Source organism: Lygodium microphyllum, chromosome 27 (genome assembly GCF_053477565.2).
Source record: "Lygodium microphyllum isolate KBCC chromosome 27, Lygodium_microphyllum_v1.1.10, whole genome shotgun sequence".
In the NCBI taxonomy this organism is placed as follows: Eukaryota; Viridiplantae; Streptophyta; class Polypodiopsida; order Schizaeales; family Lygodiaceae; genus Lygodium; species Lygodium microphyllum.
The window spans coordinates 43,733,690-43,805,778 of record NC_141161.1 but is presented as its reverse complement, the minus strand read 5'-3'; the positions used below and the strand labels follow the sequence as shown (position 1 = coordinate 43,805,778).

The window sequence follows — 72,089 nt, the reverse complement described above, 5'->3', positions numbered from 1 at the left end:
GAATGTGGATGCTTCTCGTACTTCTCATGCTTTGACTATTCGAGATCGCCATGATGGTAAGAGCAGGAATGATTGCCATGGTAGAGACTAGCAGAAGTCTCATTCTAAGTTCCATGGATAGTCTCGCATTAAGTCCCATGGACGTAAGTCTGATTTGACACGCTATTATTGTGGCTCTAATGATGATTACATACTTGCATGTTCTTCTTTGCATGAGTCACAGTTGTCTAATGCCTTGCCTGGCTTTATTCAATGTTGGTTGATGGATTCAGGGGCTTCCTTTCATGTGACCCCTCATAGAGAGTGGTTCCACTCCTATCATAGTATGACTAGATCTATCCATTTGGGGAATGACTTAACATTGCAGATAGTTGGTGTTGGTGATATTCAGCTATAGTTTGGTTCAAATAATATGTTCACTTTACATAATGTTTGACATGTACTAGCTCTCATGAAGAGTCTTATCTCTGCTAGCACACTGGATGATAAGGGTTACTTTGTTTCCTTTGGGGATGCTTCTTGGAAAATCACCCGTGGGAACCTTGTTCTGGCATGTGGTGCCAAGTATGGCACTTTATATCCCTTGGTTGTATCTGGATCCATAGATCATGTTTTATCTATGGTTGTAGTTCTACATGTATCTCTTTGGCATCGTCACCTTGGGCACATGTCCTTAAAGGGAATGAAAATGCTTACTCGTTTGCAGTATCTTGCGCTCCTTGACCTATAAGTATTTTGAGTCATGTGATCATTGTTTGTATGGCAGGCAAACACGTAGTATGCATAAGAAGTCTAGCACTCTACACATGGGTGAGCCTTTGGTTCTTGTTCATTCTAATGTTTATGGACCTATGCCTAGTCAGTTATTAGGAGATGCAAAGTACTTTGTCACATTCATTGATGATTACTCGCATAAGGTCTGGGCATATCCCATAAAGCTGAAATCTGATATTTTGGCTACCTTTCAACCTTGGCTTGCATTGGTTGAGAACCAGTCTGGGTATAGGCTCAAATGCCTACGGTCAGATAATGGAAGTGAGTATTTCTCTAAATCTTTGAGCAATTTTGCAATGAAAGGGATATTAAGCGTCAGTTGACCGCCGTGTACACCCCACCCTAGAATGGTATGGCTAAGCGCATGAACAAAACAATACAAGAAAGGGTACGTATTATGCTTGGCCATGCAAGCTTACCACAGCATTTTTGGGCTGAGACTGTGACTCTTGTTGTACACTTGATCAATCAATCTCCAAGGTGTGGTTTGGAAAAACCTCCCTCATATGATCATTTGTGTATCTTTGGTTGTGAGGCTTTCTGACATGTACCCAAGGACACACACACAAAGATGGATTCTAAGTCCATGAAAGGCATCTTTCTTGGTTATGGGGATGCAGGTAAGATGGGCTATCGCATATGGGATCCACGGGCTTAGAAAGTCATCCACAACCATGATGTAATTTTCCATGAGGAAAAGATGCATAAGCAGTCTGAGTGCATAGTCAAGATACGTAGGGTTATCTTTCAAGAGGAGTCTCATGCTCTTGCACAGCCAGCTAGACAACATGCAAGAAGTAGCAACCGATGCTTTAGTAGTCCATGACCATGATGTTAAATAGAATGTGTAGGCTCCTCAGCGTACCTTGAGATGCTCTGCTAGACCCAAACGTCCCCTTGAGTGGTTTGAGCCCTCCGTTGATTATGTGATCGTGTCAGATGCAAGTGAGTCTCTCACTTAGACCATGCGTCATACTGATAGTCACTCTTGTGAGAGGGTCATGCAATCAGAGTTTGACTCTTTATAGAAAAATCATACGTGGGAGTTGGTTCCTTTGCCTAGTGGAAAGCATCCATTTCCATGCAAGTGGGTATACAAGTTGAAGAGCACCCCTAGACACCTGAAGCCTGCATATTAGACCAGATTAATTGCTAAGGGTTTTAAACAAGAGAAAGGTGTTGACTTTGAGAAAGTCTTTTCTCCTGTAGTCAAGATGACTACCCTATCTCTAGCACTAGCATTGGTTGCTCAGTTAGATCTAGACCTTTATCAAATGGATATTAAGACAGCTTTCTTACATGGGAACCTACATGAGGAGATTTATATACAATAGTCTAAGGGCTTTGAGGAAAAAGGCAGGGAACACCTAGTGTGAAAATTGAGAAAGAGCCTTTATGGCCTAAAGTAGACACCCAAGGAATGGTACCACAAGTTTGATGCTTTTGTGCATGCACTGGGCTATACATGCAATGATATGGATCTGTATTTATAAAAAAGACTCGTGATGGAATTCTTTTGATTTTGGCACTCTAAGTGGATGACATGTTGATTGTTGGGATAGCTCTTGATGAGTTGGATACTTTGAAAAATCATCTCAAGAAGAGCTTTGAGATGAAAGACATGGGACATGCCTCACATATTCTTGGAATGCACATTACATGTGACCACTCTTAGGGGCTTCTTTACTTGTCACAAAAGGAGCATATGTTAAGCCTATTGATTGTCCTTTGCCTTCTCATGTGAAGGTGAGCTAGGCCTATTGTCCACAATGAGTAGAAGGTCAAGATGGCCAAGTTCCCTTATGCATCCATCGTGGGCCGTTTGATGTATGCCATGATATCCACTCATCCTGACATAGCTTTTGAAGCGGGAGTTGTAGCACGCTATATGGCTTTTTTGTCTTCCTTAGGAAGTTAATGGGTGTTGGATGAGATGACCTCTATTCCTCATCCTGTTGTACTCTATGTAAACATTGTAATTTGTCACTTTTTTTTATTATTCCCTATTCACTCGAGACACATTCACCTTTAAGTTGGAGGTTGTTGGGGATAAAGGCGCCTATGCCTAGCTACCCGTTTATTACTACACTAGTAGTACCTACACCTGCACACTACAGGCAACGAGCGCCCATCACTATCACTTCATTCTTTATTCTTTTAGTGACATTTGAATAAAGGGAAGGCCAATCACACATTATGACTATTGGAGTTCCCACATCTCGACTCTCTCTCTCTCTCTCTCTCTCTCTCTCTCTCTCTCTCTCTCTCTCTCTCTCCCCCCGCCATAGCACACACCTCTCTTGCTTCTGCTTGCTCATGCTTCCCCTTGGGATTCTCCCTTCACCTTATCTGTGCAAATCATGGTTTGAATTGTGCTCCTACAAATGCTTATACCATGTGCGGCACGGTATGGCAAGAAGCCTAGTGTGGATTACTTCCATGGTTTTTATTGTATTGCATATGCACATGCAACCAAAGAGCTTCATGAAAAGCTTGATAACAAGACAATAAGATGCTTTTTTGTTGGGTATATCACAGAAAGTAAAGGATATAGATTATAACACCCTTCCACATGCAAGGTTTTGTGAGTAAAGATGTCATATTCTCTAGAAATTCACCACATATGCATGTTGAATTTGAAATCCCAACTACATCAAACTCTTTTGATGTATTTGAGCACCTCCTTCCATATGCTATTAGTTCAAGGGTTCATTTTAGTACAAAAAATCAACCATTATAGCATGACGAACCTACTCCACTAGCCCAAAATTAGCCTCCAACTGATCCAATTTCTCCTAAGACAATGGATGATGCAATGATGCAATGATGCAAGAAAGGGATGTTATACATACAATCAAAGTAGTCCCTAGATGGTTGTTATACAAACTCTTAAAGAGAGTCATTTGGATGCTCCTTTGCCTCAACGTACACATCTCAAAGCTAGAAATATGCAGAGGCACATTTTATTGATACAAGCCATCTTATGACGATGATGCATATGCTTTTGCTAGTACTCTTTTGAATAAGAATGGGTCCACACGTTTTGAAGATGCATGACAAAATGTGCTATGGGTGCAAGCCATGAGTGATGAGATACAACCTGTTGAGAAAAATAACACCTGAAGTCTTGTTGACTTGCCTTCTGGCAAAAATTCCATTCGCACATATTGGGTTTACAAGTTGAAAAGGAAAGTTGATAGGTCTATTGATAGGTACAAGGCAAGGCTGGTTATAAAGGGATATGCTTAGAAAAAGAGTACTGACTATGAGGGGACATTTGCTCCTATATCCAAAATGACCAACATTAGATATATGATTGCGATGGCTTCACATTTCAATTCGAATGTATATCAATTTGATATAAAGACAATATTTATGAATAGAGAATTGACAAAGAATGTATATGTTGAACAACCTCTAGGCTTTGTTATGCAAGGCCAAGAGTATAAGGTTTGCAAGCTAAATAAAGTTTCATATAGCTTGAAAAAAATTTCATGTGCTTAGTACTCTAGGATAGATGCATTTTTAACCATACAAGGAATCCAAAACATCCCAACTAAACCCACCCTCTATGTCAAGAAGGGAGGGATTTGATCATCATCATTATTTACATCGATGATATGTTGTCACTAGACCAAATGAGAGAAAAGTTGCATGTATCAAGGCTAAATTGCAATATACTTTTGATATGTCACATATAGGGTTGCTTCACTATTTTTTAGGGATTCAGTTCATCCAATATCATACATTGCTATTTACAACTAGGCTATTGGTTATCTCACTTATTTGTGCGACACTCGTCCTGAGTGTCTCAAGTGAGCAAGTACATGCACAGTCAAGGGACACTACACTAGCAAGGTGCTAAGCACATTTTTCACTTGTTGCAAGGAGCATAGTCATACGATTCTTTTTTTTTTGGTGGAGGGGGTGTGGGATGGGATATTTGCTAATGCATGCTTGGAGTGATTCAAATTGAACTGGTGATCATGATACAAGGCAATCTACTAGTGGTCATTTCTATGCCAAACATGCATTAATTGGCTAAGCAAGAAGTGTCCTACTATAGCTATCTCATCTTGTGAAGTCTAGTATAAGGCAATTGTCATAGCAATAGTTGAATGTATTTGGTTACATTGCGAGTATTGGTTGATCTTCATGTTCATTTGGAGACTACATCCTATTCTTTCTAATTGTCAAAGTGCTATTGTTTAATCCTTGTACGAAACACATTAAGATACATTATCACTATGCTAATGAGAGATCACATAGGGAAGATTAGCATGATCTACATTTCCACATATAAAAATATTATAGATTTTTTCACCAAGGCACTATCACATGAAAACTCTAAGGAATTTTGAAATTCCTTGTACTTACTACCGTTTGTTGATTGGTTCACTTCCTTTACATCATCACATTAGCACTGCAAAGGGGTGTTAATATTGGTCAAAGTTATGGTTAGTGCCCAATGTTTTAGTGTGTGGTGTGGACACAACTAAGTTAATAATTTGTGCTACTACTTCTAGAGTTAGTTTAAGTCCAATTGAGTAGAGATAGGTCTAACTTACTTAAGACCTATTGCACTTTAATTCTATCAATCTAGTACTTGCATCTTTTGGGTATAGGACGACTACCAACTCTCGCTCACTTTCTTGAGTTTTCTCTCTCTCTCTCCATTCCCAACAATAACCTCTCACACCTCCCTAAAACACCTTTTGGTGGTGAGGGATGCCAAGAGACTGCAAACATAAGCACATCTAGCAAGGCATAGTAGGGATAGTCTAGATCAGTATGAGGTTGTTGGAAGATGAGTCAATCCTACACAATACTTCCAATACACATGCTTATGCTTTTTGGCACATTAGGGTTGTAAGCTATTTATAGAGAAGGAAAAGCAAGTATGAGAAGACATTTACAATCAACAAACGTGTTCTCTCTCAATATTTATGTATTTATCTTGACACAAATGGAGATTATAAACGTGCACAATGGGGATCTATGGAACAAACACACACGAGGAGAGAAGATTAGAAATGAGAAGTCCATATAAGACTTCCTTCCTTCCATCACCTTCCAAAGGCTGATACACACCTCAAACCCACCATCAAAATAGACCTTTAGCTCTCTTTCGAGGTTTACGGCCTCAATATGGCCAATGCCATATATGCGTGCTTCCATAGGCTCCCATCTTCTTTTTGCATCATGGACCTTGTGCCCATGCCACGACATGCATAACTTGTGTGAAGTGCCTGTTGTCTGATTGATGGACTTCTTAGCTTCACTTGGGCAACTTGCCCAAAGCTTTCCATCTCTACATGAGAATGGATCGATAACTGCAAACTTGCAAACACATGCACTTGTCAGACCTAGTTTATGATGAACTGACCTAGAACATGTGTGCTGATCGGACTTGGACCTACAATAAACTGCTACAAAGACCAAAAACACAGGCTATAGGCAGCTCGTCACTGCAGGCACACATACACTGAGGCGGGTAATAGAGCTCAACAGTGAGTGCTGAAATGCATGAATGATCAACCTATGTTTACAATAAAGCACATGGGTGACCATTAAACATAAGAAGAATTTCAAGTATGCTTGCAACTCCAGTTATACAGATCAATCTCTGACAATAAATGCCATAGGTGCACTGTAATTCCTAGTGGAATGGGTTTACACAATATCTTAAATGGACAAACTTTGTCTAACCCTGTAATTCCTAGTGGAATGGGTATACACAATATCTTAAATTGACAAACTTTGTCCCAAATACATTTTCCTGAAAACCAAACCTAATGCTGAGCATAGTCATGGTAAATTAAGCAGAAGACATAGGTGACAGCACTAACAGAACGTGTGGAAAAACTGCTGTCCTGTTAGAGACATTTAAGACATCTTAAACCTATATCTTTGGTAGCCTTTCTGTGCTGTTACTGGACTGTTAAGAGTTGACATGTCACTATTAAAGAATCCCACTTTTTTAAAGAAAATGACAGCTATCTGTACAGACACGTGAATGAGATGCTTCAGAAACAGTGTTATAGTGGCATTCTTCTCCAATGGGCATACTTATGCAGAGAGCAATACCAAAAAAGTGGCAAAACTTCAATGTTCTTATAAGAACAGTGGTTGAATGCATCCAACTAGCACGTTCGAGCAATTGGAGGGATCACTCCAGATGGTATGAGGTAAACCCCAGGTGTGTGCAGCAGTCATTCTGCTAAAAAGTATAGCTCATGCGGAAAGGTTTGCCTGTGATAATTACAAATCCACATCGTTGATGGAGCAGCCAAAGCCCAACAGGATGGACTAAAATCTATCAATTTTGCAAGTTGCAATGGCAAAACTGCAGACTGACAAGCAACGAGGTAATTTATAGGGCATACATTCAGAAAGCTTTCTCATGAACCCGCGTCTCCATATTGTGTTAGAGTCCAAAAATCCAGTGCATCTTCAGCTCTGTTGTTTTTAAACAGGCCCTCTATCAAAGCATCACAAACAGCAAACTCAAGGCTTAAGCCAGATTGGATCAATCGAAGTGCGAGTTCATACGCTTCTTTCAACTTGCCTTGCTTGAAGATGCTGAGAACTAAAGAGTTACTTGGTTCTCCAGCCGGAGTAAGACCATATTTTAGCATTTCCTCCACTAAAGTCTGGAGTTCATCCAAGTTTCCAGCTCTATGAACAGAGAGTAATAAGGCATTGTAGGTATTATTATCTGGAAGATACCCTTTATTCTTTACATCCTCCAAAAGTCCCTGAGCTACATCCAATCTGCCTCTAAAACAGAGATGGTGTATCCATGCTATACATATAGCAGCATGTGGTAGCAGGTTCTTTTTCCGCATTGTATCTAATAAGTCCGATGCTTTGTTAAGCATACCTTTCTTTAAGAAACAGTCTATCAGAATTCTGTAGGCAGTTGCTATAAGCCCTCCCCCTTTACCAATCATTGTCATGAAAAGTTGTCTTGCTTCAAGCCTTCTAACATTAACAAAATACCCTTCCATCAAGGCAGACCAGAAAGATTCCTCTGGCTCAAAACCGTTTTGCAGCATCAGATTCAAAATATAGTTCGCCTCATCAAGCTGTTCTATTTTCAGGAAGCCTCTGAACAAGAGCTTGAAACTCACTGCATTAGGTTTCACTCCTAACGAGTCAAATGTTTTAAAAACCTGCGTCGCCTTTACCATATTGCCTGAACCACAAAGAGTATCTATCAGAGTGTTGTATGCTACCACACTTACAGGCAAGCTTCTTCTTGCCATCTCTCTGAACAGGATTTCTGCCTGGTCCAGCAGACCAAGTGCCCTAAGCCCCTTGATAAGAAGAGCATAAGTCACTGTGTCAGAAATGCACCCATTCTCTATCATTGCACACAGGAAGTCACAGGCTTTATGTGCTTTGTTTTTTTGACAAAAGCCTCCAATTATACCACTGTAGCATATAAGATCAGGAACGAAGTTATTTTGAATCATTGAAAGTGAAACACAGCTAGCATCTTCAAATTTTTCGGCCTTGCAAAGGCTCTTTACTAGTATACAGAATGTGGCCTTATTGGGAGCACAACCATCCGCTTTGAGATTCTTGTAGAGTTCATAAGCTTGCTCCCATTGACCACTGTCACACAACACACAGATCAGTGGATTATAAGCATATAAGTTTGGCATAAACCCTTTTCTTATCATGATATCATAAACATGACAAGCTAGAGGCACATTGCCAGATTTGGCCAAGCACCTAATAAGAGCATTGTAAGGGAAAGAATTCAGTTCACAATCCATTTCTGAAAATCGAACAAGAAGGTTGAAAGCATCAACATGTTTGCCCATCTGAAGTAGAGAATGGACAAGTGCATTACATGTCACATGATTGGGTTTACAATCATCTTGTGCTACCATTCGTTCAAAGAAATCTAAAGCCTTTTCTAGCTGGCCAGCTTTGCAGTAGCCTGCTATAAAGATATTGTAGGTCGTACTGTTGGGATGTAATCCATCTCTGATCAAGATAGGGATGAGTTTGGAAGCCTCAAAGAACTTTCCCATTTGGAAGAATCCCTGAATCAGTATGTTGAATGTGATTAAGTCAGGAAGGCATCCCCTTTCAACCATATCCTGCATCAGATGGATAGCCTGATTCAGCATTTTTGCCTTCAAGAGACCCAAGAGCAGGGTGTTAAATGTTGAAACACTTGGCAAGCAGCCTTTCAAGGTCATCTCATCTACGAGTGCATGAGCCTCTTGTAACCTGTTCTGTTTGACCATGCCACCTATTAAGATGTTGTATGTGACAACAGAGGGACGATAACCCTTCAATTCAAGGTTCCTGAACACCTTCAGGCCCTCATCTACCATGCCCTCAGAGCAAAAGCCTCCGATCAGCATACTGTACAAGTGCAGGTGGGGCATGCCAACAAGCGTGCAGACAATACGGTCCAAGACTATTTCAACTTCATGCAGTCTGCCAGCCCTGCTATACCCCTGGATCAATGAAACGAATGCCTCTGTACTGGGCATGCAGCCATGGCTAAGTATATCCTCCAGCAGTATGGTTGCCTCCTGCAGCCGCTTCTCTTTGAAGAGCCTCCGGATAACATTGCTATAGGTCGAGGTTTCCAGGACAAGGCCAGTCTCGAACCCACGCAGGAGGAGGAAGTAAGCCTCGAGGGTTCTGTCCTGTGCCAAGAGGTGGTCCACCATGCAGCTGGCAGAGAGGCTGCCAGAGTTGTGGAAGGTGTTCCGCAGCGCGAAGAGGGCTGCATCGGGCTCACAGGCATGGGAAAGGTCCAGCAATGATTCATGGCGGGGGCGGGGGCTCCTTCTGATGTGGAGGCTGGTGAGTCCAGCTCTGCAGAGATCATGAGCAGACGGAGAGGATGAGAAAGCGAGAGGGGATGCTGCTGTGTGGTGACAGAGACGGATGCAGCCACGCAAACCCCACCTCATACGTTTCCTCAGACCCCCCCGCTCTCTCTCAAACAAAAATAAGCACAGCTTCCCCTTTACTCCTCTCTCCTATAGGCGAAGAAATAAAGCTTCCCTGAGCTGGGCATGCCTCTCTCTGCTGCGCGCCCCATGGAAGCAAAACGCCTTTTGGAAGCGTGTAGCAGTTCCTGCATGCAGCCTCAAGCGCTGTTTGAGGTTTGGTGTCAGGTGAAAGCGAAGCTTACAGACATGAGTAGGCCATAGGTCTCGTGACTACAATTCGGCTAGAGTATCCTGCCACTCCTAAGCCCAAGTGCATGTCATCAATTGGCCATAGGTTTCTCTACAAGTTGGCTAAGAATAGTGCCATTCCTAGAGGCTAGGCATGTCATCAATAAGCAATAGGTTTCCCAACTACTAAGAATAGTGCTATTCCTAGACTTGTCATCAATAGGCAATAGTTTTCCGCACTACAACTAGGCTAAGGATAATGTCACTCTTAGATATTTGGCTAGACTTTCAAGAGCCTAGCAAGTGAAGGTAGTCATATCTTTAGTACACGATGCAAAAGACCATGTGACACCAAGTTTACTTTCAAGGACCCCACAATGTCTAGTAAAAAAATGGGTGTGGTACAACCTAATTAGTAAGATATACAAATATGAACCTTTGCTTATGGGTTTCGTAGATGCTAAGGCCCAAGCATGTAAACACGGGCAAAGTTGGAAAAATTTTGGTAATGAGAAGGCCAATTCAAAGTAGCATAACAAGTCATGGAGGCGTCACAAAGGGGTGATGAATTTGTTGATTTAGCATAATTTTCATCAAGTGAAGATGAAGTGATCAAAATAAGCCAAGTCTAGAAGAATGTCATGAGACAATATTATCATATAGAACTTGTTCTATTTACTAGCTTAAGGCTTGCAAAAGCCTAGAAAAGGCTTCTTCCACCGTGGCAGGGGGTGCTTGAGGCTAAAGTTGGGATGCAACTATTATCACTCCCACCATAGCTTAGCTCATCATTTACAAATTGAGGTAAATCCACAAAACAAAAACAAGAAAGCAAGAGAGAGTGCAAGACACAAGATCGGCACAATCTCCCCATTCATTGAGAGAGCTCTCCTCAATGCACCTATTTAGTTGCATTAAACTAGCTTTTGCCCAAAATAGCCATTTACAAAAATAGTCACAAGCCTTTTCTAATTTTCCTTACTTTATTAAGCTAAGGTCTAGTACCCTTCACAAATCAAATTAATAATTGAATTTTAAGGTTACAGTCCCATGTTAAGGTGCCACATCAATAATCATCAACAAATCTGTAAAAATGAATCAATCCACCAACATCCCTCAAAATGAATGATTCCAATAGTGTCATCAAATAGGAATAAATATAACATAATCCAAAGTAGGTTGAATGCTCAACCTAGTACCACAAACATATTTATCACCTGCCTCTACACTTCAATCATATCTAAGTACAAATAGAATAGTCTGAGAATCAATAAATAAATAATGTTTCACTAGCAATAAAAACATAAACTCATAAACAACAATTCACAAAAATAAATAGTCAAGGGATACTCCAAGGGCACCCAACCATGAACAAGAGTGATAGCAAGAACCCTTTGAACACAGACACCAGTATAGGCTTATGTGTATATTATGGAATTACCTGTCAGTGGAATCACCCATGTACACAAGAAACTATGCCACACCCCAAAAGGATAAACATCTCCATCAACTTTCCACTCAAGGGAGAAACATCACAAAAACATCTAAAGCCATCATCCCCTTGAGAATGTTTCCAAATGCATCAAGGAGAACCATGACAAGACATCATCCCTCTAGCTATTTCTCCTGGGAAGAAGAACTCCTCCATGAGTTTCCCAAGAGAGATAGATGATACATTAGTAAAGTATGTGTAGCCTAGATATGAAGGTAGATAGGTTAGAATGAGGTATGGAGAATTGCACATCAAAGAGTATCCCGTGTACATTCTTCTCTTTTAAAATCCATAGCTATCACTCTCTTGCTCATCATCTACTTCATAAAATTTTCCCTAATAGTCTACTATCATCTTGTGACTATAATCAATGCCACTTGGAGATTGAGGGTAAAATATGATGGAAGAGATATTGGGGGTTAAAGGTGGCTTGTGCCTAGCCGCTTATATTTACCTATCGATGCCACTTTATTCTTTATTCTTTACATGATAATAAAATACAGGAGGGTAAGTTACACATTGTGATATTGGAGTTCCTACATACTGTCTTACTCTCTCTTTCTTGAACCTCCATTGCTCTGGCTTATTTTTTGCTTTCACTTATGCTTCTATTGTTGCTCCATCTTTCAAATGGTATCAAAGTGGGCATTTGAGGAGCTTCACCAACATTGCATTTAGCCTAGGAAGAGAGCTTGACTAATAGCTTTCATGGCAGTTCAATTTCAATCCATTTGAGGTATGCATTGGCTTCCCTACCTTCAACACTTGTTTCAAGCTAGTTGAGAAGCTTCTTAGGGCTTAGTTGAGCCTTGTTGACTACTTACTAAGCTAAGAAGCAGCCATGATATCTATTTTGAGTCACTACAAAGCATGCTACAAAAGTCTTAGACAACTATAGCAGCTTGAGAGCACTCTCATATTTTTGCCATTACTTTTGCATACGATGTCGAATTGAGGTGTTCTATAGCTCAAAACGAAAAGCACAACAAGTAGTATAGATTTGAGAAATCATAGAGTTGATTCTATGAAATTTTTTGTTATCTATTTTACATAGAATAAAATAGTTCTAGTTTGGATAGCAAGCATTCACAATTAATGTCTACTTAGTGAATGCCTACATGCTATTCATGTATGCTACATGGTTATGTTAACGCTTGGCATTATTGCTTATGCTCAAATATGCTTATATCGAGCTCTACACCTTGGATTTGAGCTTGGTTGTTTGCATTTGAGCAATGGCTATTTTCTTCAATGATTTCCACTTGCGAGCTTGAAGACTTATTGAGAATCTATGATCCCGAATATATAAATAAAGTATTTTGGACACATGGATGCTATGAGCTCTATGCATTGAGCTTCCTTTGCTACTTTGAGTACAGTAGATTTTCTCCAATGGATATGTAGAGCTTGGTTCATTTGAGTTAGTGGAAGACTCTCTTATGCTTTCTCAGTTTATGTATATAATGTCACTACAAAGGTTTGTGACTATGGGCTAATTTGCCTTTGATTTGGGCACCTTATACTACTTATTGTCAATGGGTTTTTAGTTGTGGATGTATGCTTGACATGCATTGTGGTAAGCATCTATGACATCTTGGATGCTTTGACAGTCTTTAGTACTCTGTGGTTTATGCTACATTGCTAGTTGCATTGTTCATCCCGATTGTTGCTCAGATTTTGCTAGCAGTGGGAGCTTATTCTTTTGCATGTTTCTCTACAGCTACATGTTGATTTACTAAATTTTTATGGACAGCCATGTTAAAAATCAGTTTTGAGTAGTTCTTTTGGAAGCAAACACTTGTATTTAGTACTCTAGTTCTTCCTATTTGTGGATAGAATTGTATTGGAAGTCTTTCTCCTACTACACTTGTTTTGGCTTGGTTTTGGGCCAAATTTGCTATTATTGTAGTATCCCATACTCTCTTTGCTTGGCTAACATAATGGTAGGTGCTTCAAATGCTTCCAATGACAATTCTATCTTCAACATAGAGAAGTTGGATTGCAATAACTTCTAGCATTGGAAGACTCAGATTTGGCAAGTATTGGTGCAAAAGAAGCAAGTCAAGCTATTGAAATTAGAGGGCATAAAGCCAAAACTTTATGATGCAAAGGAATGGGAAGAGCTTGATGAGTTATGTAAGTCTACCATCATTTTGTCATTGTCAAAGCAAGTATAATTCAATGTCATTGAGACTAAGGGTGGAGCTTATGCATCATGAAAAAATATTTGTGATCTCTATGATAAGCAAAGTCCTACAACTCAAATATATTGGCTTAAGTAACTTGCAGTCTCTTATCACACTACTTGAGTCTTGGGATACATTCCACACTGCTATAAGTGCAAGCCTTCTTGAAGTTGGCTTTTAGCTCAAGGATGTAGAGGGTGCTTTGCTTACTAAGAAAGTAAACAAGGAGAATGTTGATGCAACCCATACTTCTTATGTACTCACAATGAGAGGTAGAATAGGTAGTAATGGAAATAATTATCATGGTAGAGACTCATAGCCCAACAGGGGCAAGATTAAGTCTCGGGGCAATCACGCAATAAGTCTCGTGGTCCTAACTCCTCTCTTACTTGTTATTATTATGGGCAATAGAGCCGTGTAAGGCCACAGTGCCATAAGATGCACAATGATAGGTGCAAAAAGGACAAAGGAAAAGCACAAAATAATACCAAATATTCTAATTATTGCAACATTTTTCTAAGTCCAATTTTAAAATAGAAGAAACAAATGCCTTGGAGTACAAGTCTGATGATTATATATATGATGCTTTATCACTTGATGCTACTCAATTGATCAATGCTCCATCTTCCTACTCTTGGTGTTGGCTTCTTGATTTGAGGGCTTATGATTTTATGTTATCTTGCATTTTCATTAGTTTTACACCCACCATACTGTTATAGGTTCAATTAAACTGGGAGATGATACTACATTAGATACTATTTCCATAGGTGATGTGAGATTACAGTGTGGTACTGGTGCTCCATTTATACTTTATGATATATGCCATGTCTTATCTTTGACTAAAAGCATTATTTCCATTTTATAAAACTTGGATGATGACAAGTACCATGTCTGTTTTGGTGATTCTACATGGAAGATTAGTCATTGTAGTCTTGTTTTTGCTAAAGGTGTCAAGGTTGGTAGAATATACCCTTTGCTAGTATATGGATCTATTGATCATGTTTTGGTCATGATTGATCTATCTCATGTATCTCTTTGGCATTTTCATATTAGGTATATGTCCCTCAAAGGAATGAGATACTCACTCATTTGCAGTATTCGACACCTCTTGACCACATGTTTTGACTCTTGGTTAGGAAACATGTAACTCTCATAAAAAGCCTAGTTCTACACATATGGGTGAATTGTTGGCTCTTGTGCATTTAGATTTTTGTGATTCCATGCCTTGTAATTCATTAGCCGGTGCTAAGTATTTTGTCATGTTTATTGATTATTTTTTGTATAAGATTTGGGCCTATCCCATAAAGTAAAAATTGGACATCTTGGCTACATTTCTACGCTTTCTAGCTATGATTGAGAACTAGTCTAGATATCACTTGAAATGCCTATGATTTAGTAATGGGGGTTGAATATATATCTAAGGAATTTGAGTAGTTTTGTGATGAGAGGGGTAATAAGCATCATGTGACCACCCTGTACACTCGACTCCCAAATGGTATTGTAAGGCACATGAATAGGACTATTTATAGAAGAGTATGTAGTATGCTTAGTCAAATAGGCTTACCACAATGCTTTTGGAATCAAGTAGTTACTACTACATTTCATTTTATTAATAGATCCCCATATAAAGCTCTTGGTGGTAGAGTTGTAGAGGAGGTTTTGTCTAATAAACCTACCTCATATGCACACTTATGTTGTCATGCATTTTTGTGTCAAACTAAAAATCCATAGTATTGTATCTCATAGGTAGGATTTTTTGTGCTAGGCTGTCTACATGGCTATTTGTTTTGTTGTTTTCTAGTTTAAGTTTTTTATTTTTACTTAGATTAGGATTGTTTTTGTCATCATTTTGGATTCATTGTGCTTGAGTACTTGATTTTCTTGGTTGAGAATGGTGTTCTCTTCGATAGATTGATATTGGATATTGATTGTAGCTACCAGACATCCTAAATTAGGTATAGCTTCTTATCGACATCTTTACATATCATTGGGATTATGGGTTCATAAGCACCTTACACTATTCTTGCTAGATACATGGCACTCAGTTGTCATCTCTTGTTCTCTTTCATTTTCTTCCATGCCATGGGATGGGTTGATGCACTTGTTGCACCATCATTGAGCACTTGCAAAGCATGAGGCATGTTCTAGCTATATGTAGTAAATTCTAGTTGCATGTGCACTTGAGAGAGCACCTATCATTGTGCACACATTGTTTTTGCACACACAAGAGTTGGGATATTCTTCACAAAATTAGGAACCCTAGAATGAGAGGGAAAGGTGGTTGGGTGAGTTTGAGGATCATGTAAGACTCCTTTAATTGTGAAATGGATTGTTTATCTTGGTTAATATCATGAGGATCTTCTTTCCCTTGAGTGATTGTGAATTTTGGATGGGTGGAGTGGAGTGCAACTAATTTTTCTTCAATGAGCAATGAGGGATGAGGTTAAGGATCCTACCATAATTAAGGAACTATGTTTGCATATTGCATAGCACATGAACACTCATAGTAAGGCTAGGCACAAATCCTTTCAATCAATGCATCCATCTCTTAGTATGCAGTATCATTTGATTGTTTACATGTCATTGATTTTGCTTTGCATCTCTTCAAATACATGTTTGAACATATTGTTTATATCAAAGCATGCTTTCCTAATAGGATCACCACATAAATAGGTGCAGAAGACACTAAGATGTGCTTTTTGAAGGTTCATGGAGAATCTAGGATGTGATTGTGTCTCTCTTGCAGTTCATTTCATTGTGATCGACATTCGCAACTTGGGTAAATGTGGATTTTAAAAACATTATTACTTACATATAAAGAAAAAAGCACAAACAATGCAATGTGCATGGGGAAGATAGCTTAACTTTTTTAAAGCTAAGGCTAGCTTAGCCTTGAAGAAGGCTATGAATGTAGAGAAGGTGCCTTTTTTTTTTGGGCTTGGGGGGGGGCAAACTTGTGTTTAAGGAGTGGAGATTGATGTGTGAAAGGACCCATCGAGAGGAGCTAGACTTCATATTCCACGATTGGGAGTAGGCTGATGATTAGATGAGGCTATCTATGGAATCTTGGGGAAAAAGCTATTATGGGGAGATGGAGGAGAGTTGGCTTGGGAAATTTCGAGGTGGCTAGCATGTTTGTCTTTGGGGCTCTAAAGTTTTGCATGGCCTGTCTTGAAAGACAATAGTGAATTATGAGGGATCCCCCATGTTATTGCAGTCAAGAACATCTTGCATGTGTTGAAAGGGAGATCTATAAATCAATTTGGGAGCAGTCAACCTGCATATTGTAGAGGAACTTGCATGGAGTTCATGGGAGGACTACAACATCATATGGGAGGGAGGGGGGAGTTGGAGGTCATATTTGAATGGACCTAGCCATATTGTAGATGGTGGTCATCATGCCTACAAGGCTAGTGATGATAACTAGTTCTATTCAGCTATGTTAAGCAGAGGTGGCACTATTTCTAGCATGGAAGAGGGGAGGCTTTGATGAAGAGAGATGCTTGTTTAATGGTGAGGGAGCTTATTGGATGATTGACGACTAATGAAGAACTAGGTTGGTGACGATAACCCATTCTATTCAACTATGTTAATTGGAGGTGGCACTATTTCTAGCATGGAAGAGGGGAGGCTTTGATGAAGGAAGATGCTTGTTTGATGGTGAGGGAGCTTATTGGATGATTGAAGACTAATGAAGAACTAGGTTGGTGATGATAACCCATTCTATTCAACTATGTTAATTGGAGGTGGCACTATTTCTAGCATGGAAGAGGGGAGGCTTTGATGAAGGAAGATGCTTGTTTGATGGTGAGGGAGCTTATTGGATGATTGACGACTAATGAAGAACTAGTACTATGCTACTCAATAGTGCCAACTGAGTGAGAGTTGAATATGAGTGGAGTTGGCAAAAAAAATAAGATTAAGGGTAAAACAACAAATTCAAACTCTAGTATTATTTGAGTTTTGGTCTAGAGACATCATATGGATAGAAGGATGTTTTGCTTTCCTTTTTCTTAATCTTTTGCAAAATAACTTAGATGAATTTTGAAGCTAGAAGATTTTGTGATTTCGTAAGTTGTGACTTGCATGTTTTTTTCCTTATGTGTCATCCGTGCTTATTCATTAGGTTATAGATGTGTTCTTCTCTCATATGTTTGGCATTATTGGGACTATAAGAGCAATTTTTTTCTTAATTGCTTTGATACTTACCCCAAGCTACATGAGGCACTCATTTAGTTCTTTGTTTTATGGTTTTCATGCTCTATTTTCTACATGTTTATGAGGCATGTTTTGTTTGTGTTTAGCCTTGTGTTGCTAGAGTTTCCAATTGAGTTTAGCACTATGGCAAAGTCATGCATCCTTCTAGCACTCCTTTCTTCTCCCTTCTTTAGGTTGTGTGAGGTGTTTCCACCAACCACTGCTCATCAGACATATTTTTTGGTGCTCTCACTAAGGAGTGTCAATTTGACTTGGTCATGATTGTTTTGACTTAAGTATGACCTTGTTTTGGTTGTCTAATTGTGATTGTTGATGGTTGAGATGGTTGATTATTTTCTTGAGTTTCATGATAGTCAGAGTGAGGATCCCCATAGATGTTTAGAGAAATTTGAGCTAAGTTGTTTGATCCAGAGAGTAACAAACCTAGAGGATAAGCTTCGAATATGTAGGTATCAATTGGCAGGGAGTTGCATGAGATCAGATTGTTGACTATGAGAGAAATTTGAGTTTGAGAAGACCCTCAAAGGAACTAGAGTATGAGACCACTAGGACTGTTTTTTTTATCTAGATTTAAAAAGAGAGAGAGCTAGACTAAGCTTTGGGCAAAGATAGAGTCTTGTGTGCAAAGAGAGGATCAAAGTGTTGAGGAGCTTTCTAAAGATTTTGGAAGGTTGTGGGTGCGATGGAGTTTAATGTTGAGAGAAGGGGAGATAGCCCCATGCATGTTGAAGATTATGTACTTTGTGAATGGGTTAAAATAAAAAGATTGGAGAGTAAAATTAGAGATAAAAAAACTTGACACTTTTGAGAAAGTGGTAAGGATAGTGAAGTATCAAGAGAGAAAGACCAGAAGGAAGAGAGAATGAGGATTTGCCATAGGGTTTGAAGAACCAAGGGAGTGGTTGAGTCAATGAGAGTTGAGAAAAAAGTATTTAAAGAGGAGAGAGTTAGTTATGCTTATCCTAAGAGAGGGCTGTCATATTATCTATATAGGATGGATGACTTGACTTGTGAGGAAACAATCAAAATTTGTGAGGAGGAAATCCCTAGATAGGTAGAGGAGAAAAAGACTTGTTTGACTAAGAATGACTAGAGTGGAGAATCTAGCTATGCAAGTTTCTATCCATTGAGCATAGATGATTCTAGTGGAGTGACTAGTGAATCACATAAGGAGGGGGGATCTATTGGAGCATGAGAGATGTGACGATGAGTCTGGGAGAGAGAGAGATGAGTAAGGGATGGAGCTAGGTCATAGGGGAGATAGGAAGAGACTAGATATCTTAAATTGTTTGAGAGGTAGTGATGCCGGGAGGCATATTCCACGGTGGATTTCGTGAGGTTTTTCGGTGGATTCCACAAAACTATATTTATTTTTTGAGGCTCATATACAAGGCGGATTCCTTATGCGAGAAGTTGACGGGGACACCTGTTCTTTTCGGGCATTAGATTAATTTAATGTGCACGTGGGTGATTCCACAATGGGTGATTCCGCATAATATATATCAAATTAATGGACATTTATGAGTTTAGAGTGCGCACTCGAATTAAATTAAAGTTAGGATAGAGTTCCAACCTATTTAATTATTTGTAGCTGAAGACTGCTAGGTATTCACTTTTGTTGGGTTTTATCTTATTATTTTCTAACAATTGTGAATGCTTTAGTTGATGTGTAGAGCAGGCGGCGATGGCACTTGGGAAGCTCCTTTGTCAAGATGTTTTTTTCTCAGAGAGAGCAAGTGATATTATGGAAATTGTTAAGCTTGATACTTAATCTTAAAGAGCTTAAGCTCTAATCTCTCAATCAGGTAACGCGACATATACTCGCTGAAGTCATCACCATCAAGAAGATGACACCGTCCTGTTGCTGATCATATGAATTGGTTAATCTTTTTCTTTAAAGCTTAAAGTTCTAAAGCTTAACTATAGCTCAAAATTCAATTACCAATCTCTTCCATAGCGGTTGTTTGCATTGTGGTACTCCCGAACCAGTTTCGAAGTTCCAGAGCAAGCCTCTGTTCCCATCCGCAACTTGGTAAAGCTGATTCACAGCAAGTAGGCTATCACACGTAATCTATGCGGAAGACTTTTTCGCTTGGAAGAAGACTATTACTAATTGTCATACCCGAGAAAAGCAACATCATAAAAGAAAAAGCCATGTTTTTTTTTTTAAACAAGCCTTGTAAACCCAAATTTGAGCTACGCTCATCCTTCTAATGAGATTTTGAGTGTGTGAGGTTGTTTGAGAATTTTGCAAGATGTCTGATCATCACATGGATTATTTAATGGGCAAAGTTGATTTGCCAGAGCTGACTATAGAGCAAAAATTGGATCTAATCATGATGCAACTTCAAGAAGAGCGAAGGGCACATCAAAATTTGCAAGCACAATTGGCTACACTTCAACAATCCAGTGTCGATCAAGATGGAGCACAACCTGAAGATGTTATTTGGCGTACGATTGACGTGACGCACGATGCACATGCTCTTAGAAAAGAAGCAAAGATAAGTAAAAGAAATTTCGAATTCTGTACTTTTAATGGGCAAGTGATGGAAAAATTGTTCTTGCTTTCAGCAAGTCAGTTTGACGACTATTTTCATGAAGAGCAATATGCTGAAAAAGATAAACTTAAATGTGTCACTAACCATCTAGCAGATAGTGCATCATTATGGTGAACTGTTGTCTGCAACAGTGTTGACTGTCCCTCTACGTGGGAAGCCTTTCAAAAGAATTTTTTGCAAAATTTTCTTCCACCTCAATTCCATGAAAAAGGTATCAAACAGTGAGATCTCTTACAACAAAGAGACCGTGAATCCATTTTGCAATACAGTGAGCGGTTCTAGAGTGCCTTACTTCAATTTCAAATGCTTGAAGATGTTCCTGAGGCGATCCACAAGCACAAGTATATATCTAGTTTGGTTGGTCACTTCTATGCAAAATTGAATATGTTCAAGCCAAAGACTTTGGAGGATGCAATTTCTTTAGCGCATGATGCAGAGGATAAAATTCATGGACAAGAAAAGTGACCGCAACAATTTTCGATTAATGGTAACTTTGGTACAAAGCAATTCAATTCTAACTTCCGAAGATTCAATCAAAATTGCTTTATTCCTTCTTCTTCCTGTAAACCTTGGACTCGACCTCTTGCTTTACCATCAACTGCTAATTGACCCTAAGCCTTCTCTCTAGCCAAATCCCAATATACCCAAACTTCTAGCCCTTACCAATAATGTCTCCAAAGCAAAACCTATGGTTTTCTACAAGTGTCATCAACCTGGACACTTAGCAGTGAACTGTCAATCCAAGAAGCAAGCTGTTCAAATCAATCATTTGTTAGCAATTGATGACAAGGGAAGATATGCCAGACTTCACTGAAGATGATGATGATATCGGCGATGCTTCAGATACTTTACCGTATATTCCAAATTATTATTCATTATTAGCAATGAAATGTTTTAATGGTCAAGAAAAGATTGTTTGGATTGCACACCTTTGATCATTTTCCACTGCTTAGTCACACACAGGCTAAACGTGCATTGAGAAAAGGTAGTAAATCATATTTAGTATGGGTGAATGAAATTGAAGCTAAGAAAAATCAGATGCATCCTAGGCATGCGCAATTTCTTTCACAATTTAAAGATTGTTTAGTTATTGATCTACCACCTACACGTCTTGAAGACCGTAAAATAGAATTAATCCCAGGTTCTCAACCACCATGTAAAGCACCTTATAGACACTATCAGATTGAACAAAAAGAAATCCAAACACAAGTTGAAGAACTATTGAACCAAGGACTCATTAGGCCCAGTAGTTCTCCTTTTGGTGCACATGTCCTATTAGTCAATAAGAAAAATAATACCTATAGGATGTGCATTGACTATCATGCCCTAAACAAAATCATTGTTAAGAATAGATATCCGATCCCTAGGGTAGACGACCTCATGGATAAACTAGAACGGGCCACTATTTCTAGCAAGATAGATCTCAAATTTGGATATCATCAAGTACGATTGGATACACCTGACATTTTCAAGACTGCATTTAGAACTCAGTTTGGTCATTATGAATTTCTTGTTATGCCTTTCGGTTTGACCAACACACCAACTACATTCAGTCATATGATGAATCATATATTTTTGAAGTATCAGAATTGTGTGATTGTTTTCTTTGATGATTTATTGGTTTTCAATAAGAATGAGAATGAGTATTGTGAACATCTATCTTTGGTTTTCAAAATTTTAAAAGAGAATCAATTATATGCTATTCCTGACAAGAGTGAATTTTTCCAAACCCAAATTAAATACTTAGATCACATTGTTTCTTCTGATGGTATTCATGTTGATCCTAAAAAGAAAGAGGCAATTTTAAATTGGCAAATCCCTAAATATGTGCATGAGTTACGTTCTTTCTTAGGTCTTGCGAGCTTTTATAGAAAACTTGTGAGAAATTTTTCATTGCTTGCATTGCCTTTGACAAAATTGTTAAAGAGTGGTATTGTGTATCATTGGTCTAACAACCAGCAAAAGTCTTTTGATTTGTTGAAACATGCTTTAACACATGCACTTGTCTTGCAATTACCTGATTTTAATCGACATTCTTTCTAGTAGTAACCCACGCTAGCGGATCAGGAATAGGAGCTGTCCTCGTGCAAGATTCACATCCCATAGCCTATTCTAGTTGCAAACTTAAATCTTCTAAGTTGAAGTATTCCACCTATAATAAAGAGTTGTTAGCTATAGTTCAAGCCTTACGTCAATGGAAACACTATCTAATTAAAACTAACCAGCAAAGTATCAAACATCTCCTTAGTCAGCCACAAATTTCTGATCATCATATTAAATGGGTTGTTTTCATTCAAAGTTTTCATCCACTTATCCAATATCAACCAAGTAGAGAGAATGTTGTTGCCGATGCCTTGAGTAGAAGACCAAGTATCCATAATATTTTCCGTTCTATCTTTTGATTTCCTTACTCCTATGAAGGATACCTATGACCATGACCCCAGTTTTCAAGCTAATTGGAACAAATTAGTTGCTAATAACTGGATTCCAATTGATTCTTTGTCTTATTGTGATGGATTTATGTTTTATGAAAAAAGATTGTGTATCACTGTTCAATTTAGATCATTTGTGTTGCACGAAATTCATTGTCCTCCATATCTAATGCCAGGAGGCATATTCCACGGTGGATTCCGTGCCACGGTGGATTCCGTGAGGTTTTACGGTGGATTCCGTAAACTTAGATGACCGGGGCTCATACACAAAGAGGATTCTTTGTGCGAGAAGTTGATGGGGACGCCTGTCCTTTTCGGGCATTTCATTAATTTAGTGTGTACGTGGGTGATTCCATAGCGGGTGATTCCGCAAAATGCATATTAAATTAATAAACGTTTATGAGTTTAGAGTGCGCACTCGTAATAAATTAAGGTTAGGATTTATTTCTAACCAGTTGATTTATTTATGTAGCTGAAGACTGCTAGGTATTCACTTTTGTCGGTTTAATTGTATTATTTTACTAACGATTGTGAATGCTTCAGTTGATGTGTAGAGATAGCAGCAGTGGCGGAGGAAAGCATTGGAGTCTAGCGAGTATTCGACCTTTGGATTATATTTTGATAGGCACCACGCCTATATTTTGTTATGTCTATTGAGACATCGATTATTGATTATTATTTTGTATGCGCCTATGCGCACGGATATGTTATTTCTATTTGGACATTGAGATTGGGCGTGCCAGACTCTATGGGCACCGTCCATTACCTTTATTTTCCTATTTTTGTAGAAAGCAAACTCAAAAGCTAAAAGCTTGTCATATTTTTGTAAATTGGGCTATTATTGAGCATGAAGATTGAAATATACATAAAATACATGCTTTGTGAAGCGCTCACACAAGGCATGGGGGAGATTGAACCCAATTTGTCTCTTGCCTCTTGTCGTGCATGCTTTTACATTGTTTTTTGTGCAAAAAGGTAGAGTTTATTGTTCTTGGGGACCTTCCGGGATTCACCACGTGAGCATTCTGCGACCGATGATCTGCCCACGTGAGCATTCTGCGACCGATCTGCGCACCAGTGGTATCAAAGCGGAGCAGAGATCAAGAGCTTCCAATCGCTACCAATCTCGGGCGAAGGCGGAGCTCCAGGAACAAACGGGCTCTACAGTCAATCTCATCGCGAACCGTCGATACAGGCAGACTTCTGGCGATCAAGAACCCCTGTTTCTACTGTCAGATCGCGAAGGACCAGGCTCTGCAGGCGGAGGACCACTCCTACATCCTCACATACAAGTCGTGAAGAAACAGTGAGAAAAGTCTTAATTATCTTTATCAAAAGCTTCATTATAAAGCTTAAGGATATTAAAGAAGCTTAATTGCTTCAAAATCCTCATCGTGGCCTCAGAAGATGACTCCGAATTTTTCGCGCGGGCAAAAACGGCCCCCCCCCCCCACGAAATTTCACGCCGCCCTGTTTCTCCTCCATTAAGCTTATTAAGCTTAAGCTTAATCACTTAAGCTTAAGTCATTAAGCTTTCACCAAATCACACAGGGCAGACAAGTCCATAAACTTCAGGTCCTGCACTGCAAAAGTCAAGTTCAGCAAGTCAAGTGGAATCAAGTTCTGTAAGTTCTGCAAGTCGGCCTAAGTTCAGCAAGTCAGCAACTCTGCAAGTCTGCTAAGTCTGCAACTCTGCAAGTCAGAACTAACTAGTGCTTAAAACTCATAGAAGACTTGTTCATATACAAAAACTCTGAACTGGAAAGTTGTTCGTGGCAAGGTGTTCTACCTATCTACAAGTTTGTTGAAGTACTTTCAGCAAACAAAGACAGAAATATTGCAGATTTTCTGAAAATTGAGAAAGAAATACCCAAAAATACATAGCTTTGTAACCCCGAATTTGAGCTACGCTCATCCCGCTAACCTGATTTTGAGTGAGAAAGGTTTATTGAGTTTTACAGGATGATGACCCCACATATGGATGATCCTATGGCTAAAGACGACTTACCTGAGCCTACCGTGGAACAAAAGCTGGATCTAATCATGCTGCAATTGGAATAAGAGTGAAGGGCTAGGCAAGCATTGCAAGCGCAATTGACAAAACTACAAAGAGCGTCCACCGATAAAGAAGAACCACAAGCTGAAGATTTGATTCGACGTACCATCGATGCCACTCTTGAAGCACAAACCATTCGCAAGGAATCCAAGATAAGTAAACGAAGTTTCAAGTTTCACACTTTCAATGGCATAAGAGAAGGAAAGACTGTTTTATCATTCATTAGCCAGTTTGATGACTATTTCCATGAGGAAACTTATCCCGAAAAAGATAAAATCAAGTGTGTTACTAATCATCTGATAGACAGAGCATCACTATGGTGGACTGTAGTCCGCAAGAGCATAGAATGTCCTGCTACTTGGGAAGATTTCAAGAAGAAGTTCATGCAGAATTTCCTTCCACCGCAATTTCATGAGAAGGCTATCAAGCAATGGGATTTACTTCAACAACGAGATCGTGAGCCTATTCCACAGTATACAGAGCGTTTTTGGAATGCACTCCTACAGCTACGCATGCTTGAAGACGTACCAGAGACGACACATAAGCGGAAGTATATGTCTGGACTTCTTGGACATTACTACGCTGAAGTGAACATGTTCAAGCCTGCTACCCTTGAAGATGCCATCTCCTTAGCTCTCGACACTAAAGATAAGTTACGCGGAAGAGACAGACGACCACAGCAATTCCAAGCCAACGGTAATTATGGATCTAAACAATTCAATTCCAATTTTAGAAGGTTTAATACAGGTCGTTTCTCATCACCATCTTTCCGCAAGAATTGGCCTAAACCACCTGCATTACCATCCAATGTCAATCCAAATCCTAAGCCTATTCCACAAGCAAATTCAAATATGCCCAGACTTCCAGCCATTGCAAATAATGTAACCAAAGCCAAGTTAATAGTATGCTATAAGTGTCACCAGCCAGGGCATCTCGCAGCAAATTGTCATTCAAAGAAACCACCAGCACATATCAACTATCTTGGAGCCATAGACGAAGACGAGCATGAGGATATGCCTGATTTCACTGAAGATGAGGATGATCCTACTATTATTTCCGACACTTTACCAGGTATGCCTACTCCACATTCATTGTTGACTATGAAATGTTTGGTGCATGGAAAGGAAAGAACTATTTTGCATGATGACGGCAGTACCCATGACTTTATTTCAACAAAATTGGTAAAGGAATTGAAATTGCATACAGTACCTACGCATTATCGCATAAAAGCTGCATTTTTAGGCACTAGGTACAATGGCACACAAGAAGTACAAAATTTAGAGATTCAAATTGGTGCATACATTGAAAGAAGAAATTTCTTAGTTGTCCCATTATAGTCAAGCGACATTATTTTAGGAATGCCTTGGAGACACCAGCATAATCCAAATATAGATTATTCTACGCACACAATGAATATTAATTTTCAAGGAAAATCTATTACATTATATGGTATGCATGCATCTAGTATTTTTCCACTGCTTTCGCATACTCAAGCAAAACGTGCATTACGCAAGAGTACTAAATCATATCTCATTTGGGTGAATGAATTGCACGCAAAGGAAAATCATATGCACCCTAGGCATAAGGAATTTCTTGCATGTTTTAAGGACTGTTTTGCAGAAGACCTACCACCAGGTTTACCTCCTTCACGTCCAGAAGACCATAAGATTAATTTAATTCCTGGCACACAACCACCTTGCAAAGCACCATATAGGCACAATCAAATAGAGCAAAAAGAAATCCAGAGTCAAGTTGAAGAATTACTAAATAGAGGCTTAATTCGACCTAGCAGTTCTCCATTCGGTGCACCTGTACTCTTAGTCAAGAAAAAGAATAATACCTATCGTAATTGTATTGACTACCGAGCATTAAATAAGATCACTGTAAAGAATAGGTATCAACTGACATATTTAAGACTGCATTCAGAACACAGTTTGGCCATTACGAATTCTTAGTCATGCCATTCGGATTGACCAATGCACCTGCTACTTTCAGTAGAATGATGAACCGTATTTTTCTGAAATATCAGTATTGTGTGATTGTTTTCTTTGATGATATTTTGGTGTTTAGTCAAAGTGAAAAAGAGCATTATGAGCATTTATCATTAGTTTTTCAATTACTGAAAGAAAATCAATTGTTTGCAAATCCTGAAAAGAGTGAATTCTTTAAGACAGAAATAGAATATTTAGGTCATATTGTATCAAAAGAAGGAATTAAAGTTGATCCTAAGAAAATTGATGCAATATTGCATTGGCCTGTTCCTAAAAATGTACATGAATTACGCTCATTCCTTGGTCTTGCTAGTTTCTATAGGAAGTTTGTACGTAATTTTTTATTACTTGCTTTACCATTAACAAAACTTCTTAAGAAAGGAATTGTTTATCAATGGACTGAAACTCAGCAGAAATCTTTTGATTTACTAAAACGTGCATTAACCAATCCCCCTGTTCTACAATTGCCTGACTTTAACAGACCATTCTTTCTAGTTGTGACCGATGCTAGCGGATCAGGAATAGGAGCCGTACTAATGCAAGACAACCATCCAATAGCATATTCTAGTTCTAAGCTGAAACCCTCTGAGCTCAAATATTCCACTTATGACAAAGAACTATTAGCAGTTGTACAAGCATTAAAACAGTGGAAGCATTATTTAATGGGTTCAGAATTCATGATAAAGACCGACCAGCAAAGCATTAGACATCTACTTAGCCAACCCCAAATTTCTGACCGTCATATCAAATGGGCTTCCTTCATTCAAAGCTTTCATCCTATCATTCAATACCAACCTGGAAAAGAAAATGTAGTTGCTGATGCATTGAGTAGAAGACCTGCAATTCATAATATTTCTATCATATCTTTTGATTCTTTGATTGCTATGAAAGATACATATCACCAGGATATTACTTTTCATTTTGATTGGCAAAAATTAGTTCAAAATAATTTTATTCATGTTGATTCATTGTCATATAATGATGGATTTATGTTTTTTGAAAAGAGACTGTGTGTTACTATTCCATTCCGATCTTTTATTCTGAATGAAATTCATTGTCCCCCATATCAAGGTCATAGAGGTATCATATCTACATTACGCATGTTAACTGAAGATTTTTATTGGCCGCATATGGATGCAGATGTATCTAATTTCGTTTCTGAATGTTTGATTTGTCAAAGAATAAAGAGACATCATGGTAAACAGTATGGATTATTAATGCCTTTGTCTATTCCATCTAAACCTTGGGAACATATTTCTATGGATTTCATTACTGGTTTACCAAATACTAAATCTAACCATGACATGATTTGGACAATTGTAGATAGATTTAGTAAGCAAGCATATTTAATTGCATGTAAGAAAACTTTAACAGCATCACAAACAGCACAGTTATTTTTTAAAACTGTTTTTACTAACCATGGATTGCCAAAAGTGATTATTTCAGATCGTGATTCTAGATTTTGTAATAATTTTTGGATTACACTGTTTGCAAATCTAGGCACAAAGATTGATTTCTCATCTGCATTTCATCCAGAAAAAAATGGACAAACAGAAGCCACAAATAGCACTATTTTAGATCTTTTACATGCATATACTATCTCTAAACCTCAGACATGGGATACTCATTTGCATTTATTACAGTTTGCATATAACAATACACCGCACACATCTACAAAGAAAGCACCTTTTGAAGTTATTTATGGATATAGATTATCTACACCTGTTGCATCTTTGTCTAATAGAATTCAGAGTGCTGATGATATTGCTACTATGCACAACAGTATTTTTGATGAGGTTAAGGATATGATTGCTAAAGCTCAACAATCATATACCAAACAAGCCAATAAGAAAAGACAAGCCATGAATTTCAAAGTTGATGATTATGTTTGGCTTAGAATAGAAAAGCGTAGACTGCAAAGTGTAGATAGACATCCAGTTGTCAAATTAGCTCCTAGATTTTATGGACCATTTAGAATCATTCATAAGATTAATGATAATGCATTCAAATTAGAATTGCCATCTCATTGGAAAATTCATAATACATTTCACATTAGTTTATTGAGACCATTTAGAGGCCAATTACCTATCCACACTGTTTATGAAAACCCACCTTTATTAGAGGAAGAGACTGAAATACTTGAACCAGAAGCCATCATAGACACTGACTACATGACCACTAGAACTGGCCGAAGGTATTCTAGATATCTAGTAAAATTTAAGAACCATCCTGTAGAGGAAGCACAATGGATGCACGCTAGAGACTTAAATGCTTTCCCCACTCTGTTAGCTCCACATTGAGCTAATAGCAATTGAGGTCAATTGCTATCCCACCCCGGGGGTATGATGCCAGGAGGCATATTCCACGGTGGATGCCGTGCCACGGTGGATTCCGTGAGGTTTTACAGTGGATTCCGTAAACTTAGATGACCGGGGCTCATACACAAAGAGGATTCTTTGTGCGAGAAGTTGATGGGGACGCCTGTCCTTTTCGGGCGTTTCATTAATTTAGTGTATACGTGGGTGATTCCATAGCGGGTGATTCCGCAAAATGCATATTAAATTAATAAACGTTTATGAGTTTAGAGTGCGCACTCGTAATAAATTAAGGTTAGGATCTATTTCTAACAGTTGATTTATTTATGTAGCTGAAGACTGCTAGGTATTCACTTTTGTCGGTTTAATTGTATTATTTTACTAACGATTGTGAATGCTTCAGTTGATGTGTAGAGATAGCAGCAGTGGCGGAGGAAAGCATTGGAGTCTAGCGAGTATTCGACCTTTGGATTATATTTTGATAGGCGCCACGCCTATATTTTGTTATGTCTATTGAGACATCGATTATTGATTATTATTTTGTATGCGCCTATGCGCACAGATATGTTATTTCTATTTGGACATTGAGATTGGGCGTGCCAGACTCTATGGGCACCATCCATTAGCTTTATTTTTCTATTTTTGTAGAAAGCAAACTCAAAAGCTAAAAGCTTGTCATATTTTTGTAAATTGGGCTATTATTGAGCATGAAGATTGAAATATACATAAAATACATGCTTTGTGAAGCGCTCACACAAGGCATGGGGGAGATTGAACCCAATTTGTCTCTTGCCTCTTGTCGTGCATGCTTTTACATTGTTTTTTGTGCAAAAAGGTAGAGTTCATTGTTCTTGGGGACCTTCCGGGATTCACGACGTGAGCATTCTGCGACCGATCTACGCACCAATATCAAGGACATAGAGGTATTATTTCCACTTTAAGAAAATTGGTTAAAGATTTTTACTGGCCGCAAATGGAATTTGATGTTTCTAACTTTGTTTCTGAGTGTTTAATTTAGCAAAGAGTCAAGTGACACCATGGTAAGCAATATGGTTTGTTAATGCCTTTACCAATTCCTGACTGTCCATGGGAACATATTTCAATGGATTTTATAACTAGTTTACCTAATACACAAGCTAATCATGATATGATTTTGACTATAGTAGATTGATTTAGCAAACAAGCACTTGGAGCTAAAGTCCATCAAACACATCTCTCTTAGCTATGTTGATGCAGGTGACATGGGCTATCTCTTTTGGAATCCATAGACTTGAAAGGTTATTTATAGCCTATGCGTGTTATTGGACTTAGTTGCACAAATGGATCTAGATTTATACTAGATGGATGTAAAATGGATTTTCTTCATGGGGACTTGCATGAGGATATCTATATGCAATAGCCTAAGGGCTTTGTGAAAAAGGGCAAGGAACACCTAGTGTGCAAGTTGAGGACGAGTCTTTATGGACTTAAGCAGGCACCGAGGGAATGGCATCATAAGTTTGATACTTAGGTGCATTCATATGGTTACTCCTGCAGTGATATGGATCCATGTCTTTACACCAAGAAGGCCTGTGATGGTAGCCTTATCATTTTGGTACTATATTATGATGACATGTTGATTGATGGAAGTGCTCATGATGAGCTAGATGCTTAAAATACTCAACTCAAGAAGAGCTTTGAGATGAAGGACATGGTGTATGTCTCTCATATACTTAGTATGCCAAAAGGAGTACATTTATAAAGTCCTTGAGCGGTTCAATATGCAAGGCGATAAGCCTATTAGCTATGCATTGCCTTCTCATGTGAAGGTTAATTAGGTAGTTGTCCCTAGTCAAATGATAAGAAGGCCAAGATTGCCAAGATCTTGCGTGGATCCACGGTGGGTATCTCGATGTATACCTCGATAGCCACCAAACTTGACATAGCATTTACAATGGGTGTTGTGGCTCTTGGTATGACTATGACTCCTACATTGCATTCAAACTCTGAGTGTTTCATTGAGTTGGCACATAATCCAGTCTTTCATGTAAAGACCAAGGTCCATTATCAATTCATAAAAGAGCTTATCAAGATCTCAAGTGACGAGAATCCTATAAATCTCCTCACTAAATTTGCCTTTAAGTGGGAGCTTGTTGGGGGTTAAAGGCTACCTATGCCTAGCCACCTACATTTACTTGTATTTATTGCTCACACACCTATACACTACAAGTGGTAGCCACTCATCACTTTATTCTTTATTCTTTACACAATAATAGAACAAGGAAAGGCAGGTCACACATTGTGACTGTTGGAGTTCCCATACATCGTCTTGGTCTCTCTTGCTTGAACCTCCATAGCTCTTGCTTCCGCTTGTGCTTCCATTCTTGCTCCACCTTTCAAGAGAAATTGTAACTATGTAAGCTACAAAGGTATTTGGGACCTTATGTTTAGGAAAAAGTTACGATTGATTTCTATGCTTGGGAATGTTGTCCTATTACAGAGGAAGTTCAAGAGTCTAGTTAAGGGGAGGATAAGAAGAGAGGAAGTTTAGTGTGTTGTATAAGCCAATGCATCTAGGAGGGCATGAAATGTCTTTGAGTGATCTAAGTCCAACAAGACCTTGAATGCGTGGATGTATTTGCATTATGATAGGCTACATGACCTTATTTGTTTCATCTTGGTTCTCTTGATTTACACTTAATATACATTCTACATTATGTTTGCTCTATGGTGGAACCTTATACTCTCAATTCATCAATGTTGGCCCATATATTTTTTATCTAAGTGATATAGAAATTGACTCCTTTGTTTTTGGGATCCACATTCTCTTCAAACAGAACATTTATGGGATAGCCTTAGTTTTGTTGTCTCACACAACTCAAAAATATCACTTGGCAAGGATGTAGTAACAAACACTTCATTTAATTCAAGGAGAGTGTGAACAAGGGGGAGCAATGCATCAACCCCTCTACTATAGCAATGTGAAACTTTATTTTCCCTAAAAAGTTGTTGGTTTGGGTTTCTAACTTAAAGCAAAGATAGCATTGTTTTATTAGCCCTAACCTAATAGCATCTTTGAAAAGCTACCCAATTTATTGGGTCTACTCATGCATGGGTTGAATGATCAATGTTAAACCTCCCACTTTTCACACACTAACTCAATTTTCTTTAATTTTCCAAGAATTTTATCCTATCACATTGTTTGTATATAGAAAGAGAGAGTTCTTTTCATTAATTTGTTTCATAGGGTTACTTGATCCTTTAGCATACAATGAAAACAATCAAGAATTGAGAATTTTTCATTGAAATTGTCTTAACAATGTTTCACTCCCATAGGAGTGTTCAAGTTCATCCTTATAAACCAATAACATTAGTCCATGAGTGAGCACAGGCTCATCCTAGGTCAGAGGGGGATTTACTTGTTCATAGCCCCTCTAAGCTACCCTATACGTTGAGAACCATCCTATGCTATAGGCACATTTACTAACCTGGACTTTGCCCTAAGGGATACTAAATAGTCTCTTATTCTCTCACCTTGCAAGGTGATATGATTCATTCTGCAAAATGGTCTTTAATTTCTAGACCCTCAAGGTGATCATGACTCTTTTTTTTGGGGTTGCCAACTACTCCTTTCTTTAGTACAATTTCCTTGTCTAGTTGTTGCATGCATAGGAGTGGGGTGTTATTTTATCATTCTTCACGACCAAATACAAATCCAACCATGCCACAAACAATTTGTAGTCCCAACTTCACTAACGTCTTCTTATATCTCGACAAGGAATCATTGCTTTAATTTTCCAAAGCATTTGAGTTTGATGATAAACACCTCTATTTTAATCCTTCTAATAAGACTCTTTTTTAAGATTTTCGCTCGTTCCATAAAGCTTATTTAAATCTCTTCCTAACTCTACTTTTTAAACTATTTTATGGTTAATACTTGGGTTATGCTAACTCATTTTCCATATCTTAAAATAAATTGATTTATATGTGAAACAAGAAAAAGATGATTGACAATGCTACTATTGGATTGGCTTTCTAAAACATCAATGGTAAGATTTTGACTCAAGAGTATCATCCTCTTCAATAATGGGCTCCTTTTCAATTTATTTGCAATACTTCAAAGCCATAATGTTTGATGCAATAATCACTTCCCTGCCTTATTCTTCCCAAATGAACTGTGCATCTTTTTCTTAAATCTAATTAAATGTCATCTACAAGTTATCAATAGCATCCTCAAATATCCCATCTATGATATTCATATATATAACATAAAGGGCATGCATGGACAATGGGTAGGAGTGATGCTCGAGAAAGACTCATGGGTCTACATGTATCTAGGAGCAACGTGACCTCACCTGAAAAAGCATCGTGATGTCCTGGAGAATTAAGAAGATTGCCTGGGTTGAGGGAGGTTAGAATGGTGGTCTTGTTGCATTAGCACAACATGTGTACACCACAATGGATTTGAAGCTTGCCACATATAACATATGGCATGTATTTCCTTCAATCCTTGTATCACAAGATTTGTTTTCTTGTGTATGTTCCTTTACATTCATGAGTTCAATCATTTAATGTTTTTTTTTCCTAGACAAATGCTCACTTCATAATGGGGAGAAATATTTAGGTTGCAAGAGGATGAGGCACTTTATATGCTTTCCCTAGCCTTTGACTTTTCATTGAATATTGTCCCCACCTTGCCACCTACCACTACCCATCCCAAGCTTGAAGAGCTAGAGCATATTATTCATCTTTTGGTTTAGGCACTTGATAGCACAAAGCATGCTATTTTGGCCATCGATGAGTTTGAGGCCACTTGTGCCATGATGGATGCCATGAGGGAGCCATCCATGTCACATGATATGCCCCCTTTAAACACATTCAATGAGGCCAAGTCTATTTTAGAAAATGTGTAGAGAGTGCAATTGATGAGATTGAATACATAATTAGATTATTTATTTATGTTTCTTTTGGTTGGTTCATTGAGACTTTTTTTTTTTTAAAGGTAGATCATCTTAGATATTGATGAGTTTTTTGGAGCAAGCAACAAGATTAAGTGCCTTTCGGCAAGGATGAGTTTGCTACAAGTGGCAACAGAAATGAGTGCCTTTTGGCAAGGATCTTGTCTTGGCTTAGTATATTGAAAGGATTTCTCCTTGAACTCTTGTGATAGTTCATACTAATTTTACTCCTAGTGATTATGCACATGTAAATATATTCAGAGCACTCTCTAAGGTGCTTTGTGTCTCTACCATTACCTCAAATATCCACAAGGTCATCCTTTGCAAACATGGAATTGGTGAGACACGTATTTGGCACATGTCCATAGAGTAGAATTATAAGCTCAATCACCCTAGGCAAGGCATTTGAGGAAATAGAGATAGAGCTAGTGGCTAGCATGGTACAATGGCCAGTAGCTAAGATGCATCAAAAGCAAGCTATACCTCAATCAAGAAGCTACAACTAACAATGTTATAAGAAATTGTCTACTTTAATGTCCTAAGGGTTATTTAAACATATGTTGATGCCTAGCACTCATAGTAACAACCTGTATATTGACTTGGAGATCTTGAGATACAAAACGGTTTTTTGTACTCATTGTACTCACAATTGCCATGATAAATTTTGAACTTTTCAATTGATTGTGCCTTGCATGAGATGGACCTACAAGTTCATATTAATATAGTAAAACTCATTTGTTTACATGGCCTGTAATGCATGGCAATTGGTCATTTGACTAGGACAAGCTTGTGGGATCACCTCTTACCTTTTTGAGTATAATCATGAAACCATCCACAATGTTGTATCAGGTTGCAAAGACAAATCTTCCATAAATGATGTGGCGATGGTGGCTAAGAGCTATTTACGAAAGGCTTTAGTGGTTGCGAGCGTGGGGGAGGGGATAAAGGGAGAAGAAGATTATGTCAACAGGGAAATGACACGAGCATTGGGTACAATCATTCCCCATACATTGAGAGAACTCTCCTCAATGCATGTATTTAGTGATTCAAGTTATCTTTTTGCCTGAAAATAGTCATTTTCACAAAAATAGTGCAAGCTTTTTTGCTTACTTATTTGCACTAAGGTTCTGCATAATGCTCTACAAATAATAAATAGTATATGTAACACTATAAAATTAAACATATCTATCAATGTGCTTCTAACAATAAATATGATGAGATCCATAAATAGATGTGAATAATCCCAAATTGAATCAAAAGGCCACTGATCTTACGCATAGTGAATTGCTCATAGGATAGCAAAGAATGTAGCAATGATCTCACTATCTCTAACAAATATCCTACTAAGCACATGAAAGCAAGAATAGGTACCTCAAGTTGAAGCCAAGAAAAGCATGGCCAAGTCTACTAGAATGGCAATATCCCATCTTGGAGAATAATAAGAGGACATGGGAAGCCTTCCGTTCTTCATGTGAAGAAGAGAGGATGAATCCAATCTATTGCTCTTACCCACAATGTCATGGTAAGGAGTATAAAGAAAGTCAACATGGTATGTATAACTTTTTGAGAATTCCAAGCATATGCCAAGCTAATAGAATCTATCGGTTCCATCCCATAGACCTAATGTCTTCCTTCGATCACTTTGCAAGAGATTTCACGAATTGCCCTGACCCCTCCATCACAATATGCAACAACCTCTTAACTCCTCATAAAGATGTTTTAACCACCCATGACATATACATAGATAGGCTTCCAATGTAAGAGCTACACTAATATCCACATTCTGTGTGCAGTTACTCGGAGACATGGTGGAAACTCCACACCAACTAGGTTCTCAAGTGTGGGATAATACTAGTTTACTTAGAATTCGAGCCAAATTTGAGTTGCATAAGCATTTACGCCACTCATTGCACAAGGAACACACGCCCTAAAAAGAGCGTGAGTGATCTAGCAAGTACATTCAACCTCTTGCAAACTTACTACCATCGATTGCCCACATCAATCATGGCCCATCATCCACCAAATAGCCACCACTCCACCAGTCTTCAATGCACCATGTCAAAAAATGAGTAGCCTCACCAACCCAAGTCTCTCTCCCTAGATCTTCGACATCACCACACCCTCCTCTACCAAGACTTCCCTATTGACCATCTCAATGATTGAGCTATTGTTTCTTCGATTATTTATTGAGCAAAAGAAACCATTGTACAAATAAGGTATGATCAATCCTACCATCACAATTATACAAATGGGTGATTACATGTGATATCATCCATTGAGTAGCATTTGGATGCAAAAGCATTATTAATCATGCAACTAATAGGCTTTCCATAAATAAGTACAAAAACTCTTGACAGTTCTTGTGAAATCATCCATTGGGTAGCATTGGGATGCAACAACATTATTGAACACGCATCTAACAAGCTTCCCACATATAAGTCCTAAGTACAAAAAGTCCTATAATTCTTGAAGATAAGGAGGCTAGATTAAGTGAAACGCAATGGTGTTGGTGTTATTAAATATACAATTATAATTCCCTCCAAGATTAGAAAATACTTTTAAACCTACAATTGGGAAGCATTCACATCCACATATGAGATCAATTTTAAACGTGTAGCTTAGTACCATATGTTTGTGCTTGAATTCAGTAAGCTTAGAAGTATATGTTTATGCTTGAATTCATTAAGCATTCTAAATTATATTGTAAAAAACATTGTACTTCCAAAATGTGCGGAGTACAAAAAGGATTCGGTCACAGGTTGACAAAATGAACTCGAAAGTTTGCACTATTGAAATATGAGCAATACAAGTATGCAACATCATTCTTAAAAATGATACAAGGCAATTGCATGAAGTTGACTATCAAATCAACCATAGTAACAACTCATTGTCTCGTGCATCATTGCAAGCTTAAGATAAAAATTTCCAAGCGTATGAAAATAGTGACAACTTACAATTACAATTGTTTGAAAATAGCACAAGGATTCTACATAGTAAATCCATGTGGCAACATCTAGTGAACTGTGAACCAGCAAACCCAAGTAACACCGAATATCATACACAAAAATGATGATTCGTGACAACAGCCATGTCTTTCTAATAACCTTTCATCACTTGGGTAAAAACCCATTTTCAACCTTCGTAATAGCCAACATAACTACAACAGCAGCAAGATATACAAATCATGAAATAAACCAATCTCTAACATGGTTGCAGGTCACTAAGCCTTGCTCTTTTGTGACCATTTGTGGAGCTTCATCCCTCCAATTGAGACAATCTACCCTTGCAAATTCTATTATGCCACAATACTAGTGGAGGAAGCAACAATAGCAGAGATGAGATACAACAACCAACCAAGAAATTCGTCCCATCAACTTTGTAACACCCTCGCCTTTTTGACAAAATTTAACTCCATCTCTTATACATGGAAGTATCAACATTCACTATAAAAGAATTAGGATCCAAATTCTTAAAGATAAGATTTTAACAAAAAGCTCACTGTGAATAGTATGAGCTGCATTTGACAGAGTCAAATGTTGATTGTCATTAGATTTGGACCATGACAACCTTTCGTTGAGAAATGGCACAGATTCATATCACATCCACACAATAGTAATATAACGTACCTTTTGCTTCTGTATGCAATACAACTAGGGATGCCTAAGCAAGGACTTGAAATAGATTTCATCCTTCTTCAACAATGGGTTGAAGTCCTAAGAGTGGAGTTACGAGCAAAGCAAAACTAATGTTTATAGGAATAAGGGCGGTTGTGACAGCTTGCAGCATGAAATACCAAGGTTGCCCTTAACCAGATTTTTTGGCATCATTTACATAAGCTACATGAAGCCTAAGCTACCACTTTCTCATATCGACCCTCATTTGGGTCACACAAAGAGTACTTCGCCCGAGTGTCAGTTCATCTTCACACACCAAATGGATCCTTAGCTTATAGTAGCTTACTAAAGACGTGGTGTACTGTCAGGAAATCTTCCACTAAGAACGAGCCATCCTATTGCAGAGCACTACCATGCTTTCATACTCTTGCACTGGACTCTCCCAACCACACAAATCATGATCATTGTAAGCAGACTGCTTAAGAGAAGGCACTGACACTTTGCCATTCTCCAAAAAACTAATTAACTGATGCACTTCCTGTAAATACCAAAATGTCACCTCTGTACTACATTACATGCTCAAATTCAAGAATGTTAATTTTCCAAACCAAAAAAAGGATACAAGAATATTTGGGTGTATCAAGGACTCAAAAAAACGGCCTAAGAACGGGGGCTTGACTAAACAAAACCATGACCCATTGCTTGCAGGGCTATGATTCCTATAATGCTTTGCTGCCTCCATTTCATGTTGGATTCCATAGTAGGTTCAGCTGTTTAACATATAAAGACAACTCATACACATCATAACTATCTGAATGGCCAACATCACGATCGATCCCTTTTACCAGAAAATTAAGAGGATTAATACATCTGAGAAACCCCAGGATGGACCCATTACTTACACCTCTATAAACTGAAAAGCAGGACTTGTAAAAGCACAAGTTCTCATCTCAAGAACTAGCAGCTTTCAGAAATAATTGGTTTGCTGAAGCAGGTCTATGATTGAATGACCTATAAATTGAAGGCAGGTCCATGTGTGAGTATGTAGCTATTCCCTGGCAGACTGCAGTCAATAATCCTCCATACATCCATAACCTGTGAATGTAATATATGCTCAACCACGGCTTGTCGCTGGACACTTGATGATTCGGCAATTCTCTTCAACATGCGAAACTTTAGACATCCCTGCCACAGTCGCCAAAACACCAGGAGTAGTACGAGCAAATTGCAAAGCACATTGTGCAGGTGATCTTTCATCCCCAAGCTCAGGGAACTTATCCTTGACTTCTTGATTCAAATCCTTGACAAGCTCTCCCTGCAAAAATCAAATGCTTTTGGGCTGAAGCATTGTAACAAGCAAAAAACTTCATTGCAAGCATAGCAGTGTATCCCATCAAAAGTTTCACCTGGAACAAAGGAGTGGTTGTTATAACATCAATCCCAAGATGTGCAGCAGCATGGAGCAGGGGAAGCCGCCTGCCCCTAATGACCTGTGAGGCAGTATTAGAGGCATCTTGCAGCTGCAAGTTGAGTGGTGCCATCACAAGTTTAAAGTGATGATTGTCTCCCCCTATGGCATAAAGTAGAAACTGGTAAATAAAAGTGTCATTGATATATATAAATACATCATAGCAGCATCATACACCTCAAAGCATCAGGTCATAGCCTAACCAATTATCCTGATAAATGTAAAAGACCAACAGTAGTAGTACCGATAACATACCTGCATCTTTAGCATAATTTAAAAGCTCTTCGAGTGAGATATAATTCTTAGATCCAGATGAGGTGCGAAAAGCATTCCAAGAAGACACACCATACATTGAAATTTTCCCCTCCTCGACACATTTTTCCAGGGCTGCAAATAAGTTCTTCACCCTAATCAAAACTGTCATACGTGCTTCAAAACCCAGCTCAATCTCTGGATTGTGAAGACAGTACAGATCAATTGTCTGCACCCCTAAATTCCTCCTGCTGGTCTCCAGCTATTTTAATCAAAAAGGCATCATAAGATAAAGACTTCAGTCCTGGTTATAGCAAGTTTAAAGCAACAAAATCAAGTAAAAATCACATTTTTCATGCAGCATCACACCAGCTTCAAAGTAGATAGGGGAGGAAAAAACAAATCATCCATCAGAAGAGTTGTATGGAAATAAGGTGGCAAGTTCCACATCTGACTCGTACCTCATTGACTAATGGAGACATAAGAGTGAAACCCAAACCTTGGTCCATAGGTTTAACACACATCAAACCAGTCAGTCAGGGCAGTGTATATGACTGAATATCTTCTGCTCAAATCAGACAGGAGGCTTTACATGGCTTAGAGGCAAAGGCCAATCTTTACATTACATATTTTGAAGAAAAGAAACAGATTTAGTCAGTATACACAAGCTGTCGTATGGCATGACCACTCTTTAATGCAGGTAATAAAGCACACCCCATGCATCACCTGTCCCATGGAGTGTTAAAAATGAGATAGTGAAGGCCCAAACTTTCCTTCCCAAAAGGTCGCCTATCTCACTTTTGTCTGCACCATTGCACACTTCATTGGAAGGTTTCCACAATTGTCCTAGCCATCCCCTCAATGTGATGAAGGACCTCCAGCCTGCCCTTCTGTTGGAAACCTCCTTGCAAGGCTACAATTCAAATCCAGTTTGCATCGTGTTCCAAGCTCATGTTTGCCGATGCCTATGTGCTCAAATACCATTTTTGGCAGCCATAGTTACCACTCCCCCAACAAATGGCCTTGCAAATCCTAATACACAGCAGCAAATTAGTACTTGTTTTGAGCCAGAGCCCTTAGCACATGCTCTTCCAATTCATCCATCTTTGTCCCCTTAATTTTGCCAAATGTTTCTCCCTCAAACCTTTCACACACCAACTGTCTGATGGCTCTCAATGAGGCATCAAGATGCCTCACTATTCAGTACATAGCCCTGTCAGTGATTGAATGGCCTGAAAACATTGCATGCATGTCCAAATTCCAACTCTGGAGGTAATGCACAATAACACACTGTTCTATTCTTTTCTACAACTGACACCTACCCGCCTACAGGGTCATTCACAGGAGCATGCGACCCAGATCAGCTCTATTCAGCCAAAATCATTGCCAAAAGAAGAGAGAGAAGATGGCACACAGACCTGATGAATCCAAATCAGCAAAAGGATGCAAGAGAAGGAGAGGAAAAGCAGAATCAGCAACATCATGTTGTCCTAGGTGCCATATTACTGTCCAGATGATCATGATACTGGTTCTGGTTGTCAGAATGCTGTTCCTCTGCTCTACACAACCAGGAATCACCTTCCCTAATCCAAAATGCTCCCTCTCAGCTTGCAAGCAACCCTAAGATGGGAAGGAACGCTTAAATGGTAAATTTCACTCACCAGGTCTACCTCCAAAGATCCCATGATGATTGTCTTGATATTTTTTAAAAATAGGTTGCCCAAATGCTGAAACTTAGTTGCCACTACCCAAACTTTCAATGGCCTACCTGAAATTTAAAAATTCATCTCCTGCCCAGACTCTTGGGTCAAACTTTTTATTTCAATGCTCTAACCACTCTTTTGGCAATTAAATTGAAAGTTACATTCTAATTGAGACCTGCCTTCAGTAAACCAAAGGGTAGTAGCCTTTAGCAGCAAGCATTTCATCTTTAAACCTAACATTCAGCAAGAGAAAAACAAATAAAACAGTGGGCCTAGAGTGCTCCTACACGACTCAAAGAAAAATTGACCCCAAAGCCAAGCTAACAAGACGGCCTAAGATTGAACCTATGCACAAAATACAACATAATCTGTACCGTGTGCTTGTGACATACCCTGCTTGAAAAACTACAAATGGCTCCGATCCATTTAAATAGGATCCAAAAGACATACATGGAACCAAATACAAGTGACAAAAATGATCCAAGCAACAAGTGTAACTATTGCTGCCATACACATGTTCCAACATGTATTGCAAACTAGAGTTGCTCATCTAGCACTCAAAAGCCTGGGATAGCATTAGATACTGTAAAATTTAAGCAACTAGTACATAATGGATAGAAGTTCCTAAACACATAAATTATCAACTAGCAATACATCATGTGAGACATATAGTGCTACCCCTAGATACTTACACATGTCTAAACCAATGGAGTAGAGGTGCTATCTATGGGAGTGCGCACAGAAGAGAACCACAAACACAGAGATAGAGAAAGAGAGAGCAAGAAGAGAAGATAATGTGAAGTGATAAACTGCATTGAATCTGAAATAAATGCTGAATACACAAGGGAAAAGAGTGGACTGATCAAGAAGAGAGCAAGAAGAGAAGATAATGTGAAGTGATAAACTGCATTGAATCTGAAATGAATGCTGAATACAAAAAAGGGAAAAGAGTGGACTGATCAGTCCCTGCATGCAGCCCACAGCATAAGTGAGGTTACCAGATCAGGCTGAGAATGGTGATGGCAGCAGCGGAGATAGAGGAGTATGCCAAAGACGGAGTGTGCAAATCAATAACCTGCAAAGGATGAAGATGAGAATGATCTACCAAGCGGGAGAGGGGATATAAATAGCAGGAATCCCCCAAACTGGCCGACCTGCGGCTGGGCCCAAAAAATGGGTTGACCTGCCAAAAAATGCCTGGCAACTGCACTAAATGCAGTCTGACTGTGCCAGAAAAATGTGCAAATGCTGACTTGGCAATACAGCTGCTAGCATGGCAGTCTAGAGCAATCACAAAGTGGCAACCTAAGAAATGCACGGGATCGTGACAGCTCCAATCTGTCAGATTGACTGACAAACCCTAAAATAGGTAGGTTAACACCCCTCTCAGATCCTAGGAGTGTCTGAAAACCCAACAATCTCATGTGATGAAGCAATGAAGCCTTAGGCAAGGGCTTAGCAACATTGAGCAAACAAAGCTCCTTCTCAAGGGATATGCAGTGGACAAACATCTTCTAATGGCATGAAGACACTAGCTTCTTCCGCAACTCCGCAGTTGTCTTCAATCTACAAACATGCACTAGGACAAAGTCTTGTAAGCTCATAAAAAGAAAGGATCTAGCTCAAGAATTGAGTTGGTCCCATAGGGCTACACGATGGATCACTGATCCCATGGGGTGTGGGACCCTCCACAAGATGGTGTACCAAATGGGAAGCAAACTCCCCAAGGTCAAAGGGTGTCCAAAATGCGCTCCACCTTACTCGACCACAATTAATAGTTGAAACCATCCAAGTGATCCTCTTTGGGCAAAGGAGGAGTACGAGCACCTACATTGAGGGTGCCAAAGGAGGTCTCTTTAGACCAATATGATGAGTCTTTTGGGAAACATGGAGGGAGGAAGGAGGAGAGTTCTACCACACAAATGGACTTGGTGACCTCTCTTCTTCTCAGTAATCGCATGCTTCTTCGCATTCTTCGTAAGAATCTCACCGCCTTTCAAAGGAATGATGAGAATGCTCCTCCTTTGAATCATAAAAGTCTGAAAATTGGTGATAACTTATAAGACATTTTCTATGACCTACAAAATACCCCAAAAAAGCTATGTTTGCTATAGACAACTCCTCGAACAATGAAAATCAGCCACACTTTCACGATGGAATGGATGTAGATGGCTTGTCTCATGAGATGAGCGATTGACAACAAGAAAAACTTGCATTTTCAGCAAAAATGTGGATGTTGAAAGCTGCATTTTCAGCCTAAGGAGCCACCTCTACACTAATCATCTCTATGTTCTCACTTGGGCCATGATACCATGTGTACAACAAAAGAAAACCACAAATATAGAGATAGAGAGAGAGAGAGAGAGAGAGAGAGAGAGAGAACAAGAAGAGAAGATAATGTGGAGTGAGATGGAATGGATGTAGATGACCATTCTCATGAGATGAGCAATTGACTACAAGAAAAACTTGCATTTTCAGAAAAATGCAGATGTTGAAAGCTGCATTTTCAGCCTAAGGAGCCACCTCTACACTAATCATCTCTATGTTCTCACTTGGGCAATGATACCATGTGTGTACAACAAAAGAAAACCACAAATATAGAGATACACACACAGAGAGAGAGAGAGAGAGAGAACAAGAAGAAAAGATAATGTGGAGTGATGAATTGCATAAAGAATGCTGAATACAGAAAAGAGGAAAGAGTGGACTCATCAATCTCTACACACAGCCCATAACATCAATGAGGGCACCGGATCACGCTAAGAATGATGATGGCAGCTCTAGAGACGGAGGAGTATGCCAAAGACGGTGTGCAAATCAGCAACCTGCAAAAGATGAAGATGAGAATGATCTGCTAAGTGGAGAGGGGATATAATTAGCAAAGATCCCCCAAACTGGCCAACTTGCATTTGGGCCCAAAAAATGGGCTAACCCACCACGTACAATAAATGCAATTCAACTGCACTAGAAAAATACGCAAATATTGTCTTGACAATACAAATATTGGTGTGGCAATCTAGAGCAGCCGCAATGTGGCAAGGGCAACAAAATGATAGGAAAACCTAAGAAATGCACAGAAAATGCACACTAAATTATCAAAGCTCCAATGTCTCTATCAAACTCTCACAAGACTCACAACTAGGAGATGGCAGTTATTCCAAAACCCCCTTCTTGTAAAAACAATCAACAAGCAATTCCAGCCATTTGCCCCTTGACTTTTTACCCAAGACTTGCACAATTGGAACCATGAATTGACCAAATGCTGCCCCAATTTACAATGAATGGAGTGGCCTCAAAATTCCCTAAGAATTACACAAATTTCAAGTACTGAATCCAATATATGATGCCTTCTCCTATTGGCATAGGTCCCATGGCGGCTGTCAAACCCTACTTTCTGCAAAAATTTAGGGTTACAGCAAAAATCCTCCTATCATCCACCAAATATGGCTGAGATCTGCTCCAAATGGCTGAGAAATGCTAAGGTCTTTTGAGAATTTACTGGAGAAGATGAGAGATAAATCTGATTTTCTTTGAGAGAACACCCTAAAGTCTGCCTGCTACCTACTCTAGCCTACATTTAATACAATCACCTACTGCGAAGCACCTCCAAAATGTTGTCACCTAATCAACAATGATGTTGGCAACCCTTGGAAGATGTCTCTCTACTATCCCTTGCCTGCTAAGGTTCCCAAATGGCTATCTTCTGCAACAAATTGTTGTTCTCTGACCAAAACCCCCCTCCTCTCTCTCTCTCTCTCTCTCTCTCTCTCTCTCTCTCTCTCTCTCTCTAGGCTGTAAACTAGCAGAATCACTAAGACCCAGCCCCCAAAAACGTTTTCTCAATTTGCATGGGCATTTTGGCCAAGTGGCGACCTTCTAAACCCATTTTCAACATTATCCAACCATTTAATTAATTTTTAAAATTAAATAATCTTAAAATTAATTTCAACCCCTCTTACCCTATCCAAAATTAAATATGCCCATCTGTAATTAAATTGGCTAGGCCATTTGTAACTTGGAGTGGTTTCCAACCTCCGTTGATCCTTAGACTAGCATTAATTTATTAATTAATGCTAGTTCCTAGTGTCACCACTGACATTTATTAGCCAAACAACTTTCATAGCTTTTGCCTTTGATATCCACTGCATCCTTGGAATCCTTAGCCTGTTACCATGAAATAATTGCCATATGCATCACATGTGCTAAACAACCTTGCACATTTGATTAATAACTTAATCAAATGTTATCAACAAGATTAAAGCATCTTAAAATCAATTTCCCATGACAAGAAATTTTACATTTTCCTCTTCTTATATACCTATTCATATTTCAAAACCCAAATTTCATCAAATCCCTTAACCTTTGGTTAAACCCCATCAAGCATATTCTCTAGCACACACTTCGAAAAAAAACCTTTAAAAACTAGCATGAAATGCATTCTGAAACCTCTAAAGATATGAAAGCTTCAATCTACCTTTTGTAAAACCCTTAAAAAGCCCCATACTATTACATACTCAACTTTGAAAGAAGAGTTCTCTTCCCTTATCTTCTTAAGCTAAACCTTTCAAAACACAACAATGACAATCAATTGTTTTCTTTTGCTTTGCATGGGTCCTATGAAGAGAGAACTTTTTTGTCTTGTAGGCTTCATCCACATTGTCAACCTTCTTGCATCATAGTATTTGTATGTAAAGTGTATGGAACTTTCTTTCTCCCTTCCACACTGTGTTGAACTTAGATAACACAATCCAAATGACGACATTCCCTGTGGACGTCCTCAAAAAACCGACAACAAAATCCATAGCAATGCTCTCCTGCAGCCTATCCAAAATAAACAAAGGATGCAACAAATCAAATGCTCTTTCACTGTCAAACTCAATCTCCTAACATACAATGCATACCCTCACAAAATCATCTACATCTTGTCACAAAATTGGCCAACAAAAGAAAGTATCTACTACCTCGACTATAGCATTAATGCATTTATGTCTGGCATATGGTGGTGCATGACTTTCTACCACAAGCCTCAATTGCTCAGTGACAAGAAGATGACTATACATTGTAAGAAAGTTATCCCTTAGAATATAGTACTCACCTCTATAACCATTACACAATTGGTCATAAATCCTTGCAAAATCCTCATTGTTTGCATATTGTATATCCATCTTTTCTAACTCATGATGAGAAGTAATGGGCACAACATGTAAACATGTTGTTTCCTTGATGAAGTAATCATTCACTAATTCTTTCTACCCTCTATATGCACTATTTGAAAGCAAAACATGGATTAAAAATTGGCCCACCTAATATGCTTCTCAAACAACTTAGTCTAGTTCAAAATATAGCATAGAATCCAATGACTTGGATAAATTATGAAATCAACCAAAACCATCAAGGTGATAATGAATTGATCATCCACTAGTTATAGCAAGCAATAAAATTCAAATAAACTAAAATGCAAATGTCACCATTTAATCTTGGACAAAGGACACTCTATTGGCCCAAAACTAGTGCCCCTTGTGGTATTTCTTTAAATAAGACCTCAAACCAACTAGCTCCTTGGTTTGCTTAGGGATTGACCATCACCTTACTACTTAGATGACAAATTTTGCCCCAAATTCAAATGTTAGCTTTATGGCCTCTTGAAATTATTTGAAATTCCCTAATTTCAATTACTAAATTCCAAGTATATTGTCTTAAATTCTATACATGCTTCTCGAGGTGGCTGTCAAACCATATTATTGTTGTAAGTTAGTGTTTACAATAGAGAATCCTTGAATTCTCCACCTCCAATGGCTTAAGTGGCTAAGATAACTTGAGAAATTACTAGAGAATGAGAGAAAATGCTAAGGAGAGAGAAATTTTCAACTTCTATTGCAAAAAATGGACTGATCTTTGTTGCTGCACTGCTAGCATAATCCGTGGAGCTATCACCTATAGCCATCACCTACCCATAAACTCCACTTCTCACCTGTTGCCGCTGTCCTAGGGCCTTGGGCTGCTGTTATCAATCCCTAGTAGTGCTCATCGTGGCTGCAAATGGGCCTGAACTGCTGGTGACCTGCTCTAACAACCTTCTCCTCAACTAGTACAGCTCAAAATTTCCCCCCTCTCCCAACCTCCAACCAATCTCCTCTCACATGCATAGGCAAGTTTTGCCAAATGGCAACTTTCTAATTGCATCTTTCAACAATTAATAGCCGAATTTAATTAATTTTTAAATTCATAATTCTAAGAATTAATGTAATAATTAACCCTTACTCTAAAAAATAATTTCACCGACCAACAATTAAATTGGTTGGGCCAATTTATTGGCCCAATATTCTTGAGCACTTATTAGCTCTCGAACTAGCATTAATCAATTAATTAATGCCTAGTCTCTAACATCACCACTAATATTAACAACTAGTAAAATGATCTAGGCCAAAATCTCTCACCAAGCACCACCGAGCACTTGACAAATACAATTAATACAGCTTAACCATCAATATCCCCAGTTTATCTCGAGATAAGGACATCTCGATTCCTCTAAAGGGAAGAGAATGTAATATATCAAATTAATTACCATAAGGGGAATTTTTTTTCCCCTATCCTCCCATCCACGGCGTATCGTGCTATAAGGGGGAAGGGGATAGGGAGCCAGCAAGCTCCTCGCTGGAGCTTGCTCGGCTCCATCGTCATGCCCAGTGACACGTCGAGGAGGGGAGGATTCCCTCCCTTCCCCTATATAAAGAGGGAGGGCCGCATGTACTAGGGGGAACGGAGGAAGGACGAAAGGAAAAAATGTTGCCGCCTTGCCTTCAAATGCTGCCGCCTGACGTCCATCTGCCATGAGAAAGGAGGACGAAGCCATCGCCCGTTCGTGATCTTTGGCACCAACTAATATCTTGGGATCCTTGGCCCAACATTGTGAAATAACTAACTTACACATCACATGTGCATCTCATATTTGCACATTTGATTAACACTTGATCAAATGTTTAGCAAAGCATCAAAATTTTACATCCTCATGACATCAATGGCCAACCAATAGTATTTCCAAGTAAAAACTGCATGTCTAACAATCATAATTCTCTCTCTTAAACCTGCAATTCTTTGGCAATACCATTATTACTTATCCATCCTACATCAAAACTGTACAAATGTTATTCAAACATGCATCATACTTAGCAACAAAACTCTTTGCTGAAAACATCTATAACTCCAAACAACCATGGGCTCACCCCTACTTGAAAGAGATGGTTAGATAAAATAAAGGGTGGAATAAGATTAACTAGCAAACACAATAACAATGTAAATCGACAAACAAATATCTCAAAGACAATGGAGAATTAGAATGCTCCCACATTGAAAAGATGACCCTTGATGCCAAACCCTAGCATCCCTTGTAGATTTCTTCTAAAATTTGATTATTCAAGAGCTCTCGATTGGGATTACAAAATGTTGATGCTCAGTCTGTATCGTGTTCCAAGCTCAAATGCACGAACACCTATGCTCTCAAACACCAGTTCGAGTAAACACAATTAGCACATCTAACAAATACCCCTCTAAATTCAAGTCTAGAGCAGTAAATCAGTCCCTGTTTTGTCCCCAAATTGTCAATGCATCCTCTCTCCAATAAATCCAGCTTTGTGCCCTTGACTTTGCCAGTTTTTCTCTAGCAAAAGAGAGCCTTTCATGCGGTAAAACTGCTCTAATGGCTCTCTAAGGAGAATCAACATGCATCACAATTCAGCAATGAGAGTCAGCAGACAGCAATGTCAATGGTTGCACAACCTGAAAACATCCATACATGTCCAATTTCTAACTCTACAAGTGATGTACAACACCACATTGGTCTATTCCCTTCCAAAACTAATGTTTACCCACATACAAGCTTATTTATAACAGTATGCAACCCAAATCAGCTCTATTCAGCCAAAATCATTGCCAGAAGAAGAGAGAGGAGACCGCACAAAGCCCTAATATAGTCAACCTAGTGAAAGTGACACACAGCAAAATGTTGATCAGAATCAGCAAGGCAATGCTGTCCCAAGTGCCACAATGCTGTCCAAGGGATCGCAATGTCTGCTCCCTCTGAGCTTGCATGCAGCCCAAATTGGGAAGAAACAGTTCAAAACGGCAATCTTCACTTGCCTTGTATGTATGCAAAATTCAAGGCTGATCTTCCTCATATTTTAATGCATTGGGCTGCCCATAATTTTAAGTGACCTGCCGGAATACTACATTTCTGTCCAATTGCCCGAACTTTAAAATGTCATATCTTGTCCAAACTTGGGCCAAACTTTCAAATTTAACGTTCTAACCACTCTTTTGGCTGTTAATCGAAGGTTTCACTTCCAACCTTTGTCAATGATCTAAACCAATATTATTTTCATTTGGGTTCTTTTGTGGTGATTTTTGTTGAAGGCACTAAAGAATAGATCCTCAATATTGAAAAGAATGGACTAGGTAAAGTTTGGAGCAATTTAACTAAAATACAAGGATATTTCAGGTGTGTGGCTAAAGTGCATGAGCTGAAGTCAAACAGAGGAGCAAATATGAAAATGTCAAGCAAGAATAGCACAAGCTATTGAAAGATTCAACAAACTGCAGCATTCCATCTGGTGTGGTGTTATACATGTGACAGTTGCAGCTCTAAAAGAAACTAAAAGAAAAGAGGCTCATGCATATTAAAAGCATCCTTTATTTTAAAAGGAAACTCATTGTACACAAGAATTTCACAGTAAATCCATAAACTGCAGGCAGAAGAGTTAGCCCAATGAATTATGAATTACCTGATGCATCACAAATGGAGTTGAAAGGCAGTGAGCACCCCCCAAAAACTCTTCCCACTTGAACAGTCCTGTTTTCACATATTTCTCTTCTATGTATGTTCGCGGATCAATCTTCTCTCTATGATCAAAAGATAAGAAACCTCCCTTAGTGGAGATAATAACTTCATTTCTTTGAATGATTCCTTGACTGATAGCACTTGATAAACAGCGACCGATGGCCCGCTCACTTCGCATACTGCGATAGTTACTTGCTCTGCCAGCACATGACAACAAAAGCTGCTTAGATAAAGCATACTGCTACAAGCAAAAACAATCAAACTGTGAAAACATTTCTCGCATCCTGAATTTAAGCTTACGTGTCAACAAAATTGATGCCAAGTTGAAAGCATCGAGTTATAGCTTGTATGTAATCTCTATCTACTGCTTCGGTTTCTTTCCCTGGTAAGGTCCCAACACCAATAGATGAGAGGGTAAGCTCACCGACTTTCCCACCCGCATTTATTTGCCTAAAATGATCTACACCTGCAGGAAAGAATGTGTGAAAATCAAAACAAGCATCGAACCCACCTATGGGAACTGAACACATACCAACATACAGGAATCTAGCAAAGACATAACACAAAAAAAACAGTGTTGCTCATGATAACTCAGACGTACATCACATATAAGAAATCTGAACTTCAACAAAGATATAACCTAGCACTTTGCACTGTAGTTGTATCATGTAAAAACAGTTTTGTTATGATCCTTGGGAGCAAGTGCAATTAGTAGCCCTCCAACTTAGCACCAGTTGTGCTAGGCATTTTTTCCAAGAAGGACAAGAACTCTGAAACACAAAGAGGTCAAAATGATCATGTATAGGAATGAGACTTATATCAAGAACATGCGAAAAGAAAGAAAAGTATGAAGAGCAGAATGATGGCAATGAATAATCAGCACTTGCAATGAAGAATGTGTTGTAGTCACTTTAGATGGAGGGCACATTAATGCATTTCTTTTTGAGCACTCTTGGCCATTTTTAGGGTTTTGCCACTTTTGGCTGCAGTTTGCCTATAGTCAGCCTACCCTTCCGCTCTCATTATCCATCATCGATTCTTCATGATCAGCCAGCCCTCCTCATTCTCTCATCCCCCCGCTACTGTCTAGCACCCACACTAACGCATAGAGCTGCAAGTTGGGGCTGATTGTTGCAGCCTGTACCTTCAGCCATTGCAATCACATTGTTCCTTCTCTCTCTCTAGCGTTCTCTCCATCTCCTCTCAATGTTCACTTTCCTCTTTCCGTTGTGCACTCTCACATGGCATTAGAGCCACACATGGGAGCTAAAGACCTCGAAGAGGAGTATGTTGTCCATGAATAGACTTGCCAGGCGCCATCCATACGTGTTGCAGCCCTTGCATTTGTCATCAAACAAGGTAGGGCAGCCTGTTTCCAGCCCTTTAGGCTGCATTTACCAGGGATGGATTTGCATTTTGACCTAGGCAGCCATCATTCAGGCTGGGCGATGTTCTTCCTGCATTCCGGCAGCTTCTAACAGGCTGGGTGGCCTTCCTACAGGCTGGGCAGCACCATTTCTGCAGGTACACGCCTTCGCTTTCGTGCAGCCACCCCCCTACATCTGCATTTTGCAGCAGGGCAGCCTCCTCTCAGCTGGGCCGCAGCTATTCTCTGTTGGGTGCCACCTTTGCAGGCTGGGCGGAAGACTTCTTTTTCTGCTGTGTTTCACTGCTGGGACCTTCAACTGACATAGGTGGCAGGTATCCAGATCTAGGCACCATCCTGCTGACTTAGGGAGCCTGTTTTCAGACCTGGGCAGCATCTTGACCAGCTAGGCGGCCAGCTGCAGGTGTTTACGTCTTCATTCTCTGCGTTTACAGCAGGTCCTTGCAGCTCCAGGTACTATTGGTCCTCTGCCAGCCTCTGGTTGTTTGTGTTTCCAAGGTGAAGACCAATTTTTCATCTGCATTTACTGCTCCCCCTCTATGCCTGGCCTTGAGTGTTCCCTTCAATATCAAATACTCCCCATCTACCTTGCCTACGTCAACCTTCTGTAACATGGCCTGACGGACCCCGATTATCCTAAGGACACCTCTATTGGTGGTTTTCATTTCAGTGGGAGCAGCTTCTTTGTTTTCTTGCAAGTATTTCTTGAAGAACATCTATGGTTGACGTGTATGCGTTGGGGGATATTCAACCGATCCCATAAAGTTGCATGATCCCACACCATCATGAGGATCCATGGTAGGTCGGGGTAGAAGGACAAATGATACATGCGATGGCACTAATAACATGGAGAATCTTGTTATCATCCTGTGTCATCCATTAGCATGTGTGGCATACAATCAAGATCGCTTGCTTCTTTCAAGAGGGGGATATGTCATCAGGTGGCGATACTTTTTGCAATTGCTTTCCTTATTTACATATATAAATATTTCATTTTTCTTTTCTTTAGTTATTGTTGCTTTTTACCCCCAAAGTTCTCTTGGATTAAGTAGGGATCTTTGCATGGCCAGAAGAGACAGCCATTAGAACAAATTGGACTAATGGTTTGTCTGAGCCTTGGAACCGGTTCCATATCGAATGGGCATTGAAAAATAGAATACCAATGGTTTGAGACTGTGTGCTTAGCTTAGCCACTAGGATGGTGCAGGACAATGAGCCTGGCCAAGTCAAAAGATGCACATGTGAGAATGCTCACGAAATAAAAGTCACCATAACTAAGCCACATTACACTTTTTGATGTGGTTGCAATGATAAAAATTGCTCAAAACAACTTGAGGAATACAAGTCACCGTCCCTAAAATTTAGGAAGTTACTATTTTTGGACCCCAGAATCTGTTCACATCATTATCTTCGTTTTTACACAAGGATTAATTTTCTGGTCTGTGCCGAGGTCAAATTTTAGCACCGATCATGGAGAATTTTAGACCAGAAGGTTTAAACGGGAAAACTGTTACATGTATATCATGTGTCACAATTTGGGCACAAATTTCCAAAACTTGAGAGAGAGAGAGAGAGAGCATTTTAAAAAAACGTAATATGCAAGGGGCAAATTTGAGTGTGAAGTTTTCAGGGACTGAGGACAAATTGCTTCAAGTACATCAGCTATGGAGAGTATTTCTTGGTCTCTAACTCATGTACAGAGATAGAGCTTGCTGCCTCCGATCAACTCTCTCTATTCTCAGAGGAAATGCTCTGTATGATGGGCTGATTCAATCGAATGTACAGTTCTGTGTTTTCTTTGCTCTTCTACTAAGCCAAGAGCCTCATTGTCCAGGTTCAAGAGCAACTGATTGCTTCTCCAATGCAAGAACTAAAGAAAGTGATGACTACGCCACACAGGAACAAGGTTTTAAGCTCTAATTTAGTGTTGTTTGTGGGACTGTTTTACTGCTAGAATGATGCTAGGGTCAAAGGGTTTGTAGTTCAACTGGTATGGAACAAATCTGAAAGGGAATAAAGCTGAGAACACGTTAAGAAACAAGTGAAAAACAGTAAATACAAAATTCTACAAATTGCAATTCCACACTTGCATTACTGAGCTATGGTCACAAAAAGTGTTTTCCTACTTGGGATGATGTTCTGGATATGATGTATTGTCCTTATGCAACTAAAATTTACTCAAAAAGAGATGTCGTTCTAGATGTGTTGTATTGTCCTTATGCAGCTGAAATTTACTCAGAAAATATGAAAGCCAACTGTTCACAAGTTTTGTACTTTTGAACATTTCTTTTTTTTTTGTAAATTTCCATCTTTTCATTGATTAAAAAATACCGAAAGGGGCGCCGATCTTCGAGGCCAATCTGGTGTTGAGCGAGGAAGTGAGATCTCTGTTTGTGTATGTATGTGAAAAAACCAGGTATTAATTGAAGGGACTACCACTTTATGCGATTCATAGACTAGTTTCAAAAGGGTAGATCTACCTCAAAGTCTTCGTCTACCTCTACTTCGTCATCCACTATTACCATGGAGTCCGTGTTTCTACACATTTATCAAGTGGAGAAGCCTTCTTAGACCGTTTCATCTTTTCAACAATCTTAGCTCATTGACAATGATGCATAGAGTCATATGACTCCTCGAGATGATTTGTTGCAAAATCTATCCATCAAAAAATATCGTCAATGGTGGTGATCTCTCTTCAATGCCTATTAGTGGGGTTGGAACCATGCCTCTATTGTTTGACCATCCATCAAGCTCCGATTCTAAGGCCCTACATGTTCTAGACTTGGGTTTTCCTCTCCTTTAAGCTTATGGCCTTTCTAGCCTCGAGACCCACGTCTTCACCAAGCCGGCAATCTTTATTGAGGATTCTTCTACAAGAGCCACTTTTGTGCAACAGGTTGGCCAAAGAGGAGGCTATCTATGCTCTATTCCCCTTCCATTATGAAGGGCCCTCTGAGGCAACTTTATCTTGCCGCATCCATTCCTAATTGTATACCTTTTATCCCACAAGTTCCATCCCATTCCCCACCATCTCCTCTAGTGATTCCCTCGTACCTCCCACCCTTTCAAAGGGGGACGATATTGGTGATGCGGTTGTGGATTTTCTAGCCATTTGTGTTTCACAAGGGGCTTCCTATGATTGTGAGGAGTTGCTTCACAAATTCCAATCTACTTTGGGCCTTTCTTGTATGCACGATCTCTTTTTTTTTCATTGAGCCACCATCCCTTGTCGCTTGGCCCTTGGTACTTGTTGGTTCTACGCAACTTCTAGCACCTTCAATAGTTCCTCACTATTATCTCATAGTTGGGTTCAAGCCTTGGCTCACCCATTTCCGAGGAGTTTTCAAGAGTGATACATTTGAGGCCTCTCTATTTCCTTTGCCCTTTGGTGGCCTTCAATTTGATCGGCTTTTAATATGGAGAGGGGATCTTCATCAACTAAGTTCATCGACGTTTGCACTCTTCCTATCACCCTTGGATCCGCATTTCCTTTGGCCTTCCACCACATCCAAGATCTGAGAGGGGGTATTAGCAATCGTATATCGTATGGTCATTTCCTACCTATGAGCCTCGACCCTCAATTTGAGTTGAATGAGGACATTAGGAGCACTGAGATTGAATTTTTCTCTCATTTTATGTGTTTTAGACACCTTAGATGGAGGGTACATTAGCACATTTCTTTTTGGAAACTTTTGGCCATTTCTAGGGTTTTGCCACCTTTGGCCCCAATTTGCCTATGTATAGGTGAACTGCCCTCCCACTCTCATTATCCATCATTGATTCTTCATGATTAGTCAACCCTCCTCATTCCCTCATCCCCCTGCTACCATCTAGCGCCCACACTGACACATAGAACTACATATTGGGGTTGATCGATGCAACCTTGTACCTTCAACCATTGCAATCACATTGTTTCTTCTCTCTCCTACATTCTTTCTGTCTTCTCTCCATGTTCTCTCTCCTACATTCTTTCTGTCTTCCTACATAGTACCCTCACAATGAGGCTAAGGGCTTTTGCACAAATGAATAAGGCAATGACCAATGTTGTAAATTTTATTTAGAGTATGAACAAGTCAAATTGAGAACCCAACCAATGTCTTGTATCTACTACATCCATCACTACATTAATGCATGCTTGGACAACTCGAACATTGGGTCCACGGTGCAAGAATTAGCCCTATAAGCTACTGTACCAAAAGTTGATAATTGACCACATATCTCTACTGCTAGAAATGTGTACATCCATATTAGAAGGGACAACCAAAAAGGCAAGCATAAACTGAGTTGAGCTGCCCCCTCCCCCATGAGTTGCTGCCACCTTCCTTACAGCTTGAAAGCCACCACCTTTGCCTTCTCGACTACCCCTGCCCCAAAACATGTGCAACCATTGACAGCCACCTAGTAGCTTCTACACCTACCGCCCTAACCTTCACCCCTTACACGCATTGCCTCTTATTGCCACCTCCCCCCTATTCACCACCTTCTTCTTGCTCTATCACATCTCACACTCAATAACCTCTCCCTCAATAATCATTGCCTTTGGACCTAGTCACTTATCTAAAGCCTATGCCTTACCCCTCATATCTAAGCATCGAAATCATCTTCTTAACTGCTATGCAATAAGAGAACGAACTTGACGTATCAATCTCAACTTTGAGCTTCAAGAATTTTCTATCAAGGAAATGACTTGAAATTCGAGCTAGCCAAACATAGACAATTGCTCACCGAGTTTGTTACTATTGGCTCATCGCAACCAAAAGACAATCACGTTATATTCTTTTTAAACAAGCTACCTAAAAAATACTTCCACTTTACCTATCACACCATTTTTTTCCCCACTTGTCAACCTTTTATGAGTTTGAATGTCAATTCCTGCATTGCACAAGGCTACATGATCAAGTCCAAAAGAAATCCTCCACACATACTTATTTGGAGAGGAGTCTTGTTACCTCTTCTTTCCAAGGGAAAACCAAAGGTGGCAAGAAGCCTCAAGATGCAAAGGTAATGCAAAAGAAGGATCACACTCCTTCCCCAAACAAAAACAAAGAGGTCAAACCCATCTAGGAACAACTCCCTAAAAAAAATAGATTTTGCACTCATTGCCAAAAGCCTATGGTCTCCCAACTAAGAAACCACAACAAGCCACGACTACATCCACTTCCCCTGGACAACCGAGTGGGGCTATGCCTTCCAATTCTATCACATTTGCTCCTTCCAACATAGCTACCATTGAACATGTGGCACAAGGACAACCTTAGCAACCCTTATCTTTCAATAGTCCTAGAGAATTAGGCTAGTCTACTAATCCCTCACCCATTGTATTCTTTGCATCCATTCCGTGGTCCCCTCCTACACCCCCATCTAGAACTACTTTCCCACCTCAATATGAGTCTCATTGGCAAAAACCTACTGATGGTTGTTCGCAATCATGACCACACACTTAGGTCAGCACCCTTAGGGTACACTATACTAGTCTCATACTCTTTGGGCTAATGAGTCCTGCCCATATGTTACTTTGTCCTTAGGCTTCCTTTCCTTCATCTTCCGCTCTCTTCACTCATTCACATATTTATTCACTTTCTTTTAGCTTTACTTTTGTTTTGTTTTGCTTTGAAACATCTCACTACTATCCTCTATTTTGCGTATTCTAATCTATTTTGTAGAGTTTTGTATTTCAATCTAGGACTAACATGCAGGTTTGCACCAATCCTTCTTGGTGCTGGAGACATGGGAAGTTCATTGTTTCTTTGTGGTTTCATCTTCTTTGGAGACTTATTCTTCTACCAACATGGAAGCTTTCCCTCCCAAAGCAGATCTTGTGGCATCTCTAGATACTATCACTTCTCCCTAGCTCCTCTAGCTAGGATGCTTCAAACACATTTGTATTCATGCTACACTACACAAAGATCGACATTGAGTTCCTCTTTCTACTTCAGTATCAACATCTATGGTTGAGAGGGGGTTCCTACCATTTCTTCATATTCTATAGTTTTCGATGTTTGTTCTCAACATTAGCCTCCCTTCCCTATTGTACCTTCTCTTGGCATTGCATAATCAGCATCATCTATACAAAAGGGCACTTGGGAAAGTGAACAATTCTCCCACAAGGAATTTTTTCCAAGTGGCACCTTGCTATATGCACATTCTCATCATGTAGCATTACTCTGTGCATCTTGTCGAGCAAAGCACCCTTCAGAAACAAACCCCAAAATCTTCCCAAACAGTTCACAAAGTTCAAGAAGGGTGATAAAATTGTAGTATTGCTAGGAGCTAAGAGATAGAAACAAACCAAGTAACCTAGAGAAGAACTAGTAAAGTTAAGGAAGTCAACTAGGTCAGTGACAGGAAGAAGCCCTAACCCATGCTCCAGGGTTCAAAATGGCATGAAGATACAATTGAGCTTTATCGAATCATAAACATTGGTTCTATGGTTGAAGCTCCTCTAACTCTACCATACGAGTGTCTCCATGGTGGTTTGAGTCTCCAAAACTTCTTACGTCTTATCTTTGCGAAACCTCCCTTTGACAATAGTAAGTTATGCTGCCATTCAAGAATGACCGACATTTGTGGGAACCAAGTGTGTCACCATTGTGACCACCAACAGAACCGCCCATTTTTAACCCTGATGTGGAAACCTCTTCACTGCTGAAACTCCCCATTCCATAGAAAAGGGTGCTCATGGAGTTTATCGGTACCATCAAGTGTCGTACACTATGTAAATAAACTTGTCAGACCTTCAAACAGCCCAAAAACACAATACTTGCAAATATTCAGTCCACAAACAGCAGAAACAGCTGGACTCCTCCAGGCAACAAACACCAATCGCCTTGGACACAATACTAACAGCAATGAACACCATACACACACATGCATGCGCATGTGAGTGCAAGCATGATTCATACATGTACATAGGGTGTACCTATAAATAGATAATAATAAACAGATTAATGCACTGACATAGTATACGCACATGCACACCCATCTGTGTGCACACATGCAAGGGCAATATTTACAATTATCTACCTCTCAGAGCAGAGTCAAAACATGAAGACCAAACGAGTGAACTGTATGTTGTGCAAAACAAACAGTAGCACAAAATGCACGGACACAATCTGAGTATTTTCTAAGGCCCTAAACCCTCTTGTAAAAAAACTGTCTCCCACATCCATAGACGTCACTCGAAATCTGAGAGCACTGACCTGCTGCAGAGGCAAAGCGCTGGGCGTACCGGGATGTGCCGGCTTGGTCGGCACAGCCTGGAATGAGATTGGCGGTGTCGTCGGAGGGCTCTGTTGCCACGGCAGCTGCAGAAGAGAAGGCCTGGAGGCTGTCGCGTAGGCAGAGGAGGTCGCGGCGACGGCGACCATGGGCCCATGAGGAGGAGGATGCTCGGCGAAGCGCAGCAGCTGCCATGTCTTCCCTTCCCTTTCCTTCGTTGTATTGCTGCTGCTACTCTGTTTGTTCGTCTTGTTTGGGAAGGTTGGCGCGCTGGCTGAGCAGCAGGGTCCGGCAGGAGTAAATTGGGCAACCTGCCCTAATACACAAATACATATTTAAAGAGGCTTGGATGATAAGTGTATCTCTGGCAATCTTGCATCCACCAGTCCATCCCTCACGATTGAACTTGGCTTCTCATGCAACCCAAACAGATGCCTTAAGGGTGCTTGAGGGTATCTAATAGCCTGCTAGAAATGACATCACATTTTTTAAAAGTGTATATCTCTAGCAATCTAGCATCAATGAGGCACGAATGACTTGAAGAGTTGGTTTATGATGTGTGTGTGTGTGTGTGTGTGTGTGTGTGTGTGTGTGTGTGTGTGTGTGTGTGTGTGTGTGCGTTTTCAGGATGAGTCCAAATCCCATGGATGACTCGATCTTCATCTACCTCATCTTGGCACATTGATAAAAATCTCACACTATTTTTTTTAAAAAATAATCTGGTTGTATTGCAGTGCCTTTATGGCAAACCATTATCAGAAACATTTGCAATAGAGGTATAGATTTGGAAGGAGAGAAATTATGTATCTTTGGTACTCTAGAGATAAGTTATGAAGTAAAGAAAACAAGTATGAAAACAATTCAAATCATGGTCCTATGATCCATCTAGGAGGCAAGAAACAAGAGGATATTTGAGGGGGCAAAACCCAACACCACTTGGCAATTTGTCATACTAAGGGCTGAGACTTTTTGGGAACTTTCTTGCATGCTTGGCCAAGTGGAAAGTAGGAATTTATTTAGGCTCTTGGATACATTTTGACTAATCTACTACCTCCACTAGCATGTAATTATTTCTTATTTTCATATATCAATTTGCAACTAGAATTTGAAGGCCATATTTTTAAAACATGTGGATTCTATGCATTTGTGTTATGTGAGACACTACATTCGATTCTCAAGGACAAACTAGTGGATTGTGGCTATCCCATATGATTGTTGTGATAGTATCGAATAATCTACCAAAAATAGTATCTTTTTTTAAACAAGTGGTGTGCATTTAAGAGTGTGTGCATGCAAACCTTGGTTCAACTCCTATGGATAGCCAACACTTTTTGCCCCTAGCTTGTATGAGCAACCTAGGACCTTCAAATTAGAAAAATGCATCGTTAAAAGTATTTTCCTCCTTCATACAAGCAATAGTCTGCTTAATGACAAGCTTGGTTCAATTCCAAGGGACCACCAACTTGATTTATCAAAGCTTTTTGGGACATTTGTTGGCAACTTACAACAAAAAAATGCATTACAAAAAAAAAAAATTCGACTATAATGGCATATTAGTGATTTTCTTATTGTACATGCTATTATAGGTATCTTAATGAATTGCTAAAAAATATCATATTAAAAGCTATAAATAAAATTATTAACAAAAAAGTAAGAAGAATGTTCGTGAAAATACAGAGCATGTGAACCAATTTTGTGGTGTCTACTTGAAAGTGTTAGAATTCTTTTTTTTTTAAATCAATATGTCAAAAATGATATGTGCAATGTGTTATGCAACGGGAAAGTTGAGAGTAAGAGATTCTTACATTTATCATTGTGAGTGTATTGGTTAATTATTCATAAAAAAGGGAGCAAAGCTTGAGTTGTAGGCATGAATGATATTAGGGTATGATGCCAGGAGGCATATTTCATGGTGGATTCTGTGCCACGGTGGATTCCGTGAGGTTTTACGGTGGATTCCGTAAACTTTGTTGACCGGGGCTCATACACAAAGTGGATTCTTTGTGTGAGAAGTTGATGGGGACACCTATCCTTTTCGGGCGTTTCATTAATTTAGTGTGTACATGGGTGATTCCATAGTGGGTGATTCCGCAAAATACATATTAAATTAATAAACGTTTATGAGTTTAGAGTGCGCACTCGTGATAAATTAAGGTTAGGATTGATTTCTAACTAGTTGATTTATTTATGTAGTTGAAGACTGCTAGGCATTCACTTTTGTCGGTTTAATTGTATTATTTTACTAACGATTGTGAATGCTTCAGTTGATGTGTAGAGATAGCAGCAGTGGCGGAGGAAAGCATTGGAAGATAGCGTGTATTCGAGTTGTCACTTATATTTTGATGGGCGCATACCTTAGGCATGGCGCCTGTATTTTGTCGCGCCTATTTATTGAGGCGTTGGATATTTATTTATTATTTTGTATGTGCATGGGCGCACGATTATGATATTTGTATTTGGACATTGTATTGGGTATGCCTGACTCTTTGGGCGCCCACCCATTAGCTTTATTTCTATTTTGTGCTAAAGCAAACTCAAAAGCCAAAAGCGTGCTATTTTGTAATTTGGGCTATTATGTGAGCTTGAAGATGATTAATACATAAAATACATGCTTTATGGAGCGCTCACACAAGGCATGGGGGGAGATTGCACCCAATTGGTCTCTTGTTCATGTCGTGCATGCTTTCTACCTTGAGTTTTGTGCAAAAAGTAGAGTTCTTTTGTTCTTTGGGACTTTTCGACGTTCACTACGCGAGCATACAGCATCCGATCCGTGCACCAGCATCTTGCCTCTTTATACTTGAAGTTATGAACATATGGAGAGAGAGAGAGAGAGAGAGAGAGAGTCAAATAAATTAAAAGATGAAACCAATAAGTAGAGAGAGATAAGCTTCACGATAGGTACAAAAATGTAGTATCCAAAAACGATAAAGATGGCAAGTGTAGAAGAGTGTTAGTGAAAGCATTCAATTGAAAAGAATTTGAATATAATCCCATCTCACTTGTTCCAAAAAAACAATTTTCTCGCACAAGGAAAGACTACAACAAAGAGCAAGAAAAACACATAAGCCAATCGTAGAGGCATGCCAAAACTGCACAACAATGTTTAATTATAGGCTCCTCAACTTAACAAATAAATCTTGTTACCTTTTGTAATCTTGTCTACTAGCCATCCTATGTTTAAGGTAATATTCAAGCATTGATGATTGTAAACAACTTGCCTTGCACATGGTGAAAATGGAACTGCCCCGCCCCTCCTCGCTACCCTACTACCCCCAATGTGCAATGGAGCATTAATACCCAACATCATACATGAATTGTCAATAGCATTATCATGCTCATGGAAGGAGGCATCCCATATAGAAGGTCCTTACTTTCTATCACTTCAAGATTACCATCATTGCTATTTTCGACAAATGAAAGTTGTGTTTATAAGCTTATTGGTGTTGAAAAGCCATTCTTTTATTTTGGCATGCATTTTCCCTTATGCTAGTCATGGGGGGCGTTGTTGTAGAGGGTCTTTGGGCAGGGGGGAAAAGGGGGGAATGGTTGAGTCTATTATGTGGCTTCAACAAAGGGAATTTTTACACTCCCTTTTTAAGATCCTTTCTACATACAAGGGTTATCATCTAATGGTGATATTTACAAGCTCCATAATAAAAGGGTATGTTTTGTTCCTAATAAATTTACAAATAATAGATTTTTTTAATTATACCTTGAATGCACGTCATAGTGAGGGTTTACACGTAGTGAAACCCCCCCCCCCCCCTTGAAGTTTGATATTTTAATTGAATGATGTCCCTTAAAACATAGAAACTAACTACATAATAAAATGAGATTAACCTAATGATCAAAGATGCCCCTAAGAAAAACCATTCTTTTCTTATGTGATCATAATATATCCATTTTCACCCTGCAATCTTCTCTCATCTCATGTCCACTTTCAACATGAAGTCCTTCAAATTTCTTACTCTCTCAAAGGGGTGAATAAAAGGTAGTACAAGATGTGATTGGTGCTAAAGTTTAGAGATCAAGACAAATGCAAATGGGTGGCATTCTATAATTCATGAAATAGCCATAATTAACTATTTCTTGTGTCGATTCAATATCAATATAAGTTATATGGTTGTTGGCCCTAAATTCTAAGGGATGATATCAAAAGAAGCATAATAAAATAGGGAAAGAAGAGAATCACTTGAAAATTGCCTCAAAGTTGCATTCTAATTGCCCCTAATATAGAGAACTAATGGGGACCTACATCTTAACTAGACCTAAACCTTGCATCGTAACACAATCTTTAACAATCGTGAAGTTTTGAGGTCTATGCTTAAATGAATTGAGATTTTTGTCTAAATACTTCAAACTATTGTGACTATATTAATATAAGACAAAAATGACAAAAATTATTGAGCCTTACAATAGATAGGACAAGTATATGCAATACTTTATTTATAATACTATCCCAATTTGTCTATTCACTTGCCACTCTTATCATTGAAATCAATGTTTTCTAAAATGTGCTCTAAATGAAGCTTTTATACCCCCTACAACTTCTACATAAAAAGAAGGTACAATATAAACTTTTTTTTAATACCTTGTTTGCAACCATTCATATTTCCTTTATATGATCTGATAAGTATATATTGCATTCCAACAAATATCTAGATGCCTTTTTAATAAATATGAGAGATTATGCATAAAAGTTTTTGCTTTCATGGAATGTGTTAGTTGGTTAAATTCATCATAAAATGCTATTGTTTACTTCAATCATTTTTATAGTTCTTCCACTAACTCTAGTTGCTAGCCATGTTAACAAACTAATTTAAGGATAATTCAAATGAAACTTGCCATTATCATTGTGATAAGAGCAACATATGAGCATTTCATGTGTTATGTGATTTAGTTAGATTGTTGTGCTTGGCAAATCTTTTGAATGTTGAGGGCATGTTCTAGTGCTCGAGTTTTAAGTTTGCAATGGAAAAAGAATAGAGCAAGCTATTCATGTGCATGCAAACTTTGAGTCTTCTTGTTCTTACTTCTATTTTTCTTGCTTGTGAGAGAATAAGTGTGAGAGGGAATGGGGGATTAGAGAGGTGAAGCTCCAATTGTTCTCCTTTCTTCTTATCCATCCCTTCTTGGTGAGAGTTAAAGTAGAGGGTGTGTGAGAGGTTGACTAAGAGAGTGAGGGACTTGATTTAAGGTCTTCTGGTCCATGTTCTCCTCTTATTCTCTATATTCTCCTCTTTACATTGCATGTGAAGTTTGTGGCAAGAGTGTGGACATACTAAGGAACAACACATGGATCATAGAGTACATGACAAGCCTCAGAGCGAGACTACAACAAAGAGGTAAGTCATTACTCACTACAATGAATATCATTTGTGTCTATATTTTCTTGGATAAGAATGGTACATGTGTAATCAGCTTTGAGTAGAGCATGTGTAGTGATTATGTGAGAGGTAGACAAATGCACATGTGTTAAAGCTCTTAAAGAAATAAGAGTTCATCATTAAGTCGCACATGTTGCATGTGTGAAGTGCAATATTTTATTTTCATGATCAAAAATGGTTCAACCACGAGGTCACTAACGCTCTCATAGCATAGTGGAAATAGAGGTCATAATCACACACAACCTTGAAATGCACGTAGATAGATAAGTTTAAATACTAGAAATAGAGGCTTAGTGGAAATGGAGGTTGAGCATAGTGCAACTCCAAAACACTTGCAAATAAATAGGTTTAGATTTGTGTTTTTTTTTCGAGTTGATGAATAGAAAAAAAAAAGTGTAGAGTAGGAATAGCCTTGGATTAAAAGAAGCCAAAAAATCTTAAGAATGTTGAGAACATTAAAAAGCTAAAAAAGAGTTGGAACTTCAGTGATTTTGCAATGTTCTAAGCACAAAAATAGAAAAACACTCATATTAAGACTCTAGTTTCTAGAGGATCCATGATTAAAAGAATATTTCAACATCTAACAAAGAGTAAGCTATTATCCTTGGTGTGCACATAATGTTAGAAGGGTATACGTTTATAGAAAATGACATTTTTTGTGTTTTTGCTAAACCAAAAGGAAAGCAAAAAAGTAAGCATTGGAAGAAAAAGCGAAATCAACAAGCATGCTTTTCTTAAAGACATATAGGTAAACATCAATAAGATTTGTTAGAGAGAGGAAGCAACATCCTTGTCTTGGTGATCAGTTAGGAGAGCACCCCTTCTATAAATAGGCCTGTCAAATTGCACTTCAATCACATCAACATCATTATCAAAGTTAGGCCATCTGCATATTTGAAGTTTAGGTATGCAAAACTACCAAGCCCTTATTAATTTCTACTTATGGTAGTATGCCATCATTAATTAAGCATCACACAAGAAATGAAATGCATAATGCTAGGAGAAAAGCACGCTTGTGCAACCATCTTGCCACTCACACCATTGCCTTCATAATAACTCATCATCAATGGCTCCATAATCCAAGAGATGCACCTCAAGCAAGCTCCACTCCATAACTTCAATTGTTGTGTAAGCTCCACATAGAAGAAGAAGAAGAAGAGGAAGCAAGAGCTTCTCCCATGTTGGTCCTCACTCTATAACACACACACAAACTCTCTCTCTCTCTCTCTCTCTCTCTCTCTCTCTCTCTCTCTCTCTCTCTCTCTCTCTCTCTCTCTCTCTCTCTCTCTCTCTCTCTCTCTCTCTCTCTCTCTCTCTCTCTCTCTCTCTCTCTCTCTCATATAAGCAAGATCAATATGCTTGCAAGAAGTAAGAAGAGAACTCCCAAGATTGCACACCACAAGAATATGCTTATTCGTTCACTTTCCAACTTTTATGGATAACCTTAGTTTTCTTGCACATCCTCCCCTTTTCATTGCCTTAGATTGGTATTCTCTTACCTTGTACATACTCTTTTATTTTTTACAACTCTTTTTCAACTTCTTGGCCTAAGATCTCTTGCACTCATGCCTCATTTAGGATTTATGATTTGCACCACACTCGTCAACTCTATTTTGTAAAATAATTTCAAAATAAATTTCTATCCAAAAAACTACATATATTGGGCAAGCACTCTGGTTTTCACTTCTCTTGTCATTTTAAATTTTCCTTCTTCTTTGCACTTCCTTTTTGGTGCCATCCAGAATGGGTTAACATTACCCCCCTCCTAGATGCCAGTCTCATGGCACTTTGTAATCTAATGGGTCTCACCATGTGGTTGGCGTTGGTTTGCCATTCTCATGGCACTTTGTACTCTAATGGGTCTCACTATGTGGTTGGCATTTGTTTGTCATGTACATGGTAACCACTAATAATGCTGCAATATTAGGCTATTGTTGGTGTGGATGGGATTAGCTCTTGCTTACTTCTTCAGGGGTTGGCTTTCCATGTTACATAAGAATTTGTGTACTTCTTAAGGGTGTGTATCTACCTTGTCATACTGTAATTGTTATGCAAGTGCAAGTACAACTAGGAGATGGGGTCAAACCCATAGCAAGCTTGGAGTATTTCCTGCACTTGAGGACCTCATTGGTGTTGGGGAAGGTGCAAAGTTCAAGGTGATAGGTCTATGAATGCTCTCAATATATCTTTGCTCTTGAGGTGCCATAAGTAGTCTATGAGGTGAGGAAGGGCTAGGCAGGTGGAGCCCCTAAATGTTGTGACTATGAGTCATACTTTTTTAAAACCTTTATTTTTTAATTTTGTGTGTGTGTGTGTGTGTGTGTGTGTGTGTGTGTGTGTGTGTGTGTGTGTGTGTGTGTGTGTGTGTGTGTGTGTGTGTGTGTGTGTGTGTGTGTGTGTGTGTGTGTGTGTGTGTGTGTGTGTGTGTGTGTGTGTGTGTGTGTGTGTGTGTGTGTGAGATAGAACTTCATTGTGGCTCCCTTTGGTTCCGGTTCCTCAATGTTGGTTGGGGGAGTGGTTGCAGTGATGTTTCTAAGCATGCTCTCCTTCATCATAAATCTCTTCCGTGCTGCCCTTATAGCTAGGGGTGTAGATGGGAGAAAAGGATGGCTGCAACAATTGGTGAGTTGCCCAAGATTCATATCCTCTAGTAATTCAAAGCAATATAGTGGTAGCATTGTAGCTCAAAGAAGTAACCTTACCATGGCATTCCTATCTATTCCTCCATTTACATCAAAGAAGAGTGGGTACATACCCTCTTCTTTTGTTGCCTTCATTTGATTGAGTAGTTGGAGAAGTAACCTTAAATACTTACATGTGATAATGAAAGTAGGATCTAAACATGTTGAGAAGTTTTTCGTGAACCATTTGAAAGAGGGAATTAAGTCCTTCTCATGAAACTTGAGGTTGTCTTCTGATTTATCTATGTTGACATTTAAATTTAGGAGAAAATCATACTTGCCATGCTTTTTAGAGTCGTAGTCAACTCTATGTCTCCTATGATAAGTTTAGTTGGAATTTCATCACTCAAAGAGTAATACATTGCATAAGGCTACCAATGCTTCCATATTGTCATCTAGGATACTCCTTCTCCATGCTAATTGGGATTTAGGACTTTAGTAACTTGAATAATTTGTCTTGCCAATGGTTGGTTGGTTTTTGCTGCCACATTTCAAGATCCTGAGTCTTTTTCTCTAGCCATTTCTTTTCCAGCCTCAAGGATACTTGAAAGCCTTTTGCATTATGGTGAGTGGCAACACCCTTTTAAGTATGTGGGGAAAGATAAAAGAGAATGGTGAAATTCTTCAACCTCCCACTATTCTCGTGTGTTGACTTCCCTATCCCAATTGACTGACATGTATCCCCTCTTTATGGAAAGGGTATGTATAGTATTGGTTGGGGTGTGGCAATGAGCATTCTCCTACTTCTCTCCACCCTCTTTCTTCTTCTTTGCATGGCTTCTACAATTCCTTCCAAAGGAGTGGGTACCCTCTCAGCTTCTATGATATTTTTGGTTGTGAGAAAAACCATGTCTTAGGTTATCCTTATTTCCAATCCAACTCAAATGGAAGGGGTGATGGTGGTGACTCTTTCATGAATGGAGTGGGCTCATCATTGGCTACCACACCCATTAGCCTTAGATCTTTTGTCGAGAGTCCAATTTCCCTGAGACACTATCATGTGTTACAATTGGGAAACTCCTATTTCTAGAGTGTGCTTGAGTGTTTTCCTAGTGACTTGCAACTTCTTCTTAAGATTGTCGTGAAGATCTTATGGTCTTTTCTGACTCTTGGCTTTTGACTCATTGTTTGGTGCTACGTTTTTGAGATGTTTGCATTTATGGATTAGGACTTCTATCTTAGCCTCTAGGACTTGGTGTGTAGTGAAATTTTAGTGTCCAAGTTCTCACTACCATCCAACTCTGAGTCAACAGTGAACATAAAAAGGCAATGTTAGTTGCATTTTATTAGCCATTATTATGTTGGAGGTGGGAAGCAAATTAGTAGCTTGATATCATATTTCTCATAATCAAGTAATTCTAAGCTCTGACCATTCCAACACTAATCTGAGTTTGACTACACTTGCATCTATAAGCAAACCTCCTATTTGAGAGGGCTTGCGATTCATCGAGATTTGCTCTATTGTTTGGCCTTCAATATCATAGTCAATGAGTTAGTATCAATGTCATCTTCACTTTTATCATTCCTTAGTTCTTTATTCTCTAATTCACTTTCCTCCTCAACATCTACATGTTGCTCTCATGTTAGGGAGATGAAGAGATCATTATTGTAATCAAATAGGATTTGCTTGAGATGACGAGGTCATTATTGTAATCGAATAGGACTTACTATAAATTTTCCCATTGCCATTGGGGTTGTTGAGCAACTCCTTGAAGGTTGATTGAAGGACTTACTACAAATTTTCCCATTGCCATTGGGGTTGTTGAGCAACTCCTTGAAGGTTGATTGAAGATTAAGAGGTTAAGTTTGATTTTATCACATAAATATGGTTACCATTGGCTCAGTATTTTGTTTGGCTCAAGCCTATTCATAGGAATACGATAGTCTTTGTGTGGTATTGAGTTAGGGGCCATAATGAGGAGAGGCACAAAGATAAAATCGAATTGATCTAATTGGGGACAAATTGTTTGAATAGTGGATTCTCATGCTCCCTATTGGCTCATGTGTTTGTACACAAGGGTTAGTGTACTCCTCTATTTATTGTTGGTTCTTCAAGGTAATATATAGGAGCATCATTGGGAGGATGAGTAATGGTTGGGCTTAATGGTTTAGGAATCTTTGAGGGATTGATCTCAGTCCTCCATACAATTTTTATCTTCTCATGGGGAGCTGGTAAGGCAAAGGGTGGTGCTAGTTGTGGCTATCATGTATGATTAAGAGTTTAGTGTTATTGTGGATACCCAAAATTAGGATTGGTCCTTGAAAGTCTTCATGGAGCTCTATATTTAGTGGATTCATGGCTGAAGCATCTATAGTTTGTGAAAGTGCTTGTTGGCCTTGAGCACTCCAAAGAGAGTTGATCTTCACTACAATGAATGCATTGCATATTTTGGCAATAAGATCAATATAGCTTCAGAGTTTCTACAAACATCTTCTTATTGCTTATTGACATTAGCCATAAGGTTTTGCATGTCATTCGCTTTAACCTTGCCGTGGCTTTATTATCTCAAATTCTTTCCTTATGTAGGTTGTTAATGCAAATTGCCTCGTGAGTATGCCATTGATACTGAAGCGATTAGAGTTGCCTACCACACTTTCATAGATTCTTTTATCTAAGATATCCTTATTGAAAGCTCTTGTTATAACCTTGGCAATGGATCTTTGGGCAACTGGAATATAGTTGGAGAGACTCTTCAATTTTGAGATATGCTCCTGCATGCTCTCCTCCTCTTGTTGCTCAATATACATCAACCAAAAGATGAGGTTATCGCCACAACTAGCTTTTTCCAAGCATTTAATAAAGAGGCCATTGAGGAGTATGAAAGGGTCTTTCTCGATGTAAAGCCTCGATGTATCAAGCCCGGTGAATCAAGTTTAACCCTTTTCACTGACCAAACACTTATGCCTGCTCATCATCACCTATGAGATTGTTTGCTTCACAAACTTACTCAAACTATTCCATGAAGCTCTAAGGTTCATTCCCAATGTGATATATATCCAGTTTCTTGGCTACTAATATAACTTTTTGATGATATTTATTTCGAGGTGTATCTCCATTTCAATTAAGAGTGTTTGAGCAATGTGCATGCTAGTGGTTGCAACATATTAGTGCAATGAAATAGGCATCCCTGTACAAGATTCGATAATAAATCTCGTGAGGAATCTATGGCTCAGGCATTCAACAGTATCCTTTGGATGCTATCATATAATTACTTGCATGGTTGCAAGCTATTGTTTAGTATTGTTGTTGATGTCCAACAACATGTTGAGGGTTGTTTACCCCTTGCCACTACAATTCTATAACTTTTTGCTCCATGCCTTTGAGAGTCATGTTTGAGATATCAAAGTCAATAGCATGCTAAAACATGTTGATGGTTTCCTCGAAGTCATCCAAGACTCCTCTTGTGACAAGGACTATAATGGTACTTGTGCATAGGTGATGGATTGGCCAATCATGAGATCATATTCTTAGGGATGGGGCTTGGTCATTTCATCATGCTTGGTACAATTCTTGTGGTCTTTAGGTTGACTAGTTGGACAATTTGATTGATAAGGACATAGATAGGGGTGTTTTCAATATCAATAGATCTATTAGGATTTGGGCCTCTAGAGAAGGTGGGAGCGAAAGCTCACATCCACTTCGTAAGAGACTACACCTAAACCATGGACTTAAGTCCTAAATTTTCCTTTGGTTGGCTCATGTTTGTTATTTTTGCTATTTTTTGTATTATTGCCCTATTCTAGCTTGTAAAGTTTCATCCTTATGGTTTTTAGTTATTTCAGTAAGTAAATACTTTCCGTCTAGGTTTGTTTGAGTGCACTATGTGAAAATAAGCTTTCTCCTTTTCAATCAATATGTGTGTGATTACAACATTGTGATTTTTGATCGTTTTAAGATTATTGGACCATGAGTAAAACATGTTTTAGGTTCTACAATTTGATGAGTGGTGGATTTTTAGTTGGGATCTCTCAATTATATTGTTTGATTTTTTTAGTTTGTTTGTTTCCAAGGAGAAGAAGATGAATGTGAAATGACAATGGAGTGAATATCTCTTCAGAAGGTTCTAAAGGTTCTCTAAGAATCCTTAGACTTGTGTGTATCATGAGATGCACCCTATGCAGGCATTTTAAAACATAACATTCGTATTAGCCTACTTTCCACGGTACCAAGGCATCATATTTTTCCTAGATTCATCATCTTCACAACAACAAGTAATAGCAATATCTATTTTTTACTTGGCTAGGTGTCCTTGCAAACTCCTCAAATGGCATGGAAGTGAGGGATATGAAGGAGTGGTCTATATTGTTGGCTCATTATGGGCACCATGTTTGTCCTTCTTTTGGTGTTATCTTTTGCCTACATTGGAAAAAAACATTCAATCATGACTTAACAAGGTAAATGTAAGTTTAGTTGCTAGACATTCCTTTGCTTCCTTATTCCTCGCTTTGTAGATCATGTGCTTGGTCAAAGTTCATTGCAATTGAAATTGTTGTTATCCCCCTTATTGCCTTTCATAATTTCTTTGTCTATGCTCATGATATTAGCAGCATTTCTTGGCACACATCACATTAAGACTTCTAAACAATTGAAATAAAAATATACATAGACCACATGCATATATGACAATCTTTGGCTGTGTTAGTTTCTGAAGTAATGATGTGCAATGGCATTGCTCTTGCTCTTTCAACATCACGTGACTCTCATCTTGCTAGAGAAAAAAGACATTGTTATTCTTGTTAAAAACCACACATGTTAATAAAAAGTTTCTTAAGAAATTGATTTGATAAATCGGCACTTTTTTCATAGACTTTCTTTGCACTATGAACCTCTGGTGCATTCACACCCTCATCCACATGTATGGACTTTGTAGCTTCATGAGTTGGGATGTGGTTGCTCATCTTTTATTGAAATCCTACAATCAAGCATCGACACAATTATCAATGAATGGTTGCATCATCGTTAAGAAGTGTAAATGAAGACCTTGATATAGTATCACACTTACTTTCCCAAAGGTCAATCTCTTGTCTTGGCATATCACCCAATGGTTACTCTACCCACCATGGGCATTGGTGACACTCCCATGGTGTTAGCCCCTGCTCCAACACTATTTTGGAGCACATGTAACTATCACTACAAAGGTCTAGCCACTCCTCTAGTAGAGGAGATAGGACCTCAATGTCTCCATCTAATAAAAGGACTCTCAATTGTTAACCCTGATGCGAGACGAGAAAAAGAAAAGTCAAAAAATATGGAATAATGTAGAAAAAGATGGCCCGACAAACAAATAAGAGAGGAAAGGCCAAAAGTGCAAAAGGTCAAGTCCAATGCAAAGGCGCATTTTAAAACGCAGAGGCACCACTAAAATTTTGTAAAAGAGCACTAAGCTCCCTCCTATGCAAATTGTAAAATCTAGATGGGCATAGGTGAA

The 72,089-nt window shown here is 39.0% G+C and overlaps 2 protein-coding genes across 2 annotated transcripts; both read right to left on the bottom strand.

Annotated features, from left to right (window-relative positions):
* Nucleotides 1–6,415: 6,415 nt before the first annotated feature.
* LOC148012262 (uncharacterized) lies at nt 6,416–9,957 on the bottom strand. The gene has a single exon (XM_087669405.1). The coding sequence runs from the start codon at nt 9,717–9,719 to the stop codon at nt 7,176–7,178; it is 2,544 nt and encodes an 847-aa protein (XP_087525531.1). The 5' UTR covers nt 9,720–9,957; the 3' UTR covers nt 6,416–7,175.
* Nucleotides 9,958–38,540: 28,583 nt separating this feature from the next.
* On the bottom strand, nt 38,541–58,922 carry LOC148012261 (putative oxidoreductase C215.11c). The gene is made up of 6 exons (XM_087669546.1): nt 58,571–58,922; nt 50,285–50,450; nt 49,929–50,181; nt 39,452–39,710; nt 39,135–39,298; nt 38,541–39,043 (listed from the first exon to the last, which is right to left on the bottom strand). Exons 1-6 carry the CDS (start codon nt 58,782–58,784, stop codon nt 38,843–38,845), a joined length of 1,257 nt encoding a protein of 418 aa, XP_087525672.1. The 5' UTR covers nt 58,785–58,922; the 3' UTR covers nt 38,541–38,842.
* Between the last annotated feature and the right edge of the window lie 13,167 nt (nt 58,923–72,089).

Bases quoted from the DNA above. Each gene is read 5' to 3' on its own strand.
- LOC148012261 (XM_087669546.1), bottom strand. From the start codon at position 58,784: ATGGCAGCTGCTGCGCTTCGCCGAGCATCCTCCTCCTCATGGGCCCAT. The intron at 50,451-58,570 runs GTCAGTGCTCTC...TCTTTCCTGCAG, and splicing joins GCGCTTTGCCTCTGCAGCAG to GTGTAGATCATTTTAGGCAA. The intron at 39,044-39,134 runs GTGAAACTTTTG...TGATTTTTGCAG, and splicing joins CAACCACTCCTTTGTTCCAG to GGAGAGCTTGTCAAGGATTT.
- LOC148012262 (XM_087669405.1), bottom strand. From the start codon at position 9,719: ATGAGGTGGGGTTTGCGTGGCTGCATCCGTCTCTGTCACCACACAGCA.